A 63,474-nucleotide genomic window follows, 5' to 3' on the forward strand; every position below is an offset into this window, starting at 1 on the left:
TTAGTTTGGTATGCATGTTGATGTATAGATTGGAGATAGGAAATTATGATAGCTGACATAATTTGTTTAATTGGATTACCAAGAAAATCTGGTGAGAAAGATTGGTTAGATTAAAAAATTACAATTTTTTGAAGTACTAGTATAAAATAGTATTTTTAAAAAATTTTTGAGAAGTCCTCTTCTGACGATCTTAAGAGCAGAAATCCTTCACTTTGATTTCCAATTAATTGAAGGGGCATATAATCCTTGAAATTCAGACACAATCTATGGATAGAAGAATGAGGAGAACCCTAATTTTAACCTAATTAAATTGTGTTTCTGTTTCACTCTTGCCACCTGCCTAAATGGGGAGGATGTCAAGATAAAGACAAAAGTTATGAAAAAATAAAGGCATATTTTCTACATCTGAATTTGTGATTGATGATATGATTTGTAGTCTAAGTTAACACGTAAATAAAATTGAATTCCTTCTAAATGATATGTGATCTTTCTGGATCGAGAGGCTGAGGTGAGTGGCTTTCTTTTGAAGAGTACAGCATTTCAAGGTTTAGACTGAAAAAGGTATTCATGTTACACTACTCTGAGACATTGCTTTGTGGATCAGAGATATCCCGCTTCACTAAGGTAGAACCACAGAACAAAAATGTGACTAAACCAATATGATTCTGAGAAAACTCATGTCACTTCTTTCTTTCCTACTTTTGTTTTCTCTTTCTGTTTCTTATATGCTTAAGATCTTTTTCTATATTTCCCCAAATAAACTTATATAATATATATCTGCTTTAACGTGTCTGTGATGATTCACATTAAGAAAAAAAAACAGAGATCTCAATGTATTAGAAATTTCTGTGAAATTCTTCTTTAGCTTGGAACACATCACATTATGTCATAGAAACTTGAAAAGTCTATGAGCCATAATTTTAACGTCACAGCACAATTCTATAACTGGTAGTGCAATGTATGCAGAATTAGATTACATATGTACAGGGAGTGAATCTATTAAGGTTAAAACTAAAATCTATCTTTTAATAAAATAAATTATACATTTGTATTGCACAATGCACATTTACCTTAAGGTATTTGGAAAATAAAACAATAAAATCAATATAAATTATGTGAGAATTCAGTAGGAAAATACTCAGACCTCTTGTGGAATCATATTGCATCTATTAGTTTGAGCCAATATAAAACACTGGTTTATAGTGTTCATAGTGCATATATTGCTCCCACTACGGTTGCATTGTACACGGGAGGCAGAGAAATATTCTTGAACGGGTAAGTTGCAGCTGTAGCTTTCTTCAAATTGGTTTCTGAAGATCCTTTTCTCTTTGAAGTTGTCTTTAGTAACAACAATCCTGGCACTGTCAATGTGTCTGTCCAGCCCCACGTGTCTATTCCTGTTTGTTCATGGGCGCAGGAGAGGTCTGAGTCACTGAAGAGTGTGTCCCCCACTTTCTTGTAGATACTTGAAAAGGAGCCATGCACACTGGTGCCCAGAGGCAAAGGCAGAACACCTGGAGGACTCACGTGGAACTTACGTAACCCACCCCCCCTCCAAAAAAAAACGAGAAGTGCAAACCAGTTTATCTCCAAAGGAAACGTTTCTTGCCTCTCTTTCATTAATTTCCAGTTTTTCTTTTGTTTGACTAGTGGGTAAGAATCTCAGTTCACTTCTCCTATGTTCCAGAAATTTAGCTTCTTTCATTTTTCTGTTGGTCAATTTCTATTTAGAGTCCTAACTGAACCAAAGTTGTAGAAATAAATCTGTCTTTTGGGATTTTTTCACCCCGATGTTTCTGAGGCTGAGTGTAAATTTTGCCTACTCCTGTGGGGTAATACGAGTTCTGGGTAAGGACGGCATCTGGTGTTTGGTCATAAACTTACACAGGTGGTCACTGAGGCAGCTCTTACTCCGGTCGTGGTCACCTGGGAGCTTCAGACCAGGAATTTCCATGTTAATTTTATGGTTTACTTACGTAGTAGCTAAGAAGCACTGAGAGGCAAAGTTGCTTAAATGGGATGGGAGCTGGGCAATAAGAACAAATCAAACACCAGAAAAGAAAAAAAAGTGTTACAGAATTTTTGTGTGTATTACAATCTCATGCTTTTGGGGAGAAAAACTAATTTCTTCCCCATCTTTGCAGGTGCCCATACTAAATCCTGTGGTCTGTCTGTTCTCTGGAAGGTAAAATGTTGGGCAGCCAACAAACAGGGACAGAAGCTCCTGGGGAGGGTCTCTTGAAACTCAACAAAGCACAGTCTGGGAGAAAGAGCATCTTATATAGAGGCAAATGTGATCATTTTTAAGTACATTTGATGCTGCTACTTTTTTGGTGAATTTATTTTAGAGCAGAGGCTAGTATTTTAATGCAAGCCACTCTCAATCATGAATGTAAAAAGTCTAGGCAAGGACTCCCTAAAGATGTTCAGTGGTGTTACACAGAACGCATTCTGGTACAGGAATGTAGCATGTTATTTTCAGCAGACAGTACCCTCCAGAATGGATTCTATTTTAGACAGCGTGCTGACTAATGCATAGAGCAGGTTGACAGAAACATGGATCCGTTTAGATAGTTCAGATCTGAACAACAGCAGATTTTCAACTCAAGTTTCAACTTTTTAGAAGGTTTTACCCTTTTGAGTATAGTAGAATTATGCCTGGATTTATAAATTTTTATCCAGAAGGTATTTTCCAGCTTAAATAAAATTAAACGATTTTAATTTTTCCAAAGCAAAGTTAAACTAATTTTTAAAATTATTTCATTAAAATTATTTTAATAGGAATTACTTTCTGCTTATATTTTACAATAAAAATTGAATCATTTGATTACTTGGCCCCTTATATAAAATTAAACCATTTATAGTATTTGCATTGTCAGTTTTCTTTGTGACCATTTATGCTAGCCAATTTTTATAACTGTAAATTTTTGCCAAGAAGGTAGGATGCTTCCACAAATAACAAGTATTTGTACATACTGTTATACCTATTATCAGATCTATTTTTGCTTTATCTCATTTGATGTTCCTTTTAAAAATACTCATTTTGAATTTGATAGAATACTGATAATCATATTTGTTTCTGAGAAAAGCCTGAACAAGTCCTTTCAGATATTCTAGGATTTCATTCCCAAGTAAAGGGATGCATGAAAAGTCCTCATTTCAGTGAAAGAAGCCAGACACACAAGGCCACATATGTATGATTTCATTTATATGAATGTCCAGAGTAGGCAAATCCATAGAGACAGAAAAGATATTAGTGGTTGCCAGGGGATAATGCAGGGAGGGGAAGAGGAGAATGACTGCTTAAAAGGTTTCCTCTTGGGGTGATGAAAATGTTCCAGAACTAGATAGTGGTAACAGTTGCACAACATTTTAAATGTACTAAAGTCACTGAATTATACACTTTAAAATGGTGAACATGATGAATTTTAACCACTCATAACCATGTTTTATGAATTTTACCATTTTTTAAGTAAAGGGAAAAGAAGGTTCTGAGATTCAAACCTTTGCAATCAAAATAAACTGTCGAATAGAGAAGCCCGTAAACATATTCTGAATACTATTTAATTTTTCTGCCCATGAAACTAAGCCTAATTCTAAATAATATAAGAGCCAAAATAAACTGTCTAAGCTGGTGTTAACTTTTTTCTTAAATTAAAAATGTTATCAGGTTGATAGGTGCAGCAAACCACCATGGGATACATTTACCTATGTAACAAACCTGCACATCCTGCAAATGTACCCTGGGACTTAAAATAAAATCAAATAAGTGTTATCAATGTTCATTGTGAAAAAATCAATACAGAAAGAATAAATTATCAATTCCATTGTCTGGAAATCATGTTTCGGGATTATATATATATGCACAAACTTTATTTCCCTAAAAAGAGATTAGATATTGTTCGGTAGTATATCCAACTACATAATTTTACCAACTACCTCACACTTATAACTCTTTTACTATGTGCCGGCAGTGTTCTATGTACTTTAAGTATATTAACTAATTTAATCATTTAACAACCCCATGAGGTTGGCTTTGTCCATTGATTTTAATGAGAAAGCTAAGAGAGGAAATAAGTAGCCTTTCAAAGGTCACACAGAAGTAAGTGACAGATCCAGGATTCATATCCAAGCATTCTGGCTCTAGCGTCCATGCTTCTCAACCATTATGACCCAATATTCAACCAAGTCAATACTGAGGGACACATGAAATGTATCCAGTATTTTGCTATTACAAACAAAAATCCAATGAACATTCTTGAAGCCATACATAAAAATAATGGTTACAATAGAAGTTACTGGAATTGAAATTTTGGTTCAACCTATATTAAAATGTAAGTCTTTTGAGATAACTCATAGATTTTTGAAATGATCAGTCTTACGTTTGTGGCGGAGCACACTTCTGCATGGGGAAAAGATTCACTGTGAAGCACAGAGCACCATTATGTTTGGATCATCTTGTGATTAAAGTTCAGGCATTATCTATCCTGTACGTGGCAGAATCAAGACTGCAATATTGCCTGCTTTTCTTTTTAACTCATGTTTTCCCTTGACTACACTGCTCCTCAAAGTAAAACCCCTGTGTCAGTGTACTATTCATGGAATACTCTGCAATTATAACCACCTTCTAATACTTTTAATACCCAATCAAAATTTATTATACATATGTATACATAGATACTCATCTGTAAAGTTGTGCTTCAAAATAGTGATCTCTTCCCAACATTACAATATATATTAATGATGTTGACAATTTGATAATGAAACACTGTCCAAAATATTCCCCATTAATACAACAAAGACATAATTGAGTATTTCCATTTCCATGCCAGCCGTAAGCATAATTTTGCAATGTGATCATCTTAGAATTATTTAATCTCTAAATACAGCAAAAACAAGAAACCAAGTTAATATTGTTTTATTACATCCCCCCATATCTGTAAATATTACTTTACGCATCCAATTTTTGCTTATTTTAAGCAGCCAAGTTTCTTTAAAAGCAAAGTAACTTATTTTAATAGCAATATTAAAGCTCTGTTTAAAACATTGCAAAACAAATCCCACTGCATTTTAGACAGCTGCTTCCTTATAAAAGTAAGAAAAAACATTCTGTACATTTATATAAAAATTTCTAAATCATTCACTGGGGGAGAAAATGAAAGCTTTAAAAATATATTTTCTTGCACACTCAAATACCATAAATTTCACCTTACACATATATGGAAATAATAATACTACATATGTGAAAATATAGAAATGAATCCCTAAAATTAAATTTTCATTTGAGAGAAAAGAATTACAAATTAGGGCATACATGCAGACCAGGTGGTTTTCAGCATGTTCAAAGAACAAAGAGATGGTTAGAGGTTTTATAAACAGGGAAGTGATACTGGTTACTCTTCGAGAAAGTTTATCGGCACTAGTAAGGTCTCGGGGACGTGGCCGGTTTTGATTGGTGAGTGAGGGAGTGCGCAAAACACAGTGGGTGTTTCAGTAGCCATTAGATAAAACTGGCTTCCGGTTACAGCAGGAAATTTCAGCAACTAAGCTTGCAGAGAATTCCATTCTCAGAGCAAGATTTTGTGCCCTGAGTTCTTTCTCCCCCTGGCTTCTCGACTGTCTTTTGGTTGAGTATTTCAAGATTGATCCAATTCGTATGATCAACTTTCACACATGTTCAAAATGATTACATTAAAAGAAGAAGACTTTAAACGGAAAACAAGGCCTGGAGCGGTGGCTCACTCCTGTAATCCCAGCACTTTGGGAGGCCAAGGTGGGCAGATCACGAGATCAGGAGATCGAGACCACCCTGGCTAACACAGTGAAACCCCGTCTCTACTAAAAATACGAAAAATTAGCCGGGCGTGGTGGCGGGCGCCTGTAGTCCCAGCAGCTCGGAAGGCTGAGGCAGGAGAATGGCGTGAACCCGGGAGGGGGAGATCGGAGCCACTGCACTCCAGCCTGTGCGTCAGAGCGAGACTCCGTCTCAAAAAAAAGGGGGGGGGGGGGGGTGGAAATAAAAAGTCTAAGTCTAAAACACATAGATTTTAGGGTCAAATTAGAAAACAGAAAATGTAGGAATAAATCAGAATTTTAGATACACATTTAATTCATAGACCTTCTTAGTGCCCAGAGGGAGGGCTACAGGAGGAATACAGCAATTCCCATGAATGCCTTGTTTGTTCTGCACAACAAGTTCAGGCTCATCCTGCAAATGCCTTCAGACTCATCATGCAGTCAGCTCTGTCTCCTTGATTTCTCACTCCAAATAAGGTGAGCCATAGAGAAGAGGTTGGCTGATCCCTCACCGGACTCAAATGGCAGTTGCCATTGGCCTGAGAAAGGAAAAGGCAGTGCCAAGCCTAGGAAAAAGTGTGAAGCAGACGATGTTGTCTTTACTCCCACCCATATTCCCTGTGGTCTCTCCTTGACCTTGAAGGTCTTCCTGTTGCCCTCTGACTGTCCAAATAACCTACTTGGGCTGCTTTCTCCCAAAGTTCCCTCTGTTCTAAAATGACAACTTGATCTTTTTCTTTCATACATTCAAAATTTCTATTTCTTCTATTATTTTAAAATTTCTCTGGAGAAAGCAAACTGATTAAAAATTAATTCATGCTGAAGGATGGTGGAAAACTTGGAGTCACTTAAGGGAATCTCTGCTGGAGGTGTTGCTTTAGCAGAAAGCCGAAAGAAGGGGGCCCACGAGGCCTGGCTTTCCTTGATTCACGCCAATGCCACTCAGAAGAATGGCAGTGAGGAGAAAAATGAAATTTTGTAGCTCCCAGGCCCTGATCAGGTGTCAAGTTTGTGGGGCTTAGGTCTAAGGACAATCAATCTCCCCAGGGTGCTTTCAGTAAGATCCTTCCCTCAGCTCCCTCTAGCCTCTAAACTCTAGGAGGACATGGTTATTTGGATCTAAATTAAAAAGATGTTGGTCAATATAAGAGAGAACAGAAACAGCAATAGAGGATTTAACTTCAGTAAAGGTAAGTTTTAAAATGTTTTTGTTATTAGCTCCCCAAAAAAAACACCTCATCTCTGGACCCTTGCTACCAAAAAGCAGGGAACCCTAGCTGCAGCGAGTATTCCCCAGTTTGCTACTAACTTGTGGATACAGAAATCTTGAAACAGACTGCAAAGCAAACCTACTGTTCCCCTGGGTTCCCTATTTCCTTTCCACAGAAACCAGAAAAGTTTAATTTATTTACAATTTTAAACAAATTACACAAATTGGACAGGAACTATTTCCTCATAGACTCAGTTACAATGCAGCATTTAAGAGCCAGGCCTAGAAAGCTCTCTCTTTTTTCTATTGTAGGACAAACTGTACCCCAGTCTCATTTCAAGTTTTTACCATTTTCCTCTTTGTTCTCATTTCATTTTAAATATTGCATTGATTAATAATAATATACACACACGCATTTATTTCCAACTATATTCCTATAGAAAATTGCTACTTCATAGGGTACTTCAACAAATTTTGCCTCCAAAGTCAAATGAATTTGATAGTGCAGTAGGGATGAGTCCCAATTCTTTATGAGCTGCAACATTTTTAATTTAATTCAGTCTTCATTGTTTCTTTTCCAAAACTTTCTTCACATAGTGATACTCAATATTTCTTGTTTATTTTTTAAACTGTTACTCAAAGTGAATATATAATAATGTGGTATTAGCATAACTTAGCTATTGTTGGACTAATATTTATCCAACATATTTATTACTAAAATATCCGTAAAAAAAAAAAAGAGCAGATGCTTTAGAGACCTTAATTCCAGTGCTGGAGTTTAAGATTTACCAGTTGTCTGTTTTAACATTTTTCACTTTTTGGAAAAGATAAGCAACAACTTACTTTAAAAATATAAATTGGTGAGTAGCATAATTCAAAATTGAGAAAAAAATCATCATATACATACATGTTGAAATTGAATTTTACAATATTATTTTTGGAAACCTCCAGAATGTCTGGCAAAGACCTAATTGTAGCACAGTGACATTATTTCTTTGTGCATGCTTCTGCTAATGTAATAAATTTGGGTTCCAAATTATTTAAAAAGTCAAGGCCATCTTCTTCCTGTTTTTCACTGCAGCAGCCCACAGAACCAGCTGGAGATCCTCTTCCCTCATAGTTATAAGTGAGGACATAATCTTGGGATGGCATGCGGTCTTCATTCTGATTGCATTGATGCAATTTCTGTAAAATTTTTTAAAAAATGAATTGCATTATAGTTTTAAACAACTTAAATATATGAACTTAAAATTTATTTTTATTTACCTTTTATGTTTAATTTTTAACCAGTGTGTCCTCTAATGGATTCCTACACACAAAAAATGCACATGATTGGTCTATATCACAACCATACCATAAAGTCAGTATAGTTTACATTTCTAGTAATCCACATAAATAAAAAATTATGTATACAAGTTTTATATTTAAGTACATTCAAGTTATCATTAAATGCTTATCCCTAAATTTTATACACAGAGGTCAGCCTAGTCTAAAAAATAGAGACAATAGTCATACTGGTTAGGAGTTTGAGATAGGATGTCAAACAGCCTTGGTTGTGAGTCAAAGCTCTGGCTTTACCAACTAGCTATATGACTTTGGGCAACTGACCAAATATCTTTTAGTCTCAGTGACCACCTAACAAGATTATTTTAGAAATTAATGACAAAATAATAATGCACAATACACATATTATGCCCAGCACATATTAAATGTACAATACATGTTAACTTGAATCACTATTACATGCAATTATAAAGTAGGTAGGATTTACCACATTAACTTCAGAATCAAGTTTCCAAGATACCCAAACATGGCAAAATAGATACATGCACCGAAAAGTTCAATGAAATTAAAAAGAATGAACATAACCCATATTGCAAAAACTGGGCTTTTGTAATGAAGACGCCATGCATTCAGCCACACCTACCCTCTCTGCCACTAGCCTGTCTGCCAACTCGTCAACTGCCGTGTCTCCTCCCTTTCCTCACCTGTGTGCCCTCTCCTTGCCTATGTGGAGTTCACTGGCGTGGCTTACGTTCTTTCTTGATGACATTGTTAGCCTTACCTCCTATTACCTGGTGTGCAACTGAGGAACCCTCCTAAGATTATGTCTTAAGCTTCACTCCATCTCAACCTGATATTACATAATACTGACTGTCTAGAAGTAGAAAAAGAATTAACACTTGAATTTGACCCTCCAAAATGCTATGGATACATAACCTACAGTCCTATACCAGAGTATCACCCATTTGCATTCCATTCAAGGATTAAAGGTCCACTGTATGTCCTGCAATGGCGCTGGTATCCTCTGACAAAAGAGGTAAAAATTTAGTCCAGAAGAGTGTCTAATCCAGTGGCTTCTACCTAGCCGCATATTTGAATCATCTCAGAAATGTAAAACAAAAACAAAACAAACAAAAAACCCCAAATTCATTAAATTAGAATCTTTTAGAGTAGAACACAGACATTAGTTATGTTTTAAAAGCTTCATAGAGGATTTTGCCAAGCCCAGTGCCTCATGCGTATAATCCTGGCACTTTGGGAGGCCAAAGTGGGTGGATCACTTGAGCCTGGGAATTGGAGACCAACCTGGGCAACATAGCAAAACACCTTCTCCACAAAAAATACAAAATTTATCCAGGTGTGGTGATGTATACCTGTAGTCCAAGCTACTCAGGGGGCTGACATAGAAGGATCACCTGAGCCCAGGAGGTCAAGGCTGCAGTGAGTGGAGATTGCACCACTGAACTCCAGCCTCAGCGACAGAGCAAGACCCTGTCTTTAAAAAAAAAAAAGAAAAGAAAAGAAAAGAAAAGAAAGAAAAAAGCTTCTGCTTCATAGGGGATTTTGGTATGAACAGAGAATTCCTTATTTTAATTCCTTCTTTCTTTCATATTCTTGCTTTCCTTAAAATAAAAGCACTTTACATTTGCATGGTGCTTTGTATATTTAAAATATGTCCTGCAATGGTGACTATAGTTAATAATAGTATATGTTATATTTCAAAATTGCAAAGGAAGTACATTTCAAATGTTCTCACCACAAAAAAGAAGTATTTGAGGTGATGCATATGTTAAGTGTGATTTAATCATTCTACATTGCAGACATAAATCATAATATCACTTTGTGCCCCATAAGCATATAAATTAAATTTTGTCAATTTGCAATAAGATAAAAAATATATATAAATCATGCTATTTAATCTTTATCCTAAAACTGCCTACAAATGTTGGTGTTTTCACAGAGAAATACAGATTTCATTTGAAAAGTCTGTAATTGTGAGGAACTAGAATTGCTTTCACAATCTTCTATATCAAAAGGGTTCATGAGGTAAATACACAACTAAAAATGAGACATTAGTGAAGAATATTAAAAACCTCCTATATTTATGGGATTTTATAAATTAAATGAAATATGATAAATGAAATAAAATCTTTTAAATTAAATAATGTAACAAAATCAAAGAGCATGGGAAAATGAACAGAAGAAGCAAGAGAGAGCCCACAGAAAAATATAGAAAATACATGTTAATTTGAATTGTCTATTTTTCTCCATTCGGAGGTTTAAATTTTAGAGTCAAAACACCTAAGGAAACTCACTTCACCGAGACGGGGCTGAGTAAAACTGTGCCACTCCGAGTAAGTGTATCTGCAGTTGTCCACCTCCGTGTGTCCTCCCCTGCAGGAGTCCAGGGTATGATGATGCCCAGCCCCCCGGCAGGATTCCAAGGTCTGGTTTCCTCCTTTCATCATTTCAATGGTTTCCTGCCCTCCATTTTTCATTCCTGATCCCATAGTACCACAAAAACCTTGGCTAGAGTTGTTGGCAGTTTGGGTCATAAATCCATTGACAGAGCACTGAAATAATAAAATTAAATAATTCATGTTGAGAGGAAAAGGATTCTAAATTGTCATGAGAAGGCAAAGGAGAGAGAATATTTGTTGAACCTTTTATTCATTCATTCATTCATTCATTCATTCAACAGACATTTATCAGTTTCTAATTATGCGCCCAGATGCCATCTTCATTCATTTTGTACTGCTATAACAGAATACCTGAGACTGGGTAATTTTTAAAGAACAGAGATTTATTTCTTACAGTTATGACGTCTGGGAAGTCCAAGATCAAGGAGTTCACATTTGGCGAGGGCCCATCCCATGGCAGAAGGTGGAAGGGCAAAAGAGCAAGAGTGAGAGGGAGAGGGAGAGAGGGAGAGAGGAGCAACAGGGGACTGAACTTGCTTTTACAATAAGCTTTCATGATAATAAACCCATTCCCATGATAAAGACAGTAATCCATTCATGAGAGCGGAGCCCTCATGACCTAATCACCTACTAAAGGTCTCACCTGTCAACACTGTTGCATTGGGGATTAAGTTTCCAATATATCAGCTTTTAGGGACAAATTTCACCATAGCAAATGCAAAAGCCTAGGGATATAAAGATAGACATAGTCTCTCGATGGTTCCAAGAAGCTCTTATTCCAGGGAGAGAGAAAAACAAATACTTTAAGAATGTGATTACTCTACTATGTAGGTGAGCACAAAATGTTACAAGAGCACAGAAGTAGAGCATTAAAATTCAAATCCAAACAGGGTAAGTGGAATAGATCAGGTAACTGGAAAAACTCTGAGCTAAGAGACTAGGGACTAGTAGGAGTGGGACAAACAAGGCAACCACTGTAGAAGGGTCTGGAGGCAAAAGGCAAACAATGTCCTTCAGGGGTCCCCAACTTCAGTCAGTTGAGAACAGCTACCACATAAGATTAGGGTTGGGGGGAGGCTAGAAAGGTTATAAAAGGCCATAAGATATAAAGATCTATATGCTATGCTAAAAAAATAGACTTTATTATGAAGATTACAGGGACTGTGAAGAATTTTAACTCAGTACAGAGAGAAACACATTTCAAAAATATCATTCTAAGCAATAATGTGGAAGACAAATAAGAAGACAAATTTGGGGTCACGGAGATCAGATGGGGGTCATTGTATCTGATCTGATCTGATATTCCAGGTGAAAATGATAAGGACCTAAGCCAAGGAAGAAGCAGTGATGATTGAAAGAAGTAGATGGACTCCACAGAGAGTCTACAAGTATCTAGATGGATGAGGCAATCAAGGACAGAGTCAGAAATTATTCTTTTGTGTTCCACGAAGGCAAATAGGTAGATGGTACAACTTACTGTAACAGGGAAGAAAGATGTGCTTACGGGCAAGAGGAGAGTGAGCAACTAAAGTTTGAATATGGTAAACCTTGGAAACATGTGGGATGTCCAAGATGAATATATGAATATGCAGATTTGGAACTCAGATGAGCGATTTGAGCTGGAGATATAATTCTGGGAGACACTCCCAAATAGGTGATAGTTGAGGCCATGGGAATAGAGGACCTATCCAGAGAAAATTGTCAACCAAAATAAAAAGGGCTAAGGAGAGAATCACAAGAAAAATCACATTTTAAGGGGAGGGTAAGAGAAACACAGCTGTGACAGGCCAGATCTGAGTAGCCCCTGAGATAACAGAGAAAACCAAAGAGGCAGGACTCTGAAGACATGAAGAGAGAATATGGTAAGGAGTGGGAGCAGCCAATGATGTTAACAACAACAAAAAAGTCACAGCAAGGCAAGAATGGGTTCAATTAAAGTATAAGTGCCCATTGGATTTAAGTGAAAGAATAGCCATTGATGAGCTTTGCCAAAAGAATTTCCAGGGAGTGCTGGGTAAGCAGGAAGGAGTACTATAGAGAAATCAAATACAATTTTTTCTTTCCTAAAGTTCAGTTTGAAAGAAAAAGAGAGATGTGGAGGGAACTAGAGGATGACAAAGAGTCAAGGAAATGCTTTAAAATGAAAAAAGTCTTCATTAAACATTAATTTAATACTGGAACTTCACTCCAACCCTCTGAGCCATAGGACAGACGTTTAGTTACAGTGGTAACCTCGACATGTCAGTTTTCATTACAAACAGTTACATTACTTCCAGGACAAGAACCTCCATTACATTCAGGTTCCTTTGTGCCACCTTCCTATCAATTTAAATTTTTTTCTACTTAAAATGCAGTCTTTAACTAAATTGAAAAATTTTTCAAATACAGATGACTTATTGAACCTGAAATATATCTACAAGAGTCATACTTAACTATCTCATTGCCTTAGAAAAAAATACCAGAAAAAAAGAATTGAAAAGTAGCCATTTGGTGGCAGTGCTACCCTACATTTTTTTTCTTAAGTTGCTGTTACAATAAAGTTCAATTACAAAAAAAGGAAAAAAGAAAAACTCTCCTAATTATTAAATCTTCTTGATGGTATAATTTCATTGTAATAAACACAAGTTCAAAGATCATATTTCTAAGTGAATAAAAGAGGAATTTAAAATAAACTGAAAGCAATGCTGAGCCTACAGGGCTAGCTTTCATACTTTCTATTCTCTGCTCCTTTCTGTCCTCCTCCATCCGCATTTCCCAAAGTTCATTCTCACAGGGTATCAACAACTCCTTATCCATGTCAATAATTTCTAGGTTTACTTTTCCAGTCCTGATTATTCACCCAACTCCTAATCCCACGTGCATGCCTTCAAGTGAAATTCAGATCCAAAGCTAAAATGATCACTTTTACTCATTGTATTAAAGCAAGTTTATAGATTCAAGATGAGATTTTATGTTTTTGTATAAATTAATAATTCCAAGCCCCTTTTAGAAGTGTTCCTAACACAGAACAGGTACATATTGTGAAATGACCACTCAATATCATCAGCTCTAGCATTAAATGGCAAAGAACAAATAGTAAGTAAAAGTCATCCATGCCGGTCTTAAAAATAAAATAAGAACTTACTATGAGTCAAGGACTGTCAAGGGATTAAACCTGCTTTCTCGCTGGAGAGATAATCACAGGTTTCTACATGTAGGCATGTGAAGCATAGATGGGCTACGATTTTGCATGGTGGTGTGGAGGAGTTGAAGAGAGAAATAGTGAATAAGAAAGGCATCTTCAGCCCGAGACATAGAAAAGGCTGGATATGCAGTCATTGTCCCTGGCTATAGCCTCTGCCACTTTGACTCTGCTTTTTACTTTGTTCCTTAAGTTCAGCTAGTCAACAACCTTATCATTTATACCTTTGAAATATTTCTTATTCATCCCTATCTTACTATAACAATTACCATCATCCTGGTAGAATTAACTCATGCTTAAACTAAGCTTTCATCTTCCCCAACCCTGATGTCTTCCTATTCTCACTGATCACCCTACTGACTCAGCTTCACGCTGCTTGATTATACCTCTCTGCTGTAGAAAAGCCTTGGCTGGCTCTCCCTTACCATGAGAATAAATCCGAAATTCTTAGTGCAGGATTTAAAAGTCCTATCTCCCACTTGTCTCTTAATATTCTCTTCTCTAACACCGAACTTGTTTCAAGCCTCTATTCCAACACATGATTTCTTCTATTCTAAATCAATTTATTTATTATTTGCTAAATAGCCCCTAAACTTTGTCATCTCCTGTCTTGTAGGCTATGCTGTTTTCCTCTTCTTTAGCTATTCTCACCATCTCTTCACTTTCAAACAGTTCTTATTCTTTAAGTTACCAAGTAAGCTGTATCTCTTGTCGCCAGCGTTTCTGGTTGATCCAAACTACATGAGTACATTTAGGTATCATAGGTATTTTTGAACTCCGACAGTGCTTTATCATATTGGTTTATTGTCATGTTCCTATTTTGCTTTTCCATAAAAGTAGGACCTATTTCTCATAAATAAGTTGGCATCTTTTTGAGGTGAGAACATGCCTTGTAAGTACTTTTGTGTGTGTATATATATATATATATATATATATACTTTGTGTATACTATACTTTGTGTATACATATATACTTTGTGTGTGTGTATATATATATATACTTTGTGTATATGTGTATATATACACATATACTTTGTGTATATGTGTATATATACACATATACTTTGTGTATATGTGTGTGTGTATATATATATATATGTATATATACTTTACACAAAACAAGAAGCATAAAAGCACCTCAGAAGTCCTAAGAAATATATAAGGAAAGAGAGTGGCAGTAATCTTCCAAACCCTTCTCCCTTTCTTTTAGATATATCTCATTGATATTTTCCTAGTTATCTTGAGAACTTTTAGCAAGCTTTTTTCCCCATTATAAATGGTCAACAAGTTACATAAACAAATTATATCTGGAAATATACATTGTAGAGTGCAGGCAAAACAAAGTATTGTTATAATAAATACTCAACATCAAAGAATAAGTTTAAACTATGACACTAGAGTGGAAAAAAGATGACTAAAACAATACATCTGGATTAAGAAGTTTAATAAATTACCACTACATAAACATATGAATATTGACAGAAAATATTTATGCCTACTAATTCTGATTCAATTAAAAATATAAATTAACTCCTAAATTTTGAAATGAGTTTATGAGGATGAATTAAATAAATTATCGGAGACACAAATACATATTTATTTAAAAATTACTTACCACTCTATCGTCTCCAGGTGCTTCTGTGTTTGATATAATTAAGTTTTGCTGTGCTAAATCTTCAGGAAAACGTTTCCCTTTAGTTGCACCAAAAACTCCACATACTAAAGTTAGCAATACAGCTGAATTTAAAAATAAAAATAAAATAACTTACTTTAGCATACATAGAATAAAATAATCATCATTTATTTCTTACCACCTAAGGATCAAAGTGGAAAATAAATCCACTAAGCATGGTTTCCCATGAATTATCTTGGCTGTTCTAAGTTAACATGTCACCAGATAGCTTAGATTTTAGAATCAGAAGCAATAATCTGTATTTTTTCATTATATCTCGCTAATTGAATTCTGCCCATCAAAATAAAGTACTTAGAATTATGAGTTAAGCAATACATAAAGAAAAAAAATCACTTATATTTAAGACAAAGACTTTGAAAAAATTTACTGACTCCCCTAAAAATAATTTTCCTAAATGAAAATGTAAAAAAAGAATTGTGTACATAAAAACATGAGAAAAACAGACTGCTTTCCTAGAAAAGATTTATCTTAATTGAAACTACTTTGTATCTTGCCTATTAAGAATTCTTATTCTAAATCATAATTGTGGGAGATTGAAAACACATGATAATTAAACTAAGAATAATAACAACAATTCTTCCAGTCTAAAAGACCCTATAGTGCATTGGCAAAATCCACAAGCCCAGAGCACTACATATTTTTGTATGGCCTGTGAGCTAAGACTTTGTATTTTAAAATGGTTGAAAAAATTCAGAAGAATAAGAGTTTATAATGTGAAAATTACGGCCGGGTGCAGTGGCTCACGCCTGTAATCCCAGCACTTTGGGAGGCTGAGGAGGGTGGATCACCTGAGGTCAGGAGTTCGAGACCAGACTGACCAACATGGAGAAACCCTGTCTCTACTAAAAATACAAAATTAGCCGGGCACAGTGGCACATGCCTGTAATCCCAGCTACTCGGGAGGCTGAGGCAGGAGAATCACTTGAACCTGGGAGGCAGAGGTTGCAGTGAGCCAAGATCTTGCCATCGCCCTCCAGCCTGGGCAACAAGAGCAAAACTCCGCCTCAAAAAAAAAAAGAAAGAAAGAAAGAAAAAAAGAAAATTACATGAAATTCAAATTTTACAGTCCATATATAATGTTCTATTGGAACACAGTAATGCCCATAATTTGCATATTTTTATAGCAGTGTTACTGTTTGAAGGACAGATTTGATTGGATACAATGGAAAACACATGGCCTGCAAAGCTTGACATATATACTATCTAATCCTTTACAGAAAAAGTGTGCCAACTCTTGTCTACCCTACATGGCCCCACACTACCTTTCTGGCTCCATTTCCTAATCCTCTTCCCCTTGTCCACTCTCACTACACTGGTTTTCCTGCCACTCCTTGGTTTCTCCAGACATAATCACAAATTAGGGCCTTTCCATTGACTTCCCTGTCTGATTGAAAGTTCTTCTCCCAGGCATTCCATCTGGCTCTTTCACCTCTTCCAAAAATCATTAAAAATAATCTTCTCAGACCTAACTCTCTATTGAAAATTGCAATCACTGGCACCAATACCCTCCTCACCAACACACTCCATGGCACTACAGATCATAATTATTTGCCTCTCTTTTTTTTCCCCCATAGCATTTAATTTATTCATTAACTGTCACAAGGCAGAATGATTGTTTTTGCTTGTTTGCTTGTTTGTCTTTCCCTATTTTTCCTAAGCACCTAGAACAGTTTCCTGCCTACAGTAGGTATTTGATACATGTTTATTTTTTGACTTGATGAAAAATAATGAACACATTAGAAATTTACTGTGTACTGCTCTAAGCACTTCACACGCATTACCTCATTTAATCCTCAGTGCTACACCATATGGTAGGCTACTACAATTATTCCTTTCACAGATGAGGAAACTGAAGCACAGTTAAGTAATTTGCCCCAGGTCACGTGGCTTACAAGCGATGAAGTTGGGGTACAAACCCAGGCAGTCTGATTCCTGAGTTCTTTGCTCTTAACTTGTACTCTTATCACAAAACAAAGCTAATCTAGGCTGGAGGAGGTTAACAGAATTTAAAATTGGCAAGATATACCCAAGAAGAGACATTGCTGAGAAAAGAACATCTCCCGTAACTCTGTGGCTGGATGGTAAGAAGATATGGAATGAAAGTGGCTTTTAGTGGAGTTTCCTAAGGCAGAAATTTTAGATTGTTCTATTTAGCCCTAAAAGGAATAGCACTGCAACCAAGAAATAAAGACTATTTGTTTGTCAGATTCTGTGAAATCTAAGGAATTGTCAACAATTATGTCTAAGCATAAAGTCTTTTATCTCAAGAAGGATCATGTTCCCTTCACAGAAAATATTTAAACACAACTCAGGTAATAACACAAAAGGAACTTGGAAAGAGACTCACATCTAAAGGATGCTTGGACAAGATTATTTTTTAAACATCTTTTCCCGCACCTAGATTTTTTATTATATATTTAATTTCAAGAAAGTGAAAATACTTACAAAAGAGCAGTGCTATACCCAGTAATATTGCAAGGATTGCCCATTTTCCAAGTATTACTCCTGCACTCCTTGAAGTCGCACGACACTGAGTTGGATGAGTACATTCACATAGATTAACTGTCAATAATTTTGTTGCAGCTTGGCCGGCCCTGTCTTTTACAGTAATAGGAATGGTATATTTTTGAAATCCAGCATTTTTCTGGTATGAAAGACGGGCAGCTGTGTCTGAAAGAAAATAAAAGAAGTTTATTTTTTAATGATCATTTATTCTTCCCTTAGCATTTGTTTCATCTCGCTTGTTTTTGAAGGCATCATTCTCGAGGAACTGCCTGCCACATGAAAATAAATAAAAATGGAGGACTATCTTCAACCCTTTCAAACTCTAATATTATCTTATATGTGTTGTCCCTTGTAATTCCTTAGAAGGGAGCCCTAAAGAAATAATTTGGCATTGGAGTGGCCCAGTAGTATTCCAGTAATGTTTATCTATACAAACCAATAATGTTAGGTTGGCTGTTAACATACACTTCAAGCATTTTTCTTTAGTACCAATATATCTACAGGTACACAAAATAGTTTCTGAAGTTTACATTTTCTTATCCATTGACCTTCTAGTATTTGCACATTATTCGTATGGATAAGGTAATTTTTCAAAGCACAATAGATTGTTTACGATTAATGCCTTTGCATCTAGAAGTAATCTTAGTACCAGAAGCTAATTAATGTCACTCAGGCTACTTATAAGACTTACACAAAACAGAAATATCTATATAACAATTCACTTTTATCAACTCTGATAGCCAATTTTCCCAAATAGTCTTGGTCTATTATTTTAATGACCGTATTATCAACTAACCAAAAGCTCCACAGAATTTCAATGGCAGTTACAACCTCCCTGAGCTTTTATAATAGACTAAGTAAAATGAAAAAGTAGCATAATACACACCCTGGAAGTCATCTGGATTTCCTAAGCCTTGATTAAATGCTCTGCTGTAGCTGTAAGAATTTCAAAGATTTTGGCTGCACCTCATACCTGAAGGCTCCCTAGAGGAATATGAATTACCACTTGGGTTTACTTAGGACCCTTCAAGACCACACTGTGTCTAAGGTAAGATCCTTGAAATCCCTCCGCTCTGGCCCCTTCAAGACAACAAGTGGAGCCGTAGTCATATCTCAGTTATTCACAGTAGTGCATTGTCCTCTGATTTTCCTTCACTCAACTCTGCCCCCTTCATATTGTCCTCCTGTCATCAGTGTCACCTTTAAAAGATGTAAATCTGGGAATGGTATTGCCTTACTTGCACATTCCCAATGCATAATTGCTGTCGCCTACTGTACCAAGGTTAGTCCCCTCAGCCTGGCTCATGAGGCCCTTCACCACCAGACTCTACCCTTCCTTCCACCCAACCTCTTGGCATTCTTACTAAAACCTTCTAAACTCCAATGACATGGATGTACTTATTCTCCTGGTATGTTTCTTCTTTTATGCACATTATTAATCAATTATTGAACAAGCAAACATTTATGAAGCAATTAGTATCTACTAAGCATTAGGCTAGGTGCTGGAAGTACAAACATGAATTGCAAACATTCTAGGAAACTCATGTATTGGAAGGGAGAAGTAATCAGATGTTAATACAACAGGAAAGGCACTGCAATGCAGGTAGCGAAGGGTCATTGTGCCACTCCTTCCAATTCAAGACACACTTCAGAGGTGGAGCATCTCAGCTGGGATTGTGTCTGTCTTGTTCATCTCTATATAAATCCTCAGGATCTGGACTAGTGCTTAATAGATAGTAGGTGTTCATAAATATCATGAAAAAAATATCATGCTCATAAATATATCAAGCTCAGAAACGGAAAAGGAGGTATTCTATGTAGATAGGGCTATACACACAAAAGCCCAGTTGCATGAAAGAACACGGCAGCAACAACAGCATGAAGTATGGATGAAGTACAGAACATGACAGCCCCCAGAAACTGCTACAACAGGCAGCAGCCCCTCAACACTCCTTCCCATATCCCTTCCTATATCCCGCCAAGTTCACCTCCTGGATACCCTAGAGTGCTTGGTCTATACACCTGAGTTCCTCACTTCCAGAGTCAGCTTACAATACAATTTAAACTACATATCTTCTGCTCTCTCCTCACCTCACTGGTATTATTATTATTATTATTATTATTTTGAGATGGAGTCTCCCTTTGTCCCCCAGGCTGGAGTGCAGCAGCACCATCTCTCAGCTCACTGCAACTTCTGCCTACTGGTTTAAGCGATTCTCCTGCCTCAGCCTCCCCAGTAGCTTGGATTACAGGTGCCTGCCACCACGCCCAGCTAATTTATGTATTTTTAACAGAGATGGGGATTCACCACGTTGGCCAGGCTGGTCTTGAACTCCTGACCTCAAGTGATCCACCCACCTAAGCCTCCCAAAGTGCTGGGATTACAGGCATGAGTGACCGTGCCCAGCCACTGGCATTATTTTTAAAAACATACACACACACACACACAAAGTTTGTCTTAATGATAAGCTGCCCAACATTTTAACAAGCTTTTCTTTGTTGTAAATGTAAATGTTGCCTTCATAAAAATTACATCTTCCTTCATTTTATATATAACAGAGCCCCCATACGATATTTGTAAAAGGTTAGTTTATCCTTCTAAAATATATTAATGAGACTCAGTTTCACTTCATGTTTTGTGTAAATAAGCAAGTCAATCTATCCTCCAGTTATTCTCAGTTATTTCAGAGTTTATAAATCATTATTTTTTATTAAATACCATTAACTTTGGTGAGGCTCCACAGTCTACTGATTTCTGGGGAAGTATTGGGCAAACTGAAATAAAATGGAGCTCCATGGACAGGTTCATCAGGATCAACAGCTAAAATGTCAGTATACGCCATTTTTGGTTTGCAAATGACTACATATTCTTGAAGTATTTCTGGTGGATTATCATTTACATCTTCAATGTTCACAGCAAGTGTTCCAGTACACGATCTATCATCTAAGGAGAGAGGAATAAGGTTTAGTGTTATTTTAAAATTCTTTTATAGTTTCTTAAAGAATAAAAAGTCAATTCTATTCTATATATGATCTGTTTTTAAATAAACTGATTATTAAAGGAAATCATAAATAAATAAGAACATAGATGGATAAATAGGATCTGCAGCTAATCTGAAATGACTATTGCTACTGATAATATCAGATACAACTGCCAATAAATCTTTTACCAGAATTACTACCAAATAAAAATAAAAGTCTGAATTTCAATCTCTATTTTTGGGGGTTCCAGGTGCCACATGTTAATAAGCAGTAAAGTGGTTACAGATAAGATTTCTAATCCCAGTATATATTCAAACCACTAGGAAGACTTTTTTTAAATATAAGATTCCTAGGCTCCACAGCCAGAGATTCTGATTCAGTTAGTCTAACAAAGTATCTACAGATTAATATTTTTATTTTAATATGAAGACAAGGTCGAAAAACTGGGTTACTTTAAGGAACAGAATTCAAGAAAAGGATCATTTTGACCTAATATTCAGCTGAACTATATAAAAGCTCAATTTAAAGTGACACAAATGGATGTGGAAGAGTCTGATGAGACCATTTTATCTAGTTTTAGATTTCAGTTTTATTTTTGTCCTCTAGCATAGAAATATATAAGAATTTAAGGTCCTGTCCTATTGGGGATATAAAGATAAATAAAACATGGCTTCTTGTCACCAAACAGTTTCGCCTTGTTAGATAATTAAGAGAGACAGAAAGAGTCTTTAAAGTAATTTCAAAGAATTCCATATACTTACCACCAAAAAAAATCTGCATAAGAATAATTACATTTTATTCTCTAATTCCTTTATAAAATACCAGATTAAAACTTTTTTTTTACCTTTGTCTATCGCCAGGACTGTAATATTATACAACTCATTTTTGGGAGTTTCGACCTCCCTATCCAGGATTTTGGAAGTTATGATTGACCCTGAAATTTCATCAATGGTGATCCAACCTTTAGGATCATGCAATTTTTTATACCTGTTAATAAAAAAAATAGTCTTTAGCATTAGAAAATGTTTTAAAATAAGTTGCTATCTCAATGATTACAAATACATTATTAGTATGTGGTTATAGATTTATTTTTACCTTAAACCATTGCCATTTCTATTTTCGGGGTCATATGCCTTATAGCCGTTGATCTTTGACCCCACTGCTAAGTTTTCTTTAATCCGCACATATTGGGCTGCAGGGGTGCATTCAGGCCCCTCATCCAGATCCCTCACATGAACTGTAACCAAGGCTCTGTTCAAGGCTGTCACTCTGGGAATATCTCTAGCAAATGGCACTTCATTGTTTACTCCAATTTCCAGGTTCACTTGACGGTTTTCTTCGTAATTCAGTGGCTTTAAAATAAAGTCCATGTATATCAGTGTCAGTGTAAAATACATTTGGCATTTCAAATGGCAAGTGAACATTTGTCATTCTGACCAGTGCTGCGTAAATTCTATGTTCACAGTTTGTTAATACTGACTTTCATCCCTTGCTAAAAAGAGAGTGGATCCTGTGCTAAGGCTTTACCAAGAATGGTCCAAAAACTTCTGCAGGTAGTTTTACAGAGTTGGACAAAAGAAATTCCTGAAATATTTTTATATTTCACCCTTACTAAGGAAAATTGCTCTGATTCAAAAAGTAATGCAAACAGATGACAGTATTCTTATGGCCCTGCTTGGAGCACTGTCTAACAGGTTGGGCTAAGGGTCATCTGAGTATGGGAAGGTGCCTTTATTTGGCTTATCAGTTACCACTGACTATGGCCCAGGCATTTTATAACTCTTGTAAAGTTTGATGTCGACTTTCACAAAAGCAAAATGTGCAATGATTTCATTTTCTGTCTCATAGAAAAGATATCCCCAATATTTTATTTATTTTATTTATTTTATTTTATTTTTTTATTTTATTTTTTTATTTTATTTTATATTTTATTTTATTTTATTTTATTTGAGACAGAGTCTTGCCTCGTTCTGTCACCCAGGCTGGAGAGCAGTGGCGCAATCTTGGCTCACTGCAACTTCTGCCTCTTTGGTTCAAGCGATTCTCCTGCCTCAGCCTCCCATGTAGCTGGGACTACAGGCACGTGCCACCATACTCAGCTAATTTTTGTATTTTTTTCTTTAGTAAAGATGGGGTTCTGCCATCTTAGTCAGGCTGGTCTCAAACTCCTGAACTCAGGTGATCCACCTCCCTTGGCATCCCAAAATGCTGAGATTACAGGCGTGAACCACCATGCCCGGCCCCAAATGTGTGTTTTAATTGCCCTCTAAGGCATCTAACTGAGCCATCTAATTTCTGCTTTTCTTTTATCAAAATCCATCCAGAGTCTCATTTCTTCTTAGGAATCAACTTGTCTTTAACTCGTTCCTTCATGAACGAGTTAAAACATTTATCCATCCATGCCCACTACCTATTTTTATGAAAATTACATTTTTGGAAACTTGAGAATTATACTTTGGCATTATCTATAATTTATCCAATGAAACTTTCACAGTGGATACACAGAGGAGTAAAGGAAATACTATGTGATTGATTTTAATTATCATTGAATCTAAGGTACTACTCTAACAGCAAAAATAAACTCACTAAATCTTCATGACATTATGAAGTAAGTATTATTGGCCTCATCCTCATTTTACAGAGCAGAAAATGGGAAAAGGAGATACACTGATTTTTTTTAAGGCCGAAAGATAATCATTTGAGCTTGAATTTGAAGCCAGGTAGTCTGACCTGAGTCCATTTCCTTAGCCTACGCTATAATCCGTCTGCTATCGTGTGCTGTTAATTGGCTCACTGATCCCTAAAAAATTTCCAAATCAATCTTTGACTAAAATTCAGTTTTAGATAACAAATCAAGTAAAACCCATAAAACATTATGTTACACTGTACTATAAAGTTGAAGCACTTTTTCTTCAATTTCTCTTTCTGCTTATCAAAACAATCACTGGCTAAACATTGAACAAAATCAAAACTGGTGAATAAAATTATTTTAAATCTTTCTCCACACCTAGGTATTAACAGAGTAAGACACTAATATCACGAGTCTACTAAAAAGTCAAGAAGGTTTCTGAATCTTAGAATCTATAAAATGTATGTAAAACCTTTTTTTATTTTGTATGAATATCCCAGAAACTGGAGAGTCAAGGAAAAAAATATTAATATGTGTTCACTTGATGCTGATGAACACTGCTTCACACATTTCATGTGCTGGTGTGATCACACAGAGAGTAAGAGCAACTGCTGGCAATGAGAAATGGATGGAAATTTAGAGAACAGCTGCTGCACTGGAGGAGGTGCAACTATTCAATGCAGAAACACTCGCTGAAACCTTGGAGTTTCTTTGTCCCATTTTTCGAGGCTTAAGATGGATATTGTTTTAGTAGCTTAAAACTCTCCAAAATTAAAAATCTGGTGAGATGAAATCCTAAAGATTAAGGGGATTAGATAATCTCATTAATTAATAGGAAAGCATGTAAATTCTCTTCCACCTCTGGGTATGTTTTTGTTTCGCCACTTAAAAAAAGTGCTTAAAAATATCCCACATCTGCACTGAGATGTTAACAACTCCCTAGAAAATGTATAGTTGTGGAAATGGAGCTGAGGACTCTCCATGATGAGAATGACCAAGAATAATACCATCCTCACTCAAGCCCATATGCATCACTGCTGCTGCTCAAATGGACAGAAGCCACTGAGATGGAATGAGTTTACCCAGAACTCAGCAAAAGGCTGTATCCCTCATGCTTTGTGGTTACAGAAAAGTTATCTATTTTGGAACATTATAACACTAGTCTCAAGGACATAGTATAACTTTTTAAAATAAAATAATAATATCCCACAGTTTACCAAGTGCTGTTACGTTCAATATTATATTTGAAGAGCTATTAGGGAGGCAGAGAGAAGTATTGTTCCCATTTTACAGGTAACACAGAGGCCAACTTTCCAAGATCACACAGCTGTGGAAAACAATTTAACATAGTGCTTGACAGTGTATAGTTAGAGTCAAAGAGTTAGGTTCAAATTCTGTCTACACTACATCCTAGCTGTGTGGCATTGGGAAAGTTATTTAGTCTCTTTAACTTTTCTCTTCTGTGAAATTGTAAGAATGACATTTAACACTACAGCATAAAATAAGTGCTTTACACTAAATTCTGAGTAATCTCTCAAGCTGTCACAGAGGCAAATGAAGGGAATAAATGATGTATGCTTTTGTTAACAGCCAATATAATGCAATAAAAGGAGACGCTAACTAATAAGACAATGTTTGCAAGCTTTATTCAGCTAAAAGAAGTATACCAGAGCAATTCTTAGTTTGGCCTACTGATTACTTAACTCTTTGAGGTATAAAGGAATGAATAATGTGCACTCTTTCCCTGGATATAATTCTGACTAGCAAGGAAGAACCAGGGCATTGGAAGAGGAGGATTCCTTTAGAGTCAACAACATAGTGATGTCATTCTTTAATCAGTACGCAAAAGGTTAGTCATCATTAGGTACATAGCCTACATGACAGAAACATGGATTTTGAGCACCCTGATTATGCAGTGTTTGATTTTCAAATAAAAGATGACTCACTGAGATTAAAAAGTACTTAAAGATGCCAGGCACGGTGGCTCACGCCTGTAATCCTAGCACTTTGGGAGGCCAAGGCGGGCAGATTGCCTGATCTCAGGAGTTCGAGACCAGCCTGGGCAACACGGTGAAACCCCATCTCTACTAAAATACAAAAAATTAGCCAGGCATGGAGGCATGCGCCTGTAGTCCCAGCTGCTTGGGAGGCTGAGGCAGGAGAATTGCGACACAGTAAGACTCCATCTCCGAAAAAAAAAAAAGTACTTAAAGGCATGATTTAACTACACAATCACAACTCTTTCCCAAGGAAAAGAATAAGATACTTTCAAAGACTAGCATGGCTATCAAAGGAGCCCTGTGATAATTCAGCTTTTCTAAGGGTTTGGATAAAATATGAAAAGGATAACACAACATGGCAAAAGCAAATTTTATTAATCAAAATGTTAGCAAACAGTATGAATGACTCAAAGGAAAAGAGAAGGTACAATTAGCAAAGGAGCTAGTAATGTCAGAAGAAGAATATAATTTAAAAAGTAAACTCCCAAAAGTAGAAATGAATTAAGGTTCCAAAAAGAGAAGATCCTCTTGTGCAAATGAAGTAATGGCTTTATCAAGCTAAGTAACTCAAGTATGGAAAAGAGGCGACATAAGGGAAGCAAGGATACCAAGCCAGAAGGAGAACAGCTCAGGGATTATGAATAAGAGCTCCCCACACAAGAGATCTGGGTTTTTTTCTTGGCTGTATGAACAGAGTTATCTCTCCTAGATAGTTTGGACATTTAACACCCGACTGTGGGGTACAAATCAGCTATCCTAGCTGTATGGACTGCAGCATGTTATTTCTCTTTGATTCAGTCTACTCATCTGGAAACGAGAAGAATTAGAATAGCAACAACATGGGCTTGTTTTGGAAAGATAAATAAATCTTTTAATTCAATGTTTTTGGGGAGTTTTGTGGGACACTGTTTCACAGCATGGAAAAAAAGAAGAAAATAAACTATTTTTATGAAGCAAGCATAAAATTGATAGTAAAAACTTAATAGCAATTATACAAAAGGAAAAACTATCGTAAATCCTTTTTGTGGTTATGGATGTAAATCCTACACAGAAATTAGACAAAACAGCTGAAAAAAATGAAATTACGATCTTGGCTATGACTTATGAGAAAAATGCTAATTCTCTCCTACTCTTTCTATGAAATTAATGTAATTGTAAAAACATCAAAAGAGATATTTTTAAACTTGGGAGCTGATTTGAAAGTTCACATGGAAGAACAAACGAGCAAGATATTCATAAGAAAAAAATCCACAATGGAAGATCACTAGATAAGAGTGGCTTGAAACACTGCAAATACTAAAATGCATATTATACATTTGATATTCTTAAATAGCTAGCAATAATACAGCAGCATAAAGATGCTAATTAATAAACAATAAATTAACGGTACAAAAGAGAATATCAAGAACAAACTCAAATATACATGTATCTTATTTTATGACAAAGAAAATATGTCAAAGCATGAATTGTATTGGAACAGATAGAAAAACTAAAATTCGATTCATATCACAATTGTTCTAGGATAAATTTCATACAGATCAAAAATTTAACTGGATAGATAATTAAACAATAATAAAGTAGAAGAATTTCAGATAAAATACTTTCATAATGTCAATACCATGATAATAACACAAATCTCACAACCATAGAAGCCTCTGATAAACTGTGGCCTTGAACAAGCAAGCCCTGCCAACAAAATAAATCCTGGAGGTCAAAAACCAACACACGCAAACTTATAAAACAATAAAAATCGGTAAAAATATTTACAAAAATATTTCCTTCCATAAAACTCTTATAAATAAATAGTTAATAGATAAGAAGAGCAAAACATAGAAAGTGGCTAAAAGACAGGACTAGTGAGCTTGAAGATGTAAAATACATTCAATGGTGTCTTCATATAAAAGGAATGCTCAGATACACTGAAACACCATTTTTTTGCTATTCAACTGATAAATATCGAAACTTGATAATATAATTGGCAATTATTTTACAACAGGCATGTGTGTACATTTCTGATGAGCATGTCAACATGCACCACCTATCCAGAGGACAATCAGGCAGTAAAACAACCACAGAAAAAAATAGCCATGTCCTTGACTAAGCAATTCCATTTCTAGAAATTTATCCTACATTTAAATTGTAGTATATTCATTGTAGTATGTTTTGAAATAATAAAAAGAATTAGAATTTCCATTGATATGGCCTAAATTTCCATTTGTAATCAACTAGTTAAAAAATAATTTACATTCATATGATGGATATTTTACTGTAATGTCTAAAATAGATAGCTGTAAAAAATGGCAAAACTATTTACATACTGATATGTAATGACTTCAGGGAAAAGTTGTTGAATGAAGAAAAGCACAGAATAAGCAATACAGAATATCCATAGGTGTGGTCTAAACTTCCATAGATATGGAACTGGTTATAAAAATACAGTATGTCCATACCATACCATGAAATATTACCAATGTATATGTAATGAACTCAAGAGACATGTTAATTGAAGTAAAATGTATTTGTTTTTAAAAAAGAAACATGATAAGATTACTTAAACATGTTTGTGTATATATAAAATACCTTTTGAATAATACACAGGAAACAGGTGGCATGTATTAATTCTTCCAAGTAGAGCAGAGTGGCTGACAGACCAAGTAAAAGTGAGACGTTTTACATCATGCTTTTTGTTTCTTTTGAACTTTGAATTTTTGTTTCTTTTGAACTTTGAACTAATGAACTGCTTACTAAAAATTTTAAAATTACTGGCTTTATTATTAAATAAATGTAATAAAGAATCTATTGACATTTAAAACAATTAAATGAGATACTACAGGCTAAGCACTTGGCATAGTGTCTGGCATTTAGTAAGTAATAAATGTTAGCCATTATTGTTAATTTGCATTTAATATGAAGTATGAATTTGAGAATATAATTAGACTGCATGACAAGGGGCTGCAGATATAATATATTCTATGACATACTGAATACAAACTGCCTTGTGGGCTTAATGAGGCATGGCATGCAGTAATGGAAAGATAATTAATTTGGGAACAAAATAGACCAGGTTTGTATTCCGGGGTGGATCGTTAATATATGCTTGACTTTGAGGAAGTTATTTACCTTCATCAGCCTTAGGTGGTTGTTGTGTTTTCGGGGTTTGACTTTTTAAAAAAATCAATGTAAAATAGGGATAATAACACCTTGTCATATAGGGGATATGAAAACTATGTACAACTTATGTAAAGTGCCTAGCATTTTCTGTGACATAAAAGGAACTTGACTCATGGTAACTACTTTTAAAATTCTAAAAATATTAAAAGTATTTCCTTCATGTAGAAACTAGGATGTAATATCAAATATAAGGGCAACTATCTTATGTTTTAAAATAATGGAAATAAATGTATATAAATGTATTGGGGAAATTTTTGATACTCTCCAGATGTGAAATTAGGTTAATCTGAACCAAAAACAAAGTAGTAAAGTATTATTATCTAACTGCTCCCCATTCTGGAGAATCCTGGAGTGCTACTCAGAAATGAAACAAATGCGTATCAGTCACATGGAATGAGAAATACTCTATGATATAGGTTATAACTTCCAATCACCTTTGGAAATGTTTTTCTTAATACCTCTATGGTCAGAACTCCTTGAACAAAAAAACATACAAAAGAACATTGAGTACATATACTCATTGATTAGGCCTTTCTAAAAATTAGAGTATATTCTTTTGAAAAAGTTTGCTAGAGATCATTTTGTATTGGCCAAAAAAACTTAGAAATGTAATTCCTAGTGGTATTTAAATTTTATCTCCTCTAAGCAAGACAAAACCACTGATATTAAATAATAACAATAATGATAGAGTTTTTCCATATGGATCTTGAATAACGGCCTTGAGAGAGACTGGAGGAGATGCCTTCTGACCAAGGAGCAGATAGACAGCACACCAAAAGTTCTGAGCTTGGGTCTCTGACAGAAGCTACTGTAGTTATATCGTCCACCCTTCCCAAATCTTAAACTATTCCTTTGACTTATTTACAGGAGAAACCAAGGCTTGGTGGGGTGAGGTAGGAGATCAGCAGGACTTGTTTTCTGAGCACCAGTCATGACCCTGCTGATCAAAACAGAATCTCATCGAAACAATATGCAATCAAGAAACCAGCCACAATCAGTTAAACCAAGAAGATGAGGACAGAGACCTCTAGTTGACCTCAATGCTCATTATATGCTAATTATGATGCATTCGCATGCTAAAAGACATTCCCACCAGTGCCGTGATGGTTTACAAATGCCACGGTAATGCCCAGAAGTTATCTGATATGATCTAAAAGGGGAGAAACCCTCAGTTCCAGGAACTCCTGCCAGTTTTCCAGAAAATTCATGGATAACCCACCTCTTATTTAGCATATAATTAAGGAGTAGTTATAAATACAGCTAGCCAGAAATCCACAATTGCTACTCTGCCTAGGGAGTAGCCCTGCTCTGTCTGTGGAGCCACCATTTTCCTTTGTCTGTTGCTCTAATAAGCTTGCTTTGCTTTCACTTTACTCTATTGTCTTGCTCTTGAATTCTTTTCCAGGTGAAGCCAGGAACCCTCTGGGCTGAGCCCCAATTTTGGGATTCGCCTGCATCAGGAGGAAGAGGGGAAAAGGGTGTCCAGGAGAACATTTAACAAAACATCTGTTGCAATCACATCAATTCGAAACATGCCTGTACTGCCTAAGTGTTCAGCCTTGGAAACTGTATGAGATATACAGTAGCCCTTTTCAGAACAATTATACACCACAGCCCCACAGCCAGTTCCCATGTGTGCTGATAGATTCACATCTCAAGACTCAAAGATTTGGCTCTTCAGATTCAGGGTTCCCTCTAAAACCAGAGGGCTCCCTCAGCAGACAGCAGGCACAGCCCAATCCAGAAGTGCAGTGAATTTAAGGATCCCTGGGTGAAACCTTCAACCAGTAGGGCCTGGGTGCTGAGAAGGGATGTGAGGGGTAAACACCCCAAGTATCCATTTTTGAGGGGATAATTATGAGGCAAGTTCTACATGGTTTCTTGTATGGATGAACACCAAAGATGACTAGCTCAATAATGCAGACTGGATTGGCTTTTCCTCCTTCCCTGTCTTATTTCCCCATTTTAACATTGGCTTCCTGGGACCCACTTCCTAAATATGTTCCCAAGTTCAGGTCTTTGTCTTGCATTCTGCTTTCTGGAGAGTCCAAATAAAGACTAGATTGATTTGGACTAATAAAAAACAAAAGCAATCAGTGGTATTTTCTTATTTCCTTTCCTATTACTCTCAACTATAAAGCATAGTGGTTTTTTTTAAGTACTTGTTTTTTAGTATTCAATTTGAGCAGATCATATTATAGAAAAATAAAATAGGGAGGCTTGATGTGAAGAGTCTATATTTGACTCCACATCTGGACAGAACTTGCCAAGTCTTAGTATATGAGCCTTGGAAATTTTTATGGAGGAAATAACTGCAAATAGAGGTGTTTGTGTACCAAAGATGCCTCTTTACTATTTTTGGCAGATAAGCCTCTTTCACTCAATGAATGACCTCTATTCTTGTCCACAGGACAATATTAATTTTTGTTTTGTTCTGGGCTAGAAGTATAAAACCAATGATCCTTTTCAAACAGATCCCTTCCTACCCTCATAACCTGGATCCTAGAATGCACCAGCACAACCAAATATACAACATATTGCACAAAAAATAAGTTCATTCATCGCTGTCTGAGATAATACTAAATTTCATTGTCAATATCACCTTTAAAAGGATCAGATACAACCAAGCATATATTATAGAGAAAGTGAGAAGAATATGGGTTTGTATGTCACATCATGTAAGAATTAAGAAATTGAGAATATTTATCTTACAGAAAGTAAGTCTCAAATGAACACAGCAGCGTTTTCAAAAGAATTATAGCTGTTCTGAATAGCATTAGAGGATGAATCAGAACCAAACAAATGAGTTATAAGAAAAATAACCTGGGCACAGTAGAAGTAAGAACTTCTGAGAACCAAAGCATTTCAAATGTGGAATAAGTGGCCAATGGAGCTATGGAGATCCTTATAAATGAGAATGTCCAAGCAGAAGCTAGATGACTAGCAATCAGCAATAAAATTACAGAAGACACACAGGCATGAGATTGGAATAGTGGTTTAAATAGATTTTAAATTCTCTTCCAACTTGTAGAGTCTATGGTCTGAAACTATTTAGTTGATTAAATTATTAGTTAACTAAAACCTGTTAATTTGCTAAGTTGTCAATTATACATTACTGTACCTTTACAACACAAAGAACACCTTCATTAGTTTCTTTGTCTGTGCTGATTTTGAAATGTCCATTTTCATTTCCCTTTAAAATGGTAAAATTGACTCTCCAATTGGCAGTGTTAATTAAATCCTTATCTTCTATAGGTATTCGTAAGATTTCCACATTGAATGCATTTTCCTCTACAAATGCCTCATACTGAAACAGAAAGAAGTCATTGAAAATTGAAATTTTATTTTATAGACAACTTTAAAAAAAAGTTTCTTCCATTCCAAAAATACTTACCATTATAATTTTATATAGATTATTTTAAAACTATGAATCGTAAACACTATTGGTTCATTAAGGGTTATCTTTTAAATAAAAGTTTCATTACAAATGAAGACTGATGTTACTGACCTTTGACAGAAGGGAGATAACAGAAACACTAATATGAATAAATAAAATAAATTTACATATCATTTGTTTAAACTTTAATTTTATTCATAAAATACATATACGTCAAAGTATACTTCATGAAGTATTAATTTTATTAATTCAGTTTAAATAAAAAACGACAGCAGATAAGACAGAGGCAGATTTTGATATTATATACTTACAGCATTTTGTCTGAAAGTGGGTGCATTATCATTTGCATCTGTTACTGTTATGATACAAGTTGATGTGCCTATCAATCCAAAAAACTGGCCATCCATGTCTTGTACTTTCATTATCAATGAGTACTTGTCTACAACCTGAAAACAAAGCAGATATTTAACTAGTCTTGAAAAATTTTTGTTAGATTTATAAATGAAACCTCAATTGCACAGTCACTCACTCACATACACACACATCTGTGTGTGTCCGCGCTTTTACCTGATTTCCATATTTGCACAGACTCTAGGAATTTGGTAGACAAGGATAAAGCTGAAGAGGCAGGCAGAGATTAAATTACAAAGACCCGTACTCAGAAATTATGCTTTAAGTAACAGGTAATAGCGAAAAGGTTTTTGGAAGTCATAGGGGCAGCACAAAATAAGAACATTTGAGTTTTGTTTTGTTTTGTTTTGAGACGGAGTCTCACACCATCACCCAGGCTGGTGTGCAGTGGCACGATCTTGGCTCACTGCAACCTCCGCCTCCTGAGTTCAAATGATTCTCCTGCCTTAGCCTCCCTAGTAGCTGGGATTACAGGTGCCCACCACCACACCCGGCTAATTTTTTGTATTTTTGTAGGGACGGGGTTTCACCAGGTTGGCCAGGCTGGTCTCAAACTCCCGACCTCGTGATTCACCCGCCTCGGCCTCCCAAAGTGCTAGGATTACAGGTGTGAGACACCACACCCAGCCAGAACATTTGAGTTTTAAAAAGATATATTCTTAAGGAAGTTTTGGCATAATTGGGAGTAAGCCAAAAAACCAAAGCAGTTAGTTGAAACTCTCCTGCAGCAATCATCTAAAACAGGTGGCTTAGGCCAGCGCAGTGGCTCACACCTGTAATCCCAGCACTTTGGGAGGCCAACATAGAAGGATCACTCAAGGCCAGGAGTTTGAGACAGGCCTGGGCAATATAGCAAGACCTCATCTCTACAAAAAAATAAAAATTCAGCTGGGCACGGTGATGTGTGTCTGTACTCCCAAGCTACTTGAGAGGCTGAGGCGGATGGACCCTTGAGTGGGAGTTTGAAGTAACAGTGAGTTATGATCACGCCACAGCACTGCAGCCTGAGTGACAGAGCAAGATCTGTTCTGTAAACAACAAACAAATAAATAAATAGGGCAAGCGTCCCAAATCTGAGGCAGTAGCAATGAGGACAAAGAGAAAGGATGGCAGGAAAGTTACTTGGGAGTTAGAATGGAGTAGGACTTAACAGTAAATTCTATATACAAGTTAAGAGAGAATGATTTTCAGGTGTCCCACTTGGAGAGATAGGAAGACAGGGGCACCATCAAACAATACAGGAAATGCAGGAGAACAATTCTCGGAGGAAGTAAACACTACTGAGGTTGGCAAAGCGGTAGAAATACTGAGTTTTGTTTTGCATATGTTGAATCTTATGTGCCTAAAGGAAATCTAAGGAGTAAAGTCCAAAAGGCACCTGGATATATGGCCTCATATGTACAGAAGAGATCATGACCAGAAATGTCTATCTGGAAGTCATCAGTATCTAGATGGTGGTTGAAATTATGGCAGGAATCAGATTATTCAATTCAGGAGAGGCTGCAGGATGAGAAGAGCCTCAGATATAAGGACCTACAGTATTTCTAGCATGGAGGGAATAAGAAGACTATGCAAAGGCCACTAAAAAGGAAAGATCAGAGAAGCAGGAGGAAGACCAGAAATCTAAGGGAAGAGAGAGTTTTAACAAGTGTCAGCAATAGACAGGGACTTAAGGTTGCTGTTAGATTTGCAAAAAATGAAATTTTGCAGATGGTGTGGTGATGGTGAATTGAAGTCATTAATTTGTGGTACAATCATCTTTGTGGCCTTCCTCTTTTATCTTACTGTTCTTTAGTCACGCTTTCATTCTTTTATTTTTCTTCATTTTTTGTTTCCCTCTATCTCTTCCCTCAGTCTTTATTTTACTCGATCTTCCTTCCATACTGAAAGTCAATATTCTGGTCAGGCGCCATGGCTCATGCCTGTAAATTCCAACACTTTGGGAGGCTGAGGCAGGCTTATTGCTTGAGCACAGGAGTCGAGACCAGCCTAGGCAGCATGGCAAAACCCTGTCTCCACAAACAATAAAAAAATCAGCCAAGCATGGTGGTGTGTCCTGTAATCCCAGCTACACGGGAGGCTGAGGTGGGAGGATTGTTTGAGCCCAGGAGGTAGAGGTTGCAGTGCACCATGTCTCTGCCATCGCACTTCAGCCTGGGCAACACAGCGAGACTGTCTCTCAAAAAAAGAAAAAAAATACAAACAGAGAAAGTAAACAAATATTCCCACCTTAAAACGCTCTTCCCTTATGCTTTAAGAATCTCTGATATTCTTTTTATCTTCCTCTAAATTCATTGTTTTTTTTTTTTTTGTCTCCCATGATTTTTACTTCTCACGTTGTTCCCCTCAACGCTCCCTGGTTGTTGCCCACAAAATCCTGGTAGATTTTTTTCTTCATCAGGAAAGTAGCAGACTTGGGTTTGATCCTAAAACTGTATCTTACAAGTTGTGGACCCCTAAATTTAATTTTTCTAAACCTCATTTTAAAAAAATTGATGACTAAAACCTGTTAACTTGCAAAGTTTCAATTACTCACTTGATTACTACATCATCCCCATATACTCCACAGATACAAAAGCACATTCAGATTTTCCCCTTAAAACTTTCCCAGTTACTATTATCCTTATATATTTTATCTATAACATAAAATGCTCCGGCCCCATAAAAAATAAAAATAACGACAATTAAAACATTTATACTACTTCTCAGTCCTTTTTATAGATTCCCACCATCCCTCCCTGTTTCTTTGGCATCAAATCCCATTGATTTCTTCCTTATATTTTCCGGTCATATTGACTCTTCTATATAAGGTATTCTAGTTGTAGTGGGAAACATTGAACTATTCCAATAAAGCTATTTTATGCATATAAAATTGATAGTCAATAATGCATGGTTGCTGACAAAATAGAACAATAAAAACTAAAGATAAGATTCAGTGCAGTAATTTGACTTGAGCAAGTCAATCAATGTTTCTGTCACATTTCTCCTTTATAGATCGGATATAACACCTATCTAGTCAAACAAAAATATTCTAAAGGGCAAATAAAATTATACATTAAGAAGTTCAATATAAAGTGCCAGATACATGACAATATGCTATTACTATCATCCAAAAAAGTGTTTCATATTTTTAATAATCCATCAATTTTATTTCAACTAATCCTTTCCCCACTAAAAGTATATATATCTATAATAATTAAAATAGAAATCAGGGTATGATCTACACTCAAAGAACAAGCAAAACTAATTGTCCTACATGAAAATTGAAACCTTTGCTGAACTGGAACCAACTAGCCACACATAAGAAAAAAAAATTTATAATGAAATTTTTTCTTTTCTCATCCCTTCTAAATGCCAATTGATCTGCATTTCTAGTCCTTATGACTACTCTAACATAAGAAAATAGGAATAATATAAAAAACAGAAAAAATTGTTAGGAATTCTTATTGTCTTATGCCTGAAATAAAATTAAACTATTAATCCACAGGACAGCAAGTTATAATAAATGGGGGAGGGAAGCTTAATCCTCAGCGAAATGAAATTCTATGGAGTGTGTGAGCTACCTCTCTGTCCAAATAATGAGAGACTGTGGTGATTACGCCTGTGCTGGGATGCACAGAAAAGAGCCCAGGCGATCTTGGTGTCTGTTGCAAAATGCTGTATTTCAGGCGCGTATGCATTGTGTCCGGTTCATCTCTGTCTGTGGCACAAACCACCCCCACTGTAGTACCTACACATTAAAAAATAAAAGAGCCTTTAATTTCCAGAATTGTTAAATATACTTTCAAAAGTATCTACATTCTTAAAATGTTAACAATGATGGTGGAAACCTAATTTAAAATGTATTTATTACCAGAGTATTATTTCGTCTTTAGATAGGACTGATGAGGATAACTTCAAATTTATCACACAAAACACTTTGATGCTGAAAATTAAGGTATACTTTTGCTCACAGTTTAAAACATTTGATCATAAATTACTAAATAAATTAGTTAAATGGCAATAAAAAATAATTGGAATATATATGTGCACATATTTCAATAACAAACCTAGCTGGAGGAATAAACCATGTCTCCTTAATAATCAGATTTTTTTTAAATTGGATTTTTTATTAATAGCTAAATCAAGACCGATTAGGGGTATGCAGTAATAATATAGATGATCAAGTTGACCTTTAGTAGTCCAGCCTCTCCTTTCTATAATCTTTTTGCTACTTCCTGATTTGATTTGTTTTAATAAACCGGTTTAGTATCACAGCCTTAACTGGTCTAACCTACTGATAAAATGTGCTTAAAGTACCTTGGGTTAAGCTGGGCATCGAAGTGTTTGTCCTTTATTTTTCTCTGTTACTATAAAAGAGAACAGACTCCTCAGGAAAGCCTGAAACTACCCCTTTTTGAAAAAGGGAAAGCATACCCCATTACTAATTAATTAAAGGCAATATAATGTCAATGTAATGTCATAGAATTGTGAGGCTAAAAACATTGTAGGTCATCTAATGTAATGAACTCCTTTTACAAGTAAGAAAACTCAGAGGGACTTCCATGAGTTTCCACAGTGAGTTAGTAACACATCCTACATCAAAAACTATGTTTTCTATGCTATAGTGGCCATTTGATTATCTGCGTGTATTCCATAACATCATGTTGTAAACCTTCACTATACACAATAAAATTTATTTAAAAAGAAACAAAACTAGGTTTCCTAAACTCCATACCAATAATTTTTAAAAAATTTTTAAATTGTACCATGTGAGTAATAAAGAGGTTAACATCTATGACATCAAGTGTACAAAGGAAAACGTAAAGGGAAAAAGCAGATATAATATTGCAGTGAAGATCTAAGCAACTACTGGAAACTTTAAAAAGCAAATTAGCAAAGTCATCCTTTATGACTGAATCCTCCTTCTTTTAACTTTATTGTGAGTGGTTATTTTCCATATTACAAGTCTCAGAAGCCATCATAAGTGCCACATTTTAAGGGCCAGGTAAACTAAAATACTTCAGTTTTCCACACGTAAGAGCAAGTGTTTAGAATAGAGAACATCTGATGTAAGTTTCTCTGAAGTTATTCCGGTATTCATTCTAAATTGGAAGTAGTGAGGTAGTAGTTTTAAAAGAAGATGATATAAATAGGAGCATAAAAAAAATTGTACCCTCAGTGGAAGCCATTTAACACCTTCCTAAATAAAAGCTCAAAAAGAAACTATACCGATTTTAGTTTTATTGTTCTTTCCACCCTGCATGCCCTCTCTTGGAGTTGAGAATAATGAAAAACCCACATGAGGAAATGAAATAAAATATATAAACTGAATATTACACAAAGCTTGAATAACTGTTAGCTGCCTTTACAGTTAATTAGTATCATATTGACAATGACAGAAACTTCTGTACTATCTGGGTAAGGCACATATTGATTTAAAGTGATGGGATTAAGTGTTTTCTGGTAAGTAGATACTAGTTCAACGTTATGTCAGGCTGATCTGGCCTTGAGTATAAAAAGCTCTATGTCTTTTAAAATGTACACAGACATATTTAAAATGATTCTTTTTATTCTTAAAAGCAGACTTACCAGGTCTACTACTTTCCAAAACTTCAAAATTATAAATTGCTTCTGTGAAAACAGGGTGGTTGTCATTTTCATCCTCTACTCTGATGGGTAGTGGGAGGGGCAGATCTGCTGAATATCCATCTGCAGTTGACGCATAAGCAATCAACTGCAAAACAGCAAAAAGAAAGTTCTATTAATATCAGATTGCGGCAAGACAGAATCAGATGCTTTATCTACTACCTGCCTTGCAAATCTTTTCAATAATAAACTACTTTGAAGTTTTTTAATTCACTGTGTTTTTAATTATCAAAGCACCAAATGGAGAAACACTTTACTGCAAAGAGCATCCAGTATGTGGTGGAAATGGCTATCGCAAATAAAACCTAGGTCAGAGTACAGTGAAGTCAGGGTTGACTCTGTCCACTAGACTGAGGAATTAAACGTGAATATAAATTCTCTCTATAATCAGAAAATTATGCTGGAGAGAACAATTAAACTCACTGCAACAGGAAAAATTCCTACTACATTATCTAAATAAAGCAGCAATTCCCAATTTGTCACTACCAAGCCCTGTTATTATTTTACCTAATAGACCTAATTATTTGTAAGAATTTTTCTGACAAAATACATATACTAATTTCCCCATTGCTGATTAAAGGCAATGTAATGTCAAATAGAGTATATTTCTGTTCAACATGTGATTACAACACTGAATTGAAAATTTTCTAAGCAAATGCAAAGCGTGTCACATGGGGGACATCAGTCATGTTTGTTTACACAGCTTCTCTTCCTTCTTTTTCGTAGGAACAGAATCTCTCTTTCTGATAATCATTCCATCGGAATCATGGGAATGACACATGACCTCACAGCATTTACCATATTATACTGAAAATTATCTGAGTTATTTGCCATTGACTATAAGCTCATCTATATCAGAATACTGGTTTATTAGCCCTTATTTGAGTTTGGTCTCCCACTTTCACTTTCTTATGTAGTTCTCAGATGTGATCAAATAATCATCTGTGTGGAAAAAAGACAAAAATGGAAGTAAGAGCAGTATAGAAAGAGGATTCTTCCAACCAGCTGTAGACATGTCTTGAAGTGAGGAAAAGGTGCCAGCAACCAGTGAGAAAGAGAGAGAGATTATCTCATAAGCAACACCAACTGTTTGGAAATTTACTGACATTTACATCGAAATACATTGAAATTTATGTTCAAATATTGAACCTCTTTGCTTCATTTCAGGCTTACCTAACAGCAGTTGAGACAAAGAGCTGACCAAGTATTCCAAAATGTTGCACATTCTATTTCCCATTGACTCTAAGATACCCTCTAAGAAGAGAGTGCAAGCAGACAGGAAAGAGTAGCTGGAGTAAGCATCAGAAGAAACATAGTTTAATAATTTCAAGTCAGGCATATCAATAAAAGTCCTACATCAAAAACATCATATTCTTCACGATCCACAGGCCGAGTGCAAAATAGATTTCCAGTGTCTCTTTCTATATAAAACAAATTTAAAGGTTCTTGATCAACTCCACGTCCACTTATTGAGTAGAAGATAGTATAGTTCTGTGCTGCATCAGATTCAACCTAAAAGTAGAAAAAAAGTATGCAAAAGAATTAAAACTAAATTCAGTTACAATATTTTTAAAATGCAGCTGATGTATCTTTTTATTTTAAAGAGATAATTTCAATAGAAAAGGTAGAAAAGAACAATAATAACCGTTGTTGGCAAGGGTAAGGCAAACAGGGATTCTCATAGGAAGAAGGGAATCCCAATTGGAATGTACCTTAGGAAGAAAACTGACAAAAATTAAAAGAATAAGCTATGAAGATAGACAGGGAAGGATCTTTCTGGCAGAGAAAATAGGAAGTGCAAGGGAACAGGCTGAGGTTTTACCTAGCATGTTCAAGGAGTAGCAAGAAAGCCACTGTGATTGGAGTAGAAAGAGCATGGAAAAAAGAAGTAGGAGATAAAGAGGTAATGAGGTAACAGGGGCCACATCACATTGGAGAATTCGAGGATGCTGGCTTTTCCTTGGAGTCAAATGGAAAACCACTGGAGAATTTAGACAAGAGTAACATCATCTGATTTGTATCCTTAAAGGTAATACTTGCTGTTTTGTCAAGCATGACTAGATGTGGTTGGATGGGTAAGGGAAAAAGCAGGTAGACCACTGAGGAAGTTACTGCAAAAACCCAGAGAAGAGACTGTAGTTAGTTAGGCTAACATGATAGCCATAGGGGTGGTGAGAAGTGGTTAGATTCTGGATATAATTTAAAGGTACAGCCATCAGAATTTGCTGATGGGTTGGATGTGTGGTGTAAAGATGGAAGTCAAGGACACTATGTCAGAGGGTGCTAGTATCTCTTAATATCTATTCTGCCCAACTTCCTTAGTATTAGAATTTGTAGTGATCACAAGGTTGTCCAGAAGAAAGGATTTCTCAGTCACCCTCGCAATTAGTTAGAGCCACACGCAAAGGTCAGGTCAAGGGAATGTGAACAAAAATGATATGTGCAAAATCCAGTTGTGCTCTAGAAAGTGAGAGAGTGTCTTATCCCTGTTGGACACAGAGGTGAGCCATCTGGAACCTGCAGGGACAGCCACGCTAAAAAATAAAGAAACCTGGGTCCTTGGTGTTTTCTCAAATTAGAACCTTTTTACCAGATCACACTTTTACAAGAAAGGAATAAACCTCTGTCTTGCTTAAGCCACTATTAATTGGGATCTCAATAAAATGCACTTATGCCAATAATGTATAATAATACAGAAATCAAAAGTTTAACTATGAGAAGAATAGACATATAGGCTAAATTGAAGCTCAATATCTGTTTCATTTTCCTTCTACAGTGTCCTCTCATAATGTAGATGCTAGAAATATTCAAACAAAAATAAACCAAAACCCCCAAATTTTGCAGAATCTCTGGAAACCAGAGCTCTGGATTTAAACATGGATGGTCAGACGTGCTTGAACAAGATTGGAATGCCAAAAGTGAGGTAGGCAGGTGTCTCATTTTTGCTGCTTCTGTTATTTTTGCTGGCAACACAGTTTATGTTTCTTTCTTTCTTTCTTTCTTTGAGGTAGGCAGGTGTCTCATTTTTACTACTTCTGCTATTTTTTCTGACAGCTAAGTTCAGATGGATTGGTTTCCTTCCTTCCTTCCTTCCTTCCTTCTTTCCTTCCTTTTCTGCAATAGCATATGTACTACTAGATATTCGCCAACTTTTTGTTACAAAATAAGATACAGATCAATCTGAAGTTTCATGAGGAGGAACATGGCTATGGTGTTTTCCTGACTGTACCAGTGGCACTTTGGTTTTCAGAATAATGTCTTCTCTATCATGGAGAAAGCAATATGTCCCTTGGTTGTAGATTCTGTGGTGTAGCTAGCTTGAGGATTTGTTTCTGAAAGTTCAACCTAAAGTTTGTTTCTTCAGCCCTATGGACAATTCTGAAAACTCTTTAATAAATGGTAATAAATCCTTATCTGTTAAGAACTTAGAGAGAACTGTGTTTTCTGCAGCTTAAACCTTATGAAACACACTCCAATGCCCAGAGAGTTAGAAGGATTGAACTCTAATCCCTGTTAATTGAGATGGGAGGCTGTTTTTAGGAGAAATAACAACCATTTTATTTCCATAAGTTTAGTTTGAAACCCTATTAAACTTCCAAGTGTTAATATCAATTAGATAGTTTGGGCTGGAAATACAAAGTTTTAAGTATTCAGTGTATAAATAGTATTTAAAGTTATGAGATCACTGAGAGAGTAAATATCAAGAAACAAGAGGTAAGATTCTTTGACTGAGCCCTGGAGCTCTCCGAAGTTTAGAGACTGGGACAGCAGGCTAGGAGGATGGATGAGGAAGATCTAGCCAAACATACTAAGGAGTGATCAACGAAGTAAGTGGAAAACTAGATGAATGGTGTCCTAGGAGCCAAATGAAGAAATACTTCAAAAAGGAGGGAAAGGTGAGCTATGTCAAATGTAAATATGTCAAGGAAATGAGGACTAAGATGGTGACTGGTTTTGCAAAGCAGAGGCTAAAACTAGCTATGATTGGTACGGCTTTGGCAATTAGAAATCATTTCTTAATATGCTTCATCAGTGTTCAAGTTATAATATTCATGGAGAATAAACAAATAAAGTTATAATATTCACGGAGAATAAACAAATGTCTGGCACTAGGGTGGAATAAAAAATAAGTGTGAATGACTGTGGAAGGATAGTTAAAAACTGAAACAATTAGTACACAGGTTACACCATTAGTATTAAATATCAAGCACACTATTAGAAATTTAAGGAGAAAAAGGCAAGCAGAAGGCCATAGCCCTACTTCAGTAATGGTTTCAATTGTGCGTGTTCCATTATCTTAATGAGAAAAGTAAACCTGATCATGTCAGTAATCTGCTTAAGAATTTCTCCTTATTATTAAGATAAAGTTAAACTTACTAGCAGAATGCACATAGTCCACAGTGGTTTGACCCCTACCTCCCTCTTCAGCCTCATCTCCCTGCTCCATTCCATCACACCTTGGAAGACTAAGCCATCCAGAGCTCCTCTAAGGAGCTCTCACTTCTGTACTTCCCTCTTCTTCCACAATTATTTACCTGCAGAAAAATTTTCCATTCTTCAGGACTCAACTCAGTTGTCTCCTTCTCTAAGCCTTCTCTTGCTTTTTACCACCTTACCTCAGGGTTTAATGTTCATCTCATTTGTTACCAAATCACCCAACATCTCTATACTAGAATCATAGCACTCATCACTAAAAATTGTAATTATTATCCTACTTCTGTCTCCTTCATGAGGCCAATAACCCACATGAGAGCAAGGGCCATGACTAAATTTACTTGTATCTTTAGGACCTAGAGTGGTACCTCCCACAGGATATAGTTAAGTGCTCAGTAACTCCCTGCTAAATGAATAAACAAACAAATAAAGATCATTCAATGGCTTTAGAGCCTTTCTAATATTATTAGGTTTTTAGTAATTTTCTTTCTCATTTTACTTTTGTTACACCTCATGAACATCTTTAATCAGATCTGTTTATTTTTATATGTTTAAAGAGGTATTAAATCTCAATGAAACAGACTCTTAGAATTAAAGCAACCATGACCAGAAAAGGTGTAAACCTACTTGTTGAAGAAACAATGGGAAAGGGCCCAAGGAATTCTCTTGCATAGAGCAAGGAATAGGTGCCCATCTCCTCTTGGCACGCCTGAGAACAGTTTCTCTAGTGTGTCTTGTCTTCAGTACCTGAATTTAGAGAAAAACAAATACATAAATAAACAAAAGCATCACAAGTCTACTATGTGTAAAATAGTGGACAGCTCATAAACCTAATCCTTCTTTGGAGTGTCAGTGTCAGGCATTTCCATGCTGGAGCTAAACCAGTTAATAAAGTCTTTCTGCATTAGAAGGGTAAGAAAGAATATATCCAGATTTTAAAGGTTTCAAGAAACAGAGAATTCTTTTTTGTATACCATTCTAACACTGACTATACTTTCATGTTAGGAAAATCACCACTATATTCTTAGTTCTTCTTGCTTTGTCCCAAATAGAGACATAGAACATATTCTGTCTACAACAATCTCCAGATAGCACTTACTTGTTCTTTTAGTTAAAAGCTCATGCCCTTAGGTCAGAGAAAGAAAATGTATGTCGTTCACTGCCATAGTGCTCTATTTACACAGTCTGATACGGTAGCCCTTGGCCACCTAAGTCATGTGATTATTTAAATTTAAATTAACTGACACTAAATAACATAAGAAGCTCTATCCTTTGGTTGCACTAGCCACATGCCAAGTGCAGAGTAGCCATTAATATTGAGCTATCATATCAAACAGTGCAGACAGTGCCGTCTCTATCACGGGAGAAAGTTCTATTAGACTTTTTAGTGATGTCCATCTCATTTCATGATGCAGCAAGGGAGACATTTTATTTCATAAGAATTAATTAATAATTGCATTAAACATTTACCAAAGCACTAAGCTGTAATTTAAATTAGCTTTATTATTGATACAGTTAACACAGATTAGGTGTAATCCAGTCTAAACCTTTCATCATTTTGTGACTACTTTCATAATGACATTCCTCACTGTAAAGGTTTTGCAGTAAAAAAATTCTGAGTTCCATAATAGAGGGATAACCAAACTGACACCAGTGCACAAAAGACAATAGTTAGAATTTAGAGGTGGAAGAAGCCCTCACAGAGGAGAAATAATTCAGATTTAATAAAGTAAAACCAAAACCAGAGTTCAACAAGTGTTAAGAAAGAGAGAGAGGGAGAGACAAAAATAGAGTGAGAGGTAGAGAGAAGGATAGAAAAAGGGAGAGAGGGAAGGTGACAGGGAGGGAAGAAAAGGAAGGGGAAAAGGAAGGGGAAGGAAAGGAGAAGGAAAAGGGAAGGAATGAAAAGGACGGTAAGAAAATGGAGGGGAAGGAAAACGGTAAGAAAATGGAAATGAAGTGAAAGGAAAGGAAACAAAATGAAAACAAAAGGGGAAAATACCCTATTTATCCTTGTTTCTCTTTGCAACTTTTAATGAGAGTATTTTAATGAAAAAAATGACTAAAATTATTTAATATACTTTAAATACCTTCTTCTGATGTTCTAGCAGCACAGTAACCTCTTTCTGTGTCTGTTTCGTTTTGTCAGAAAGCCATATGGTAAATGATCTTTTCTTATCAGACAGCACAACAGCCCTGGCTGTGTACACTGACCCATTATTTAGAACTCTGAAATCAGGATCACTTGACTGGATGAGGTCTGCAGATCTGAAGCACTCTTTCAAATTAACTGCAAGTAAAAATTTCCAAGTTGTAAGGTAAAAACACATGAGACGAAAAAGTGTGTTAAAATAATTTATATAATCTTCTTAAAAACCATGAAGTGGGATGAAATAAGTCAATCACTTTGCATTTACCAGATATCTTAACCTGTTTTTTACATTATTTAAAAAATGATCATTTTCTTTCAGTTAAAAAATAATTATTGAGGGTATATTTCTATTAAATAAGGTGTTTTAAACCTTTATATGCTTCTAATAGACTTATGAAAATGACCTTCCAATTAAAGATGTGGGCATGTTATAACCATGACAAAACTGAGCAACATGCCCCCAACACACCTGAATAAACATATAGAAGAGTTTCCCTAACAATACAATCTGAGTGTTTAAGATATACCTATATTCAGTGAGAAGTCATGAGCCAAAGAGCAATGGAGTGTATGAGTTTTGTAAAGAGTCATGTTAGAAATATCCGATCTCCGAAATTTTCTTCCCACTGGCACTTTTCTGTACACAATTTCCCCTGGAGGCCCACAATACTCTGTGTGTTCCAAGCTTTCCAAGGCCCCACACTGAAACTCTACAGGGAGTCTTTCTTCCCTGGGATTTCTGGCCTCTAGTAACAGCTAATAAAATGCATATAAATATCAAAATGTACCTGTCATCCATCCCAGTCTTCAACTACTTGTCTTAACATAAAGCAAATGGATAAATTACTACTCAGTTAAGAAACAACCTCTCAAAGGATTCATTTGCTGTCCATGAGTCATGTTTTCACTTTAATTCAAATCTGTCCCAGGTGGAATATTTAGCAAAAATAAATAAATAAATAAACATCTTCAGGGCTGATGACATATTTCTCTCTTCACATTTTCAACAGAATGATAACTTCTGGTTTACTCCCTGGAGGAACATCTCTTATTAGTAGATTCAGGCTAACTCCAAAAGGCAAAGGTATTATATCATGCTCTTTCCAGCCTATGTAAACTAAATTTCTGCTTTCAAAAGATTTTTAAAATTTCTCACCTCTGCCAATTATTTTGTCTGCCTCTAGTTTAGAAGGTACATTAAGTATCACCTTTTTGCAGGCTTCACCAGGAAGACTGAAGATCTAGAATTTAAAAGGTCACATTAATACAGTAGAAAATAAAGATTAAAAAAAAAATCATATCAATAGATGTAAAACAAGCAACTGACAAAGTCCAACACCCATTTATAATAAACCCCCAGCAAACTAGGAATAGAAAGGAACTTGCTCAATGTGATAAAGTTCATTTATGAAAAACAACAACTAACTTCATATTTAAAGGAGAAAAACAGAATTATTTCTTCTAACATCAGGAACAAGACAATGATGTCTGCTCTGCTCTAACTGCTTCTGTGTCTGCTCTGCTCTAACTGCTTCTGTGTGTGTGTGTGTGTGTGTTTGTGTGTGTGTGTGTGACTGAGTCTCACTCTATGGCCCAGGCTGGAGTGCAATGGCATGATCTTGGCTCACTGCACCCTCCACCTCCCGGCTTCAAGCAATTCTCCTGCCTCAGCCTCCCAAGTAGCTGGGATTACAGGCTCCCGCCACCATGATCAGCTAATTTTTATATTTTTAGTAGGGATAGGGTTTCACCATGCTTCTATTTAACATTATACTGGAGCTTCTAGCCAGGAAAATTACATGAGAAAATAAAATCAAAAGCATCCAAATTGGAAAGGAAAAGGTAAAATTGTTTCTATTCACAGATGACATAAATTTGTAGACAGAAAATCCTAGGAATCCACTAAAAAACTGTCTAAATAAATGAGTTCAGTAAGGCTACAGGATACAAGATGAACATGTGACTGCATTTCTGTACACTAGCATTGAAAAATTTGAAAACTAAGCAAAAAAATTGATTTGTAGCATATAAAGAAGAATAAAATACTTAGGAATAAATGTCATCAAATAAGTATAATATTATACACTGAAAACCATAAAACATTGCTGAAGGAAATTTTTAAAGACCTAGATAAATAGAGAGATAGCCCGTCTTCATGGCTATTCCCCAAATTAATTTACAGATTCAATACAATCTCTATAAAAATCCCAGATAACTTTTTTTGAAGAAATTGAAAATTAATCTTTCTAGAAATACAAGTTACCCAAATAAAATTGAAAAAGAAAAAAAATTGAAAGACATATTTACCAATTTCAAAACTTACTACAAAGCTACAATAATCAAAACAGAGTGGTGCTGGAAATAGAATAAATATATAGATGAATGGAATAGAACTTAAATCCCAGAAATAAGGCCTTACATCTGTGGTTAGCTTCCAGACATTTCAAGAGAAACAAATAGTCTTTTCAACAAATGGTGTTGGGGTAATTTGATATTTTCCTGAAAAAAAAGTGAATTTGAACCCCTACCTCAAACCATACACAAAATTAACTCAAAATGAACCACAGACATAAATGTAAGAAATAAATGATTTAGAGGTAAACTTGAGAGCAAATCTTTATGATGTTGGGTTAGGAAATGATTTATTATATACAACACCAAAAACACAGTGATAAAGAAAAGTTCTTAAATAATACTTATTCAAAGTAAAAACTTCTGCTCTCCAGAAAAATGCCACTTTCTTTACAAAAGTGAAAAATACAAAAACTCATAGAATAGTTTTTATTTATTTATTTTTTTTTGAGACGGAGTCTCGCTCTGTCCCCAGGCTGGAGTGCAGTGGCGCGATCTAGGCTCACTGCAAGCTCCGCCTCCCAGGTTCACGCCATTCTCCCGCCTCAGCCTCTGGAGTAGCTGGGACTACAGGTGCCCGCTACCACAACCGGCTAATTTTTTTGTATTTTGTAGTGGAGACGGGGTTTCATCGTGTTTGCCAGGATTGTCTCGATCTCCTGACCTCGTGATCCACCCACCTCGGCCTCTCAAAGTGCTGGGATTACAGGCGTGAGCCACCGCGCCTGGCCTGAAGAAAATTCAAACGAATAAAGGACTTGTATCGAAAATATTTAAAGAATTCCTGCAACTCAATAATAAAAAGATAAATAACACAGAAAAACGGGCAGAGGATCAGAATAGGTATTATCCAAAAAAAAGATATTAAAATGGCCAAAAAGTAGATGAAAAGTAGATGCCCAACTTCATTAGGTTTTAGGGAAATGGTAATCTAAACCACAATGCAATACCTATTTGCTAGAATAACTAAAATAAATAAGACAGAAAATAACAAGTATTGGTGAGGATGTCGAGAAACTGAAACCCCTACACTTTGCTGGAGGAAATGTAAAGTGGTGCAGACACTTTGGAAAATAGTTTGGCAGTTTCTCAAAAAGTTAAACATAAACCTATATGATCCAGCAAGTCCACTCTTCCTTAAAGAAATAAAAACCTAAGTCCACACAAAAACTTGTCATGAATATTCACAGTACATATCATTATTCACAATAGGCAAAAAGTGAAAACAATCCATACAACAAAATGTTATTCAGCTCTAAAAAGTACTTTATTAAGTTCTATGCATGCTACAACAAGGATAAACCTACAAAACATACTCAGTGAAAGAAACTAGATACAAAACAACACATACTGTACAATTTCGTTTACATAAAATGTCCACAATAGGTAAATATACAGGAACAAAGTAAATTTCCATGGGAAGTGGTTGCAAATGGGTATGAGGCTTATTTTTAAGGTGATGAAAAACTTCTAAAATTAGATTGTAGTAATTATTGCACATTCTTCAAATTTACTACAATTCACTGAATTGTGCACTTAACAAAGGTGAATTTTATGGAATGTAAATTATATCTCAATAATGCAGTTTAAAACAAAAAAGGACACTGTCATTGATCAAAAAAATGACTTCCCACAATCACTTCTACAAATTGGCAGTGAAAGGCCTTTCAAATTTATAAATTCACAGAAGTAATTTCAGCACAATAAAGTGGTATAATAACCTCAAAGAAGTATTTTATTTCTGATATAATCAAATATGAAACAGATTTCTGCACAAAATTAAAATATTTTAACTCATGGTAACATAACTGTAAATATATGTATATACAAATATATACATTATCACAATTATTCTCATATGTGATCTAAAAATATTGTACTTCTCAAAGATTCACCTTACCCTCACTTGAATTAGTCAGAATAAACAAAAATATCACAAAAATATGGACAAATAGGGCCAACATGTAACAATGCTGTTTAATTTAGATATAATAAGCCAAGAAATCATTTTCAGAAAATAATAACCAGATTGCAAACTGGGACAATGAAGTAATAAGTCATTTACCCTTTTAAAAAAACCGTATCATACATATGCTTAATTAAATATTTTCCTTAAATATATAGTTGTCACCTTGGGATGAAAAATGGTTTCCTTCAACAAACCACCCATTGGTTGAAATATATCATAACTCTGTAGTTAGTATTTTTGAATCCCAAAAAGAAAGCTATGCCCAATATATATTTACTCACATCTCTTTTCAAAATATCTCAGTTAACTGTGAAATATTTAAATCAATTAAAACATAATAAATGCTCAGTGCCCATCTAGATCTTTAAAAAAAATGAACATTTTGCAATTTTTGTTCTATTTTTTAATTAAAATTTACAGATGTAGCTAAAGTCTTATGCCCTATTATATTTCCAACTCTTCTCCAGGGAATAGTGTTTTCAGAAGTTAGAATTTATACTTCCTCAGTAGGATTTTATACTTTTATTATATAGTATATGCTTGTGCCCATAAAATACAAGCTAGTTTTGGGTAGTATGTGTTTATATGCATCCTTTTGCAATTTGCTTTTTTCACCCAATAGTATGTTCGAGATTTTTCCATAAATGTACCACAGTTTATTTTTAGTCATTCTCCTATTGATGGTTATTTAGATTGCTTTTCATTTCTTCTATTACAAATGACACTATGTGAACAGCTCTGCCTAAAGCGGAAATTACTGTGCCATACATGAACATCTTCAATTTTATTAGCTATTGCCAAGTTGCTCTCCAAAGTACTAATATCAATTTCTAATAATGCCCTCAGCATATTAAATCTCTCTATTTCCCTTATCCTCCCTTACAAATAATTTTATGACTTTTCCCATGTTGTCAACCTAATGGCTGTTTTAATTTGCATTTTATTAATTTTTAGTGAGATCGACTGTATTTTCTTGTGTTTATTTGCCATTTATCTTCTGTAAATTGCCTATTCTTCTCCTTTAATCACTTATCTATTGTTTGCACTTGTTAAATTTATTTTTTTTCTTGTAGGTTTACTTAGTTTGCTTTTTAACTTTAATTATGAAATCTTCTGATAAACAGAGTGCTTCAATTTTGTTTTTTTCATTTGACACATCTTTATAAAAATTTTATGTATACCAAATACTCAAAAACTTCAAAGTTCCCCATTGCTCAATCTTTTTTTTTAAAGTAGTATTTTTGCTCTTTTTAGACTTTGACTCTCAAAACAATTTTATGATCAGTTCCCCAAGTTCTGTAAAAATTTATTTTAGGATGTGGATGAGATTCCATTTCCTTTAAATATTAATTTAAAGAGGATTTGACATTTTGACATTTAGGGCTCTTGAGCCTTTCATCCATGAACATGTTTCATTCTCACTTACTTATGAATTATATTTACTTTTTGCTTTCTTTCTTTTTTTTTTTTTTTTTTGAGATGGAATCTTGCTCTGTGGCTCAGGCTGGAGTGCAGTGGTGTGATCTCGGCTCACTGAAACATCTGCCTCCTAGGTTCAAGCAATTCTCCTGCCTCAGCCTCCTTAGTAGCTGGGATTACAGGCGCCTGCCACCATGCCCAGCTAATTTTTGTATTTTTAGTAGAGATGGGGTTTCACCATGTTGGCCAGGCTGGTCTTGAACTCCTGACCTCATGATCTGTCTGCCTCAGCCTCCCAAAGTGCTGGGATTACAGGCATGAGCCACCGCACTCAGTCGAATTATGTTTGCTTTTCAATAAAGCTTTGCAATTTTTGCTCTAAAGGTCTTTCACATTTTTTGTTACATTTATCTTAGATACATTTATTTGTTGCTGTCATGAATGGGATTCTTCTTAACATATTTTTGAGTTGTCCCTTGATAATATATAGAAATCATTTTAAAATATTAAGCTTATATCCATGAAACTTGCTTACTTTTATTAGTTCTAGTATCTGTTAATAGATAGTGTTGCATTTTCTATGTAGTTAATCCTGTCGCTGGCAAAATGACAACGAGGTTTCTTTTCTTTTAATCCTACAAGTCTTTCATTATTGCTCATTTTTATCTGATATGCTTGTTAGGACCTCTTCTGGAATGCTGAATAGAAACACCTGTACTGACCATTATGGATTTGTTTCTAACTTAAAGAGAATATTTTTACAATTTTGCCATTAATTATGAGTCTTTTTCTTTTTTCCTTGTAACATTCATTCATTCATTCATTCATTCATTCATTGTTGTTAGATATGTTTCATTACATTAAGAAAGTTCATTCTTGGCCAGGCGCGGTGGCTCATGCCTGTAAGCCCAGCATTCTGGGAGGCCAAGGCAGGCGGATCATGAGGTCAGGAGTTCGAGACCAGCTGGACCAACATGGTGAAACCTCGTCTCTACTAAAAATACAAAAATTAGCCGGGCGTGGTGGCACGAGCCTGTTATCCGAGCTACTCAGGAAGCTGAGGCAGGAGAATCACTTGAATCTGGGAGGCGGAGGTTGCAGTGAGCCAACCTCCAGCCTGCACTCCAGCCTGGGCAACAGAGCAAAACTCCATCTCGAAAAAAAAAAAGTTCATTCTCTACATTCTTAGTGTGCTATGAGTTCTATGAATTCTTTTGAAATGAAATGTTTCCACTTTCTTGAAATAATCAGTTTTTCTCTGTTGATACATTTTCTCTGTTGATACTATGTTAAAATACAATAATAGACGTTCTAATGTGAACCCATGTTTCCTTTCCTGAGATAAGCCTTACAAGAACATAATATATTTATGTCTTACGAATATATTGGTTTGTTTTCAATTTATCCCATTTCACATATTTGTCTGTAAGTGAGATCAGGCTACTATTTTTCAACTTCATACGATCCTCATAAAATGAGTTAAGAAGAGTTCTGTATTTTTCTGTTCTTTGAAACAATTTACATAAAGTACACTGTTCCATATAATTTTGAAAGAATTAACTTATCATAAACCTGGGCCTGGTGGATCTAAAGAAGTGTGTGTGGAGCTTTCTGACTTCTAATTCAATTTATTTAATGGTTATAGGTCTATTTAAATTTTGTATACCTCCTCAAGTCAATGTTGGTAATGTGTATTTTGTAAGAAGTTGTCTGTTTTGTCTGTATTTTCAAATTAATTGGAATTATCTATTCATATTACTTTACTTTTTAACATCTGTTCTTTCCAAAACTATACTTCCTTTTCATTCCTAATATTGTTTTATCCATGCCTTTTCTATTTTTTACTTGCTCAATTAGAGTAGGGTTTGTCTATACTCAAGAGGTTTAGTTTAGTTGATACCCTCTATTGCTCATTTCTTTCCTTTTTAAAAAATGTTCTTCGTAAAATATATTATAAATACCAAAGATTACATATAGCATGTGTGTGTTTTAATAAGTAATAAAATGAACATTAGGGTACTCACATTCAAGGTAAGAAATGGAACACTACTAATATTTTTAAAATTCCTAACTATATAGCAGTAGTTCATTCATTTTCATTGCTGCATAGGATATTATTAGAAAGAATGTACAGTTAATGCATTAATACAACTTTTGAAAGGGATAATATTCAATAGACTTCAGTTATAGGATGTTTCTTGAAACTATGAAGTCATTTGATACTATGTTTTTGTGAGGTTTGGATGCCTTATTGAAAATAAAATAAACTAAAAAATGTAAAGACACTAGTATATTAATGATGATGAACTAATGACCTTTAAAGATATTTTATAATAAAAATAACTTCTGTATACAAGAATGCCCATATTTTAAATTAAAATATAACAAAGTTTAAAAATGATAGTATAAAGTATTACCTACTGCAGCCTAAGCAAAATAGTTTTGTTGCATTTTATAGTACTAAGCAAATTGTATTAATTGCATGATAGAAATCTTATCAGATGAATCATTAAATCCTGACTGAAAAATTTAATGCCAAAGAGAGAACAAAAATTAAAGGTGTTATCTGCAGTTGTTTCACTTTTACCCCATTGTTTAATTTTATAGTAAATACACAAAGTAGGCTTTCTAAAATGACACCCTACTTCAGTAGAGAAGAAAAAGAATGGAAATTTATGGAATGTCTTAAATGTGAAGTGGATCTTCTGGGTTAAACACAATAATTACAGAATTTTAAACTCTTCATTTCTCCTGTGGCCATAAGTCTTCTGCAGAATGGAAATTTTACCTTTCAAATTCTTACCACTTCAAAGGTAAATTGCAAGATTTACTGCTCTACATTCTCAGTACTTAGATGAGTCTAATAAATTTATTTCTACCCAAACTCATTACAAGATAGGAATTCCACCTATCATACTTTCAAAGGAAAGTATGATTAACTACAGGTCACCACAGATACCATATATGGAACAGGACTGCCATGGGAATTACAACAGGATCAAAAAATGTGCATGAGCTTACATTTATTTATTCAGAACGTGCTTCCGTATCTAGCTGTATCTCAATAGGAACATCAACAATCTCCTTTTAATAAGGTAGCTGACAATGCATCAATCTAAATATACGTATACTATAATTTTGACTTTTTTAAGCTTGCAGTTTTAAAACTAGTTTTCATCTACTTCCTTTATTTGCCTTAATCTTCTTGTCACAAATGTAAAAGTCTTTAGAAATTACTATCCTCCCTTTTATTTTAAAATGATGAATATATCAAATATTACCAAGAGCAAAAACATCACAAGTTTTTCTGGTAAGGACTCATATTATTCACATTAACCCTATCAAATATAAAAATTTGGATGCCTATTTATCAACATAGATTGCAGGCAGAGTTCATATACTCCAAAGAGGAAAAGTACAGATTTGAGGGGAGTTATTGCAAACGTTTCAACTATTTTAGTTCCTTTAGAAGAGGAGCCCTTTTAACAAAATGATGGATTAGCTGTGTCCAAGTATGTGCCATTTATAATGTATACTAGATAACATAATTCTTAAAGTGGATTTGATAACAGTATTAACACATATTTTTAAAAGAATCTTATTATTTGTAACAGGCAGAAGACAACTGATCTCATGTAAATTAGTTTCCACCATCCCTAACAATTCTGGTTACATTAAGAGGAGAAAACACTTTCTGAGGCAATCAAAAACTTACAATAGTGAGTGAGATGCTCTGATATACTTCTTTTTTTTAGTATCTCCCTGTCATTTTTTTTCCTTTGTGCATGTGATTATTAGAAACTGTATTTACACCTCAGAGTGTGGTGGGGTACAGGGTGGGAAGGAGATACAGGAAAAATGCAGAATGGGAAAATTCCTCAACCTGTTGGGCTGCTTACTGGGAAGACTAAAATTTAACAAGTCTCAGATTCTTGTTAAAGACTTGCTTTGAAAAGCTGTCTCCTTGGAACAAGCAATGTTTTAAAGATAAGTAATGGTTTAAAGATATCCATTAAAGTCTCTATAAAATGAAAAGTGTTTCTAAAATGCCATGTCATTAATATTATATTGAAAAGTTGAGAGTCGTATGGGTCAAAAGGAGGGAAATACATACATGAGATGGTCAAGAGAAGTGTTAATTTACCCATCTGGTCCAAAATTGCAAGTCTTTGTAAACTGACAATTGCAGATGAAATAAATTGTCATTTGCTGTGCACTTTCCGGTATTTAAGTCTCCAGATACAGAATTCAACCTAAACTCAATGGAATTATTTTAAAAAAAAAATCTTAAACGAGTATGTCATAGATCAAAGCTGAAGCTTCCTCCATTTAGATTTACGCGCACCTTCTTCCTTGCCACAGCCCGACACCCCCACCCACGCCTTGCCGGGAAAGCTCCTGGTCTTCCATGGCCTCTGGGAGCCTCGAGCGAATGCGAGAAATTCTGAGAGCAGCACCCGTAGTTTCGTTCCCCCATCCTCAATCCCTTCGTAAAGGAAACACAAAACCCCAAATGCATGCTTGTAAAGTGAAAAGCTGAAAACGCTTTTAAATATATTACAAAAGAACACATTCTGTAAGCCGTTTCCATTTGTAGTCATTTAATAAGCTCAGATACTTTGTTGGAACAGTTCCTGGGCAAATGGATGCGCTTATTTGTCCAATTCCTTCTCCATAAACATATCGTAGATCATAACTACCAATCCCATATTCATATCTCGCTGACCTAAAGGGAGGACAACCCTTGGACCCACTCCCACTTGCCAGGGTGGACGGCCAGGAAGCAGTAAGAATCCGCGAGACCAGATTCGGCTCACTACCGACGCGGGTATAGACCTCGCTCCCATCGGACCCCATGCGCATCCATGGATGCGGGTAAGTCGCGGGTCCGCGGCTCCTTTCTGGGCGTGCGGAATGAAACTCTGTTGCAGCCTGAAGCTAAGCGTGTAACTGCGCCGCCACAGTTCCGAACACTTCAAGTCGCCCGTGTTCTCAGAGCATCGCCTCTAACTTCCTCTCCTAGAGGATTTCGTCCTGGGCGGCAGGTTTCCGTAGACTCGAGACCCCAGGCTGTGCTTCGGCCGCGCAGTCCTCCCCGGAGCCGGAGTAAGTACCACGCAACCCCACCGCATCCGTCATCCCCCACCACTGTCACCCTCTACCAGCCTCCACACCTCGGTAGCATCCCCAAAACACAACACGACCCCAACCCGCATTCTGGCCCGGTCTTCCCACACCTTCGCGCCCCCGGCACATCCCGCCCCCGGCTGGGTGGCTGGCGAGGGTGGACCGCTTGGGTGAGCTTCTGAATACCCTTTAGGGGAGATACGGAGAAACCCACTTCTCAGGGGCAGCCCCACCAAGGGACCCAGGGACACAGCCCCGGCTCCACTCACTAAGGAACCCATCCAGGTCAACTGGGACCCGGAGCGGGGGAGGGGGCAGCCCCTAAATCCCATTTCAAGTCTGTGCTTTGAGATCTCAGGGATCCTCTCCACCCAAAGGCGCCCTCCAACCACCAGCTCCACCACCTGGGGAGAAGCGTGAATCCCAACCCCCTGCCCAACCCGCGACGGCGCCCGCCAGAGCGCAGCGAAGCCTGAGCGCGACTCAGAATTCCAGCAATCCAACACGGTATCTCAAAACAAAAAGCTCAGTCCAGAGTCGACCCGCAAGCACCCGTCTTCTCTCCTCACTCCTGCAGGCCCGAACTTGGGGCTGCTACCAGACCTGCAGCATTGATCTGAGCCGCGGTTGTCACGTTTCGGCCCGCTTTGTCCCCAGTTCCGTGCAGCGTCCAGGGCGGATCCACCCCCGTCCCCACCCCAGCCCTATCCGGCGAGATCTGGCTTACCACGAGGGTCAGCAGCAGATGCAGACGGACGGCTCCGCGCACGGAGCGCCGGAGCCCAGCGGCGGCCATCGGGATGCCGGGCGCCAGGGCCAGGAGAACGCGGGCGCCGGGAGGGTGCCGAGAGCGAGACCTGCCGAGGTTCAGGGCGCGGGAGGTGCTTTTCTCGCCGCTGCTTGTTTTTAAGTGTCTTTGGCCTCTCTCAGGCTTGCCTGGCCGGGAGCAACTTCACTTCTGAAACCGGATTGGACCCAGAGGACGCGGAGAGGCCACTCCTTGTTATTTCTCAAGTTTTATCATCGCCGGCGCCGCTGAGGAGTTGCCCGAGCCTGCCCCTCTGCTCCCCAGCACCCACCCGGGCGTTCGCGCTCGGGAAAGCGGTCTCTGGCACACCCTCTGCCAGCTCTCCCACGCCCCTCGTCTGCCCCGCGGCGCTGCCGCCCCGCCCGGCCCGCAGAGAGGCCCTGGCAGCCCAGATCGTCCCAGGGCGGCCCCATCGCCGGCGCTGCGCGGTGCATCTCAATGCAGAACCCCAATCCGCCCGCAGGGATCCCTGCCTCGACACGGGCTCTGCTGGATGCCAGGAACACCCTTGTCGTTGGATCAGCGGATCTCCCCTTCGACGTCTGAACAAACTCTGCCAATGTTTTCAGATTAAAGCAAGATACATGTACTGTATTCTCTCCAGATTTGACTAACATGACAAAATACACGACAGAAGGAATTTATCCCAAATGACATGATAAACAGGTTTTGGCATGTCAGAAATTAAAACCAAATTTAAGAAATTCTAATCTAACAATTTTTACGCACCCAAAATATGAGTGACTACACTCAGCGCTCTATTAACCGTCAGTTTGGGGGACTCATATGAACCTTCTAAAAACGACTTTGTTCTTAGATGTAAATTATTGGTTTACTACTTACTGGTACCAAAATGAAATTTTTCAGGTGGTCAAAGGAATATCTACCACCCAAAATCTTCTAAAACGAGGCTTACAGACTCTACATCATGCAACGACTATTTATCAGGGCCCAAAGTCGGCCAAGCTTTGTGTGAGGGCATGGAAGAAAGGAAATGCATAAAATCCAGTTCCTGTGGGAAACAATTCAAAGTCAGAAAGGGACGAAAGACAATCATTCCTAGCCCAGTAGGCTACACTTTTTAGTAGAGATGTCGTTTGTAACACCAGGGCGACATTCTCTTATTTCTCCCTAAACTGAATTTTATGTTCCCCGAGCTCCCATCTACTGGATTCAGGAGGAAATCCCTCTCAGACATGAGATACTACTCCTCGAAGTCCATTCAAAAGTTCCAAGGTCAGGAATTTCAGACAGCCAATTAATCATGAAAGGGTGTTAAAGACCTTCATTCATCTCACTCTGGCTCAAGTCTAATAGACTCCTCGTCGTCTAAGCCATGTATTCCCTGAAGTCTGGGGCTTCCCTGAAATTCATGAGGCTCAGCTTTAAGGGCTCAGACACTCTAAGTTGAGCTTCCCAGTGTGAATCTCCCAGGCACCCGTCAGTGGAGGTCTCTGTATGGAAGAGCTCTTCCAGTCTCAGAGAAAGTTCTCCAAACTTCTCTCCACTCCAGCGTTTTCACCTCCCATCTTCCACGTGCCTCCAGCATGACCTCAGAGAAAGCTTCTCAAAGTCTCTTCCAGCCCCCCAGCCCTCAGAAACTCAAGTAGAATGGTTTTCTTGAACTTAGATGAGTAAAGGAGATGGCTAGCACCAATCTCCCTCGCTCACCACTTTGAATTCACTGTTAGAGTGAAGGGTTGAGGTGTTAAGGCATTTTAGAGGAGAGGATCTAACTTAGCTGAAGAAAGCTTTGAAGAAGCAAAATGTTGCGATAAGCCCAGCAAAGAAAAGGGAAAGGGTAGGAGAATGCTCCAAGATAACACAACATCAACAGGACATGAGAAGCTCTGGAGAGCCTTGTGAGAGTGCCCCAGGCTAAGAAAGCAGAAAGGGGTTGGTTCAGAATGGTTACATGGAATGGCTGGGAATTCGGTTAGAAAGATGGTTCATGACAAACCATGCTGAGGAATTTAATTTCATCCTGACAGAAATGGAGAACCATCCATTCAATGTGTGAAAAGAGTTAGTAACTACTGTTACAAAATTGTCACTTTTGGTGAGTTTGCACATATGAACCCATTTGTGCTGTAATATGGCTTTCTTTAATACCTAGGGAACGAAAGACTTTGAAGTGTTTTTCTTTATTCTAACTATTCTTAGTTTTTCTATGATTTCAACTTTATCTTCAGATTTATGAGAGTCTGGCCTGGTTAGGACTGTCCTTTGAAAGACTAAAACTCTAAAATTGCTATCCTCTGGTGGTTTTGACTGTGCTGTGTAATAGAGGATATTTATTGTTAAGCCTACTGACTAGTATGACAATTGCTGTGAGCTTCCATTTTTAGCTTCCGCAAAATAAAAGTTGTAGGAATCTGCTTTAGAAAAACTGGAAGAAAACATATTATGGATATTTTTAACTTGTATTGCAAAATTCTAGGTGCAATATGAACGTTAATAACTGAATGTAGTATTAGTAATGATTTTGGAATTTCCTGTTTGCCCACCATGAGTATATTAATCTAAGTCCTAATAAAAAGCAATGCATTTTTATCATATAAAGAAGGATCTTTACAGACTACAACATAAATATGACTTGAGGATAAATTAAATTGCTTATATTTTTTGCTTATATTTTTCCCATATAAATTATGATTTAAAATAGTTTGTTGATTTTTTTTAAATATGAGCTTCAGTTTAGATATAGTTAGAACTGGATGCTTTCTATTATAAAATTAATTTTAAATCATCATGAGGTATCATAAAGCATAAAGAGTTTTCTGAACTGTCTTTATCTTAATACCCTATCCCTCAAACTGCAAAGTCAGTTGGAAGTCACTGCTGAAAGGGTAATGAGCCAAAATGGGAAAATAATTTATTATTTTCCCTTGTTATGTTCTTAGTTTGAAGGGTAGGAGCAGCAATAACAAAGGATCAAAAATGGGAATTGACTTTAGACTAAAGAACAAAACTTCAGGAATTCAGATGAATTGCAACATTTTCAGCAGAAAGCAAACAAGATAATGAAGAAGAGTACTCTTACTCTGGACCTATGAGAAATCTCTGGCTATGGAAGAGCTAACTAATCTTAGGAGGTGGGACCTGACCTCTGGCCCATGAACTAGGCTGCCTTGCACAACTCAGCACCAACAGGTGCTAGTCTAACACACCTACTCATCTCGGTGGCTTACCTGGAAGGAGACATGGCAACTGTAGGTTTCCTCAAACACTCCTACAAAATACTGCCAAGACAACTGTACGATGTTTGAGACAAACTTAAGAGAAAGAGCAGAGGAATTTATGCCAAAAAAAGCTTGAATTAAAAACAAGTAAAAGATTTGTTTACACCTGCGGCACAAAAATGAGTTCCACCATGGGACATGAACTCAGAAGCATGTTTGGAATATTATTTAGGATAAATAGCTGCAGTGTAACTAGAGGCTCTGCAGATTTCCCAGAGCACTATTGAGAACAGCCATCACATTTTGGTCATTTCAAAAGACTGCTGGGGCCTTGAGGATAACAGAAGGTTTAAGTCAAAAGTCAATTATAAATATCGCATTGCTGCCCACTACCAGAGCCATCCTAGAATCGCTGTGTGCCTCCTTCTCACCTATTTACCCATGGCAAGCACCTAATTAGCACTTAGTGCTAATTTCAATCCAATGGGAATGCTACTCCACCCAGCAATGAGGACCTCAACTCTAGATCCAAATGACCCTTGGCCTCCAAGGACATTTCCCCTTCCCCCTATTCTGCTGTGGGTCTCCTCATGTCCTCACTTCTCATCCTAGGATTCATATCTCCCCAGAATGACTGACAGTAGGACTATCCCTTCCTCTCAGGAGAAAGCTCACACCCATCCACAGAAATGTGACTTTCACTATAACCTTGGCAACAATCATTCAAGAGTCGGACATTTGTACGTTTCTCAAATTCAGCATTATCCAGTCTAAGTAATACTATTACAATAGTTTAATCCAAATAGGGCGTGCCAAGCTCAGAAAGGTTCCCTTCCAGTCTCTCCTTGTTAATTAATGAGTCAAGATCTCTTACAATGGGGTTACTCTTCCTCCACTAAAATCTTCAGACTCCTTTACAAATATCCTCTTCTCCAACCAGTCCTTTTAAGGAGGGAGGAGCAATCTTCTAGTAACTTCCCACTGGCTGGAAGGAATGGTAATTTCCACACAAAAGACAAAACCCTATTGTGTGAGTGATAACTTCTTATAGCAACTAAACTAAAGCCATATAACAAAGCCCTGATACAGGGTGAATTTTTTATCCACCTCATCTCAGAATCATCACATAATTCTTCACTTTGATTTCCTCTAGAGTGAAAAATATCTTTCCACTGGATGAGACTGCAGTTTCTCCTGCATGTTCACGTCTCCAGGAACTCACTGTATGCATCTGTCTGTTCAAAAGGCATTGCTCAAGAGTGAGGGTTACAGGTGTGAGTGGGCTGACTGCCAGGCTTCATGTGTCGTTGATCCCAGCATCATTCCCTGATTCACTGCCCCATCAGTCTTCTTTTTTCTCAGAAGTTCAGGATGACCATTCCTTAACATCAGCCTGGAGAAGTTGTGTATCCCCCAGCTTAGATGCCTATTAACTAGCTCTGGAGCAGAGAGGCAACTTTTGCCACCAGCTCCCCATAGGCTAGCAAATTATTTAACTCAACAGTCATTTATTATTAGTTCAAAATTACATATTAATTAATGCTATTTACCTCAAGATTTGTTCATCTTGATTTGTCTTTTCTTTTCAGCCTGCCCAGTTTCCCAAGCCTTTTGTCTCTAGATGAGGGGTAGCTTTCTACCAATTAGCTATTTAGTGTTCATTGAGTAGGCGCAATCCCACAACAATAACCCGTTCTTTTCTTGCATTGCTTTCAAGGCTCATATCTGCATCTGTCTTTCAAATGTTATAAGCTACACCCCTCCCTAACTGTTAAGCACTAGTCTTGACTTAGACACATCTATGACGGGTTATACCAGATCTCTGTTTCTCTAAACAACTCTAATACAGAGGTCCTGCCTGAACATTTAAAAACTGAGGAGCTAGTAATAGTCCTAGTAGGTTCGTAGGCATGTATCAAAAAGACTGTTTTGTTCCCCCTCCTAGTAAGATTGCAGCATTCTTGATAAGTTCAATAAAATTGGTTATTTCTCCCTGTTTTCAAGTTCTGTTTAGACAATGGCCAAGGAAAGCCATGAACTTACTATAATCCTTCACTTTTCAAATGAGACTCCCTGACAAAAATTGTCCTGCTAGGCCCCTGAAGTAATCATTTTTTTAAGTTTCAGAATACATATATTGGAGAAAAGACATCTGCCAGAAGAACTTCTTTATTTCCTGCTCAAGACAATATTAAGTAGTGATCAGATTATTATCTGGACCCTCTAATAATGAATTATGTGCTAAATTGCTGTACTGTCCCAAAGATCTAAGAAGAAATTAGAGACCTTGACCTGCCCCCCACTCCTCATATCCTAGGATGGGTGGAAAAAAAGAAGTTGCAAACAGACAAGCACCATGAATATGATCATGGCATCTTTTCGCTGTTATGATGAACTGCCTTTCTGTGATAGTCCCAAGATAATTGACATCAATTTTGGCCAGTCTTAACATCTCCTTTCTCACTTGCTACACTGAGAGTTGGGCTTTTACTCTTCAGAGGGATTGGAAAGTGATTAGCACACACATGTTCTTAAAACATAAGATAAAGAATATCTTATTTTCTACCACATTCTTTATTACAACATATAAATTATTCTCACAATAAGGTGGTCTGAGCCTTGCTCTGCCAGGCTCTCCCAGTGGCAGTTTTCCAAACTCATCAATTCACAGAATTAAGTATTGTATTACGGCCATTGGCCAGAAGTAGGCCAGATTTTTTCTCCCAAGATTCTCTAAGGGCCTGTATCCTATTCCTCCCTTGTACTCTTTGTTTAAATTTTGAACAAATGAGGGAAATGATCTTTAATTCACAATAAATATTTGTATTGGGCTATTATCAAGGCAAAAAAATGAAATTATTTCAGCAGCAACATAATACTATAAAAATGGCAAGATTTGTTCCAAGAATCACAAGGTTCCAAGGCGGCCCAACCTAGGGACTCTAACCCCTTCTGCTTAGAGACTAACTGAAGTTTTGAATTATTTGTCGACTTGTTTGATGTAGTCGCCTTGGGATAGGTCCATGTGTTTTTCAAATCTCTGGCCTCTTAATCTTGTAAAACTGGATAATTTCGAAAATTATTTTTCCTTTTCCATTTGATCCAATTATTGTGATCCATACACCTATTCCCAGCCAGTTGGCCAAAGAATAATATTCTTGACCTTTCTTTCTTAATAATTTATATATAGTAAAATTCATAGGCCATAAATGTACAGTTCAATGAGTTTTGACAAACATATATGTCTATGTTACCATCATTCAGGTTAAAATATTTCCTTCACTCCAGTTCATACTCATCCCTACCCTGGGGCAACCAGTGTTCTGCTTTCTGTCACAAAAGAATAGTTTTGACTTCTCTAGAATTTCACATAAATGGAATCACACGTTGCATTAGTTATCTATTGCTGACTCAGTTTTTATCTACTAGACATCACTTGTGCATTACTCCAAAATGTAGTGGCTTAGAGGAAGGACTTATCTCACAGTTTCTGTGGAATCCAGGCATGGCTTGGCAAACCATATCTGGCTCAAAGGCTGTCATACAGGCTGCAATCAAGGTGGTTAGCTGGGGCTGCACTCATCTCAAGGCTGGATGAGGGAGGATCTGTTTCTAAGCTCACTCATCTAGCAGCTGGCAGACGTCCAGTTGTTGATGATTGTTGACCAGAGACATCAGTTGCTTGTCACAAGGGCCTCTCTAGGGGATCAAACAACACGGATACC

General features: G+C 36.5%; 1 protein-coding gene across 2 annotated transcripts; it reads right to left on the bottom strand.

Annotated features, from left to right (window-relative positions):
* Nucleotides 1–3,191: 3,191 nt before the first annotated feature.
* DSC3 (desmocollin 3) lies at nt 3,192–56,989 on the bottom strand. 2 transcript variants are annotated; one of them, XM_003778958.4, is made up of 17 exons: nt 56,487–56,989; nt 46,049–46,133; nt 44,831–45,030; nt 43,368–43,487; nt 39,663–39,818; nt 38,250–38,394; nt 36,242–36,408; nt 32,579–32,713; nt 31,992–32,177; nt 22,166–22,422; nt 21,915–22,057; nt 20,808–21,032; nt 18,029–18,253; nt 15,506–15,627; nt 10,606–10,863; nt 8,273–8,315; nt 8,116–8,191 (listed from the first exon to the last, which is right to left on the bottom strand). In XM_003778958.4, exons 1-16 carry the CDS (start codon nt 56,553–56,555, stop codon nt 8,289–8,291), a joined length of 2,520 nt encoding a protein of 839 aa, XP_003779006.3. In that variant the 5' UTR covers nt 56,556–56,989; the 3' UTR covers nt 8,116–8,191; nt 8,273–8,288. The 2 variants fall into 2 exon arrangements, with proteins under 2 accessions (XP_002828184.3, XP_003779006.3); XM_002828138.4 differs by lacking the exon at nt 8,273–8,315 and having other exon boundaries at nt 3,192–8,191.
* Nucleotides 56,990–63,474: the final 6,485 nt, after the last annotated feature.

Source organism: Pongo abelii, chromosome 17 (assembly GCF_028885655.2).
Source record: "Pongo abelii isolate AG06213 chromosome 17, NHGRI_mPonAbe1-v2.0_pri, whole genome shotgun sequence".
NCBI classification, from domain to species: domain Eukaryota; kingdom Metazoa; phylum Chordata; class Mammalia; order Primates; family Hominidae; genus Pongo; species Pongo abelii.

Excerpts from the sequence above, each read along its gene's own strand:
- DSC3 (XM_002828138.4), bottom strand. The coding sequence starts at position 56,555 with ATGGCCGCCGCTGGGCTCCGGCGCTCCGTGCGCGGAGCCGTCCGTCTG. Across the intron at positions 36,409-38,249 it reads TTTGGAAAGTAGTAGACCTG|GTACTACAGTGGGGGTGGTT; the intron begins GTAAGTCTGCTT and ends TTTAATGTGTAG. Across the intron at positions 10,864-15,505 it reads CACCTGGAGACGATAGAGTG|TGCTCTGTCAATGGATTTAT; the intron begins GTAAGTAATTTT and ends TTATTATTTCAG.